Here is a 72,089-nt window from a genome sequence, read left to right as displayed (position 1 = left end):
ATTTCTTTAGGCTTTCGTTACACAGCCCTGTCCTCAACATCCAGTCGCACACAAACACACAATCCTCCTTCACTGGACTCTCTCTCTCTCTCGCCGTCGTAACATCAAATCCCTGCTGGAGGAGAACAAACGCTCGCTGTTATCTTCTTCTTCATCCTCCTGCTGAAAGAAGACGTCAGGAAGAGAGAACAAAGCCAAGTCAGCAGTCCTCTGCACCGGCGGCGCCTGGTTTTTCAGCTCATTTTTCTCAGAGATTGCTGCCTTCACACGCAGATCCATACACTACTCTGGCGCTCCGCTCGGCAATGAAGAGAGCTATATTTCCCCTTGAGTTAGGACACCTCGTGACAAATGATAATGGATAATCAATAAAGCGGGAAATATGAGGCCGCAAACTTTATGAAGCCGGGAGACATATTACTCCCCAACACCACTGGTTTCCCTTAACAAAGTCACTACGCCGCTGCGCCTAATAATCTGAGGGAAAATCAAAGAAGCCGCAACCACATCAGCAATATTGGCAACTTATTCCACTTTAATGGCATTTTGATTGATTTTTTCCTCTTAATGGTACTTTTATAGATTTGATGCTGGTCCTGCAAAACAGCAGTGTGTAATAGAGCTCCCCGAAGGCAAGCAGCAGCCATTAAAGGCCTTGTCTTACCAGCACTCGTAATTGGAGGTTGACCACCATCGCATTTCACACATCACACAACACCACCTGCCTCAAACGGCCATAGCAGGGCCTTTCCTGAGCGATGGGGTTAAGAAGAGTCGTAAACAGAGGGTGACCTTGCGGCTGACATTGTGAGGTTTCAGCCAAGCACTGACCTGATGAAAATGGAGGCCAGAGAGCTGATAAATCAGGGTGCTTTTAAAATGAGTTTACTCTAACGCTCATTCATCACGGAACATGATGCCATTTGCAGCGGCGGATCTGCAGCGAGCAAACGGCGCAGTAAATAACAACAGAGCCGAAGATACGAACACGTCGCCGCAGCCTCTGGCATCAGCATACATTTATTAAAGATGCCTCCACGAGCACACACAACACTGTAAACACACCACGAATTTAATGTAATTGTCCCGTGTCGACATAAATTCAGACTGAGGCGTCCTTATCTGAGGAGGGGAATATTAAAGAGGAAAGACGCCCTCCGCCGGGAGTTGTTCAGGAGCAGGGAAGCGCTGTTTACCAAAAACACAGCCCCCTTTAATAACCTCTGATGAAATGATGAATGAGGCGGAGGAAAACATTGCAACCTCCACTTGCTCTCCGGAAGGATGAGCAAGCCATTATCAGACTCTGAAAAAGCGGACAGAAGCTCATTAGAAAGCAGAGCATGTTGAGGGTCGATCGTCGTAAAAAAATAACGGATGACAATCGTTATCACCCCTGATGCTGATGAGCTCCAGAGTTTGTTTATTAATTAAAAACCCTTCTTCTCATGGTTATAATCAGGACGCCCCCTCCTCCTCGTGAACGCCGTCGTACATCAAACTTCATGATGCGCGAGAGAGGCGCTGGCTGATAATGCGCCCCTACTAAAGCTGATTTTCCATGATGAATCTGGGAGCATATAAATTGGCTAATATCTAAAAACATTTACAGATACTAGAGGAACTGACTACTTGCGGGTCGTGATGGATGAGGCTGTTAGACGCCAGAGGACAGCTCTGCAAATCTCTGCAGCTCCCTTATTTGATTTTCATATTTACTTCTTTAAACCCATCCTCGTCTCCTCGCCACAGGAGAAAACAGTGTTTGTTCCTCCGCCTCTGGTGCGCTGGAGATCGGCTGATGTGCTGGGGCTCCCAGCAGGGTTAGTGGGGCAGGACTGATCTGTCTCCGTCTGATTGCGTCTGATAGCAGGGCTCCAGCTCGACCCGTGTCTGAGCTCCAGACTCCCGCTCGCCGCTCTACGCTAGTAATTACTGCACTTGTCAAGGCAACTGCTTACCTCACCAGCCTCCTGCAGCTGCTAATGAAGAGCCTGCGTCTCAGTATTCACAGGCCAGACTCATCCGCCCACTGCACTTACCTTCACCGAGCACAAGTGCAGATCTGCTTTTGCTGTAGCGATGAGCACGAATACTCGAAAGAGACAGCGTTTATCAATCAAGAATTGACGATTACTTTTTCTAATTGGTTATGGCGCCATTTTGGACACCCTTAATGTAAATTAATGTAATTGGTAAAAGACTGTAAAAATGCTGCAACAAACACCTTTTAATTGGTTTAGGTTTCCTTACTATGCACTGTGAAAAATACTGTTACATATATAAAATGTTAACATGTTGACTAACAAGGTGAATATTATCTGATTGATCTCATTTAAGAGTCTGCCTCAGATCACGCAGCTCAACATTACTGAATATGATTGGGTTATTTGAAATAATCATATTCCTGTTTCTTTTCCAAAACCTTTGATGCGTTATTTATAATAACTAGAAGTGTTATTTCACTCATATCTTTAAGTATGATTTAAATATGTGCATGTGAAGTCCAAAACGAGCAGGTCAATGGTCAACTCAACAAAAAAAGAGAAATGGACTTTAAACAGGTGCAATAAACAAAACGCTGCTTATGTCAAGCATTCACAACCTCAACGCCATCAGCGCTGGAATGAGTGGAAAGCATTATTCACTGGATATTCAGACACAAATGCCTTTAAAGAAATGAAAAGGGAACGTGAATGGAGCATTCATCTAATTTAAGCAGAACTGAGGCATCCAGCCCAGAGACACAAACACCAAACAGACTGGAGTAAAAAGCCCAGCAGTGCTTCAGCGTCTGACACGCTTTCGAGGAGAGATCCCCTCCCAGACGTCTGCAGGAGAGGAAGGATTATAGATGTTGATATCATATTCGATATGTGCTGGAAATGCCCTGAATGTATTGATTTATTTACATGCGCATCCATCTGGCCTGGTCTGGGGAAAACACGGACACAACACTCACCCGAGAAAAGACTTCAGAAACAATCTCAAACTCTCTATTGATCCCGCTGAAGTGAGTGGATATATATTCAGCCGTCCCAAAGGCACAATTTCTGCGTCTCTTCAATGCAAACAGGGAAGAAAGGAATGAAAGAAAATAAAAGATGGTGGTGCGTGAGGAGCACGGCTGGCGTATATGAGGCTATTGATCCAAACACAGAGCGAGCGGGGAATGATGGATGCACCTGCCGATAGTGCTGGACAAACCTGTTAGCTAATTGCCAGCAAAGACAATTATCCAGGCATTGTTTGATAAAAGCAACACATTACAAAAGTCTAATATTCATCTGAGCTGGGCTGGTGGGGACGGCTGGCGTAAGTTCAGACCGCTCTTTGGCCACTGACATAGTTGACAGCTATTAATGCAGGATCACAGTTTAGGATTGATCGACTGGAATACTGCAGAAGATCTCCATTCAAACTGAATGTATAAACCGAAGCGATGCACCGAGCAAATGTGTTTCAGAGCAAATACACAACACTGTGACATTTCATTCACTGACGTGTTTCAATCAGCGGTGCTAAAACTGGCAGCACATTTACTAACCTGCCGGCAACCTGCCAAAATAAAAGCTTTTTTAAATAAAATAAAAATGCTGGTGAAAATGTAAATATTAGCATTGCATTTTTATTTTATTTTATCATACTTTAGTATTATTTTGTTTAAAAAATAAATAAATAAATAAGTGCAATAATGCTATTATAATTATTATTATTTTTTCTAGTTCTGTTTAAAGGGTCACACCATGTACAGTGAGTGTGACCTCCAGCATCCCTGGTTACCAAATAAAATTAAAACCATATCAGAACATTTAAAATAAAATGTTAAAGAAGGAATAAGTTAAAACTGAGTAAAACTAAAATCTTAAAACTATTCACTGCTATTGAGGTGTGATATGGATATGAGTTTATGGACACGTTCAGTGGAATGGATTGCAACTACAGAAACTAATTATAGATTGCAGGTATTTTTAAATACAGGTACAATATTATAAAATGTATGTGCACAATAAGCACAATATATCAAATGATTGATTTAAATGTTAGTACACAGTAGTTCAAGACACTTCACATAAAGTGGGTCCAAAAGCTCATTATACTTACTGAATTAATACTAGAGTCTGAAATATTATTTTATATTCTCCCTAATTACGCCATAGTTACAAAAGTAATAAAACAGTTTTCTACAGAGTGCGTCGTGCTGTGCAATGCTTCTGTTTGAGCTTCACGGGGCTTTATCAGAGTGATGATCCGTCAGGACTAAACCTATACGGCTGTGTTTGCCGAAGCATCAGGCCAGTGCAGTCTTGAGGAGATGGTGCGGATTTATAATGAGTTCCCAGCAGAAGAGGGTGGTCTACGTCACACAGTACTGCCTTGTTCTACACACAGTCTGACACGCAGTGGATAACAGCGCTCCAAAGTCATCACACGCTTGACTTTGACACACGACTGCGTGGTGCACACATGCACTGGAATCTCTCTGTTGATTAAATCCAGCACACGAGTCTCTGACGCACATGTGTGTGTGTGTGTGTGTGAGCAGAGAGGAAGATGGCGGACGCTTTTTGAGTCTCTACACACTGAATGTTCAAAGGACAAGCGTCGTCTGACATCCATGTGCTGAGAAACCATCTTTCCTCCTGTGCATTATAATATTTGGATGAAAAATATCTCCTGAAGCATTTACAGACAAAACAGTTCTGACTTTTTATTTTTGCCATCAATAGTTATGAGCTATAACTCAACAATAATTGACTATTTGGCACTTCTCTTTGCATATTATTATTATTATTCATTTGCTATATAGTTTGTTGAAATGTGTAATAAAGAAATGTCTAATTTGCTCAATTTGCACACACATGATTATTATTTTATTGCTATTGTTAAAATGTCTGTATTGTTGCTCAAAGACACAACTGTGCATTTTGACTATGTATTGACTCGGACTCGAACATATTAGGAATCGAGTCCCAAAATATTTCATGATTATTACTGTATGTTAATATTTCTTTAAATTGATATATGACTGTAGGGCCCTATGATTTCCGCGATGCAGAAAACGAGAACAGAATCACGGAATCCAGTCATAAAAACTGAATTTACAGTTTAACGCGGAATGTCACAGAACTTGTCAAATTTTGAATGAATTAATCAAAAGTAGGTCATTGCACTTTCATAAAATAGCAATATGGACTAGTACCTGTAAATATTAAGCCGGAACAGTCTGTTTAAATATGAATCCTGCATGTTTTGCGTGTCTGTGTTAATGAATGGCGCAGAAGCGCTTCTTCGTTTATTAACGCACACTGAAGTGCATGTGATGCTCACAGTGATTTCAGCATCTGTCGTCTCTCTAAATGAGGTTGTGAACACATGAACAACATCTCCAGACCTGTTCTGACAGTCACTTCAGGAGCATTTGACGTTTGATTTGAGTAAAACTAGCGTCATATCACATACACAGAACTGTATAGGTGTTCACGGTAACCCGTCAAAATAAAAATCCAGTTTAATTTAAATAAAGACAAGTATTTGCCAGAAATGTACATAGCCTACTACTCAAATGAAACAAACATTATTTTATTAAGGAATAATCACACAACATTTCTTCCATGTTTTATTTTTAATGGCAAATCCCCTTTGTTTACCAAAAAATAAAGTTTGCTTAATTTTCAATAATTAAAATAAAAATGCAATGAATGGCTTCATTAGATAACCAAAAACATGTAAATACACAACAGAATTTTGGGGGTATTTTAAGAAAAAAAAAAGTAGTTTTTATGCATTTAAATAATTAGACATGCTAAAACACAGAATTAGATAACAATAAAACATGTGGTGAAGAAAAAATAAAATATCTCACAGGGGCCTGTAATTTTTTTTTTTACTTTTAATAAAGTAACTTATTAACTTTTTAAAACATCTGATACATCATCTATTATTCAGTTTGCATATAAGAGCCACAGAGACTTTGTGTGCAGTAAGACTCAAAAAAAGAAACATTCTGTGATATGTGGTCTTTTTACCCTTAACTGATAATATTTTTAAACCTATATCAAGTAAATAAAATATTTTTCTTTAGGTCTTGTCTCAGACCCAATCTCTCTGGTCTTGGTTTTGACTCAGATTTGAATGAACTGGTCTCGACTATAAACACTGACTGATACATCTAAACTTAGATTTTTTCCCTGTATGTTATGCTGGATGTGATGAACCAATGATGTAATTCTGCATGATACCAAGAAGATAACTTATTATGTTACAGACAATAACTGACAAATGACCAATGTAGCCTTCATACTTTGTTAAAATCAATAACTAACTGTTTAATTGCTGTTGGGTTGCTGAATGTTCTAGTGCAGCAAGAACAGAAAACGGCAAAAGCTCACACATGTGTGGTATTAGTTGAAACTAATCAGCTATCCTCATTGATCAGCACATGCCTGATCCTGATAAATGTGCTCCAGGTGTTTCTGTCAGGTGTGTGTTTGAGGAAGTGAGAGTGTGAAGAGGAGGAGGCGCTCAGGTAGACCAGGCTCAGGATAAATGTTGGGTTATAAATAACACCGCACTGATCTGAGCAGCAGTTTAGTGCTGGATCTGGATGGCCTGCAGGACACTTTATTGTCACTCAGTAGTGCTGGCTGGAGCCTGTCTGTCCCTCATTAGGACATAAACTCAGCATAGCAGTTATAAATAGTAGTCTGACCTCGGGTGTGGTCCCTGAAATTTTAAAACATGCAGTAGTTCAACCTCTGATTAAAAAACCTGCTCTAGATACGTCAGTTCTTGCTAATTTCAGGCCTATTTCCAAATTGCCTTTCCTTTCAAAAATCTTGGAGAAGATTGTGTACAGTCAACTATTGGCCTTTTTGGAAGAACATAATATTCTAGAGGTTTTCCAGTCCGGTTTTAAGACCTTGCACAGAACCGAAACTGCTCTTTTAAGAGTTTTTAATGATATCTTTTTAGCTACTGACTCTGGTGACTGTGTTATCCTTGTGCTTTTAGATCTAACTGCTGCATTTGACACAGTGGATCATGAAATATTGATTTCACGTTTGAGGCAGTGGGTGGGCATCAGTGGCATAGCACTGGAGTGGTTTAGATCATACTTAGCGGATCAAACTTTCTGTGTTAGCTTAGGTGACTCTGTATCCTCCTCTAGTCCTCTCTTGTGTGGGGTCCCACAGGGCTCAGTCCTCGGCCCTCTACTTTTCTCTCTGTATTTGCTTCCACTTGGTTCCATACTTAGAAAGTATGGCATTTCATTCCACTGTTATGCAGATGACATTCAGATTTATGTACCTCTTAAAAAGAAAAATTATAACTCTGTTGGACAACTACTCAATTGTCTCGACGACATAAAGGCCTGGATGGCTCTGAACTTTTTAAATTTTAATGATAAAAAAACAGAAGTGATGGTTTTCGGAGGCACCACTGGGACCCCGCCTGTAGATCTGGGCTCCTTAGCACCCTATATTAAACCTATTATCACAAACCTAGGAGTTAAAGTGGACCCTGAGCTTAAATTTGACAGTCAGATCAAAGCTGTTGTCAAATCAAGCTTCTTTCATTTAAGGCAGCTGGCCAAAATAAAGCCAATTCTGTCAAGACAACATTTTGAAACTGTAATCCACGCCTTTGTAACTACACGGCTGGACTACTGTAACTCACTATATGTGGGGGTTAGTGGGTCCTCCATCACCCTTCTCCAGATGATACAAAATGCAGCAGCACGTCTTTTAACGGGCACACGTAAACATGAGCACATTTCCCCTGTTTTAGCTTCATTACACTGGCTGCCTATTCAATTTAGGATTCATTTTAAAATTCTGTTATTTGCTTTTAAATCACTAAATGGTCTTGCTCCGCCATACCTCTCTGAGCTTCTACACTCTTATAAACTTGTCCGCTCTCTCAGATCAGATGATCAGCTGCTCCTGACTGTGCCTAAAACTAAGCGTAAGCTCAGAGGGGACTGTGCCTTTTATTTTGTGGTTATAAATGGTACATATGTTTATTTTATCTATTTTATTTTTATTTATTTTTCTGTACAGCACTTTGGTCTACTGTGGTTGTTGTAAAGTGCTTAACAAATAAAGTTGGAATGGTATGGTATAAACTCCTCTACTCACCGACTGAAGCCTGGCGCTCCACCAGGAAACACTCCACAATCAGACAGACCAGGAGAGCCAGAGACAGGTCCACCTGACCGACACACACAGAGACGAGCTGATCAACACACCTGTGGTCACTGATGACCGATACTAGAGGTGCAATCACTTGATCTGATCCTCAGAGTCTTCACTGCTCGACCGCATCCAATAACACCATCACTTTAAAGAGCCAGTAAGATGAAAATTCTAAGCTTCCTATCACTGTTTATAAATCCTGTACATTAGGTTTAAATCCATCCAAGGTTAAAAAACATTGTCATTTTGTCAAAATATCATTAAAAATTACCTCAATTCTCAGAGATCCCCAAACGGTTCGCGAGGAGCTGTTCAAAAGATTCAGTTTCCTTAAACCCCACCTTTCTGTAGCATACTGTGTTCTGATTGGTGAACTGACATAGTCAGGTTTGATTGGTTGTTCCACACACAACTTCACGGTAAACTATGCGTTAGCATCTGTTTGGTGTGAATTATGTCTTATTCCTCTCACCGCGAAGCAAACAGTAAAATAAAAAACTTGAACAGTCTCGCTGCTTTTTCTTCTGTGTGTATATTCAAGCCGTGCTTCAGTTTGAATCTGAATAGCGAGTTTAGCGCGGGGGCGTGGTCACATTAGATATAATGAAGAGAGACGTGAAAAACAGACATCGCGTTTTTTTCATATGGATTACTTTATCAAAGATCAGCACTTGTTTAGTTTTAAAGTAGACATGTCAAGCTTTCTATAGATATCTCTCTCATGTCTCTTCGTTGAGTATTCACGGAGTTACACTTCATTTTAATGACATTTTTGTAAATTACATTTTTGTAAATAGAGATAACCGCAGCCTGGAGAGGATTGTGAAACAGAACCCATTCAAAAACGTGGGGGAGATTCACAAAGAGTGGACTGCAGCTGGAGTCAGTGCTTCAAGAACCACTACACACAGACGTATGTAAGAGATGTGTTTCAGCTTCGCATTCCTTGTGTCAAAACACTCTTGAACAACAGACAGCGTCAGAAGCGTCTAAAGACAAAAAGACAGCTGCTGAGTGGTGCACAGTCATGTTCTCTAATGAAAGGGTCCCAGAGTCTGGAGGAAGAGAGGAGAGGCACACAATCCACGTTGCTTGAGGTCCAGTGTAAAGTTTCCACAGTCAGTGATGGTTTGTGGTATCTTGTCATCTGCTGGTGTTGGTCCACTGTGTTTTCTGAGGTCAAAGGTCAACACAGCCATATACCAGGAAGTTTTAGAGCACTTCATGTTTCCTGCTGCTGACCAACTTTATGGAGATGCAGATTTCATTTTCCAGCAGGACTTGCAGGACCTGCACACAGTGCCAAAGTTACCAGTACCTGGTTTAAGGAGCATGGTATCCCTGTTCTTAATTGGCCAGCAAACTCGCCTGACCTTAACCCCATAGAAAATGTATTGTGAAGAGGAAGATGTGATATGCCAGACCCAAGAATGCAGAAGAGCTGAAGGCCACTATCAGAGCAACCTGGGCTCTCATAACACCTGAGCAGTGCCACAGACTGATCGACAGGATACTGAAATACTGAATTTGGGATTTTCCTTAGTTGTAAATTATAATCATCAAAATTAAAAGAAATAAACATTCGAAATATATCAGTCTGTGTGACCAGCACCTGTAAACTTGCAATTGGACAATTGCCAAAAAAAAAAAAAGACTATATGTTCTCAGAATTGTGAGTTTATATCTCAAAGGAATTGTGAGAAGTCACAATTATTTATTTATTTTTTCTTTAGTGGCAGAAACTGGCGTCCGTATTCTACAGTATTACAACTGAAGCAAATCACATTTAAATTTGAAAGACATTATTTGTTACTCCAAAACATTAACACGAGTCTATATAAGTGCAGATAATGTATAATGTGTTAAATACATAGGAGTATTAAGAGTTAAAAATATAAAGAATTTTTTTCTTGCTTCAGTGTCTTTATGGAAGTTATGGAACCAATATTTTATATTTTGAGAAAATAATATTTTGTATGCTAAATGGTGTGTTATAAAAATGTAATTACATTTTCTACATTTGTACACAAACTGTTGTACTGAATGAACTAATCAAGCTCATTCATTAAATCCATATGATTATGAAGTTATGAATCAAAATATATTTTCAAATACTTAAACTTACACAAATTTTACCATAAAACAACATTAGATCGCAGATTTTTGTATATTTAATTTCATAAATGTTCGGTTTTATGTCAAATTTTTAAGCAAAAACTACTCTATATTGTAAAATAAAACTAGATTTTTAGTTAGATCTTAAGGTTGCAAGGTTAATCCCCTCTTTTCACTAAAAAAGTACTACTTATATTAATTGAAACTGTTAATTTTTTTTTGTTAAAATACTCTAAAATCTTAAATTGAGTCGTAAATGCTATAGTAGTTTTCATATCACACAAAACTCAGTTCTGAGTGCATTTTGCCATCACACACAATGCTCATGAGACACATGTGTGTATAGTGTACAAGTGACCAGCATCTGAGAGCCAAAGACAGCATTGTAAAAGTTCTCCTAAGTTCTCTTTTTAAACTACACCTGTGCAGAGGACTGTAGACTGTAGATGCAGGTAAATTAAGTCTCAATAGCAAAGCTCTGTCAGTGATTTGGCTGTGTGTAGCATTCAGTATCCAAGTGTAATGCACAGAAACTTCAGCAAGAGAAAGCCTCTAAAAATACAACAACAAGATGAGAATCTCACTTTAAGCTACAGCGAGGCCTGAAAGCATCTGTTTGAAGGTGAAACATGACTGATGCTCAGCTCCACACCTGCGGCTCACCTTCACAAAGAGAGAAACCTTCCCATCTCCACATCAGACGGCTCACTGAGAGCCAACAGCATTCGGTTTAATAACAACACATCAGGAAACATGAGAACTCAGTACAATTAGCTTGTGAACAAATCTGCACACCTGTCTCTCACCTGTCTAATGGTGCAGCAGGTGAACAAGCAAGTTATTTATATTATAACCCCAAATAATGTAACCAACAACAGCACTAGGATATATGGATCAATCCATTAATATATTTTGATACTTCTTTATGCCTCTATAATTGCCTGGTGTTTGTGTGTCAAGCGATGGACTCTAACTCTCATCAGTTTTTATAGTGACGCTCAGTTGGCGATATATATTGTGCCATAAAGCACTATGACTACAGCAATTAACAGCCCAGAGATCACAACTGAATGTGAAGCAGCGCATTAAACTGAGTCATGAGACACTCCTGAGGAAGAGCGCAAACCGTTCATCAGTTCAATCACAGAGCTCTGAAGGCATTACTAAACCAATCATCTCATGAAGAATCACAACAACACGTACAATAACATGCACAAGTTACAACCACAAACAGGGATACAGGCTCTACAGATAACATGATGTGCATTGTGTCATAAATCTGCTCTATAGACATCTGTGAGTGTTTCCTGTGAGGCTAATCACATTTAAACTCACTGTTAAACCTTTTACATTTGAAACAGCGCTATAGCACTTTATTGATATCACATTATAAGCAAATCTTTCATATAACTCAATACGGCTGTTTAATAGATGACTTAAAGCACACAGAGATTTCTACATGTTGCAGGGACGATTACAAGAAGACTGTACAGTCACTCTACAGTAAAATAATACACAGAAGATACAGATCTTGATGTCAAGATATGAGACTCATAACTCAGAATAATTATGGAAAGTGTAATCAAGTGGATATTACAAGGTGTTCATAGTGTGTAATTGTGCATATTCTCAAAACAGGTGAGTATTATAACTGTTAATAACAATTATTCATGAATAATATAACATATTCTAAAGTTGTTTTATAAGACAATATGCATGCTTTATAATGCCTTCATTCTTAGAAAAAAGTGTCCCTTTCACTTTCACAATGTTGTGTTGTGCAGCACCTTGTTAACCAACAAAAGAAACGCATCGTTTAATTTCTGTTTATTATTTTTATTTTAAGTTTTATGCATTTACTTGATCACCACTGTTTTTGATAATAAATGTGTATTAAATCATAAAAACACAAAATCCAGTAAACAACAGATAGCACAGAATTTCTGAAAAAAAGATAAATAATAATAATAATAATAATAATACATTAAATTAAATAGGACCCTATTATCATTAAAATGTCCACACATTATTAAAACTGACTAGACATGCTTTTGATTATTAAAGATAAAAAATAGAAATGAATGAACTTGAGAAAACAGAGCTGATTTCATGGTTGGGTCAGTAATGAAAGGAAGGAATCAGGACGAAGAGAAAGCTTGTAAAACATGTAAACACCTAAACACAGATATTAACCACTGACCTCCGTGTCAATAATGGAGCGCAGACGCATTTATGAATGTCACTTATGATAATGACACTCAACTATTTTTCCAAGAAGGATAATTGCATGAAATGATTGGTTAATAGGCCAAACCATTAGCCCAATCTTTATAAGTACTAACAGACTGGGAAAACTCCTGATGAATCTCTGAATCTTCTGGGTTAATGATGTTGCTGGAGACCCGAGCAAAACACTGCTGAAGAATAATAAAGCAGCAGAGAAGGTAAGTGTGTGTTTGAGGGACGAGTCTTGGCTTCGCCGCGGTATCTTCATTAGCACACAGAACAACAGAGAAGAGAGCACAACAAGCCAGGACATGTCAGCCTCCCTGATGCATTCAGCCTCTACGGCTCAGACCAGGCCGTCATTAACCTCAAACCACAAAGTGTTTGTCAAAGTCAGGTCATCTGGATTCTGGGAGAATAACAAACACCTGATCTATCTGACCACAGAACCCTTCTGCTTTAACTACTGAAATCAACATAGCTATAACTTAAATACATGATATGTAAATATAAATCATTTTTAATTAAATTAGATCATATTTATTTCAAAGCAAAAATAAAACTAAAATATCAAAACAAAAATATGAATTATAATTGAAGATATGTTTCAGTGGCATGCTTTCTGTTTTATTTTCTTCTCTGTCTCTATTTTTTTCTCTTGAGTCCTGGTTTGATCGTCTCTGATCTAGAGAAGCAGCTCAAATATAAGAAGTTTGATCATTACATTATTCCCAAACTTTCATTTCACAATTTTTTTCCTCACTGCAGTATTTCAACATGCGAAAAACAGTCATAATAAACAAGGACAGTAAATTGCTTTTAGATGTATTTAAAAAAAAAAAAATTTACATTTACATTTACATTTAATCATTTAGCAGACGCTTTTATCCAAAGCGACTTACAAATGAGAACAATAGAAGCAGTCAGGTCAACAAGAGAACAACCACAGAATACAAGTGCCATGACAAGTCTCAGTTAGTCTAGTACAGAACGCATAGCCAGGTTTTTAATTTTTTTATAAATGAAAAGACATCCATCACAACTCCTAGGTTTCTGGCTGTCCTCGAAGGAGTAATGGTTGATGAGCCCAGCTGTTTAGAGAAGTTGTGATGAAATGATGGGTTAGCTGGAATCACCAGGAGTTCTGTCTTCGTAAGGTTAAGCTGGAGGTGATGGTCATTCATCCAGCTAGAAATGTCACTCAGACAGGCTGAAATGCGAGCAGCTACCGTCGGGTCATCTGGCTGGAATGAGAAGTAGAGTTGGGTGTCATCAGCATAGCAGTGATAAGAAAAGCCATGCTTCTGAATGACAGATCCTAATGACGTCATGTGGATGGAGAAGAGAAGTGGTCCAAGTACTGAGCCTTGAGGAACCCCAGTAGCAATGTGTTGTGACTTTGAAACATCACCCCTCCAAGACACACTGAAGGATCTGTCAGAGAGGTAGGACTTAACCCACAGGATCGCGGTTCCAGAGATGCCCATCTTTCTGAGGGTGGACAGGAGAATCTGGTGATTAACGGTGTCAAAAGCAGCAGACAGGTCTAGTAAGATGAGTACTGAGGATTTTGAAACTGCTCTCGCTAGTCGCTAGTCTCGTAAATACAGGAAGGTGTACACAGAGACGAAGGAGATGCTTCGTTTCACGGTCAACTGGTTTACATTAGTCATTTCTATGGGTTTTGAAGTATGGTGAATAAGCTGTATTCTGGTCATTCCTTGGTCATTACGCACTGCATTCAGATGCTCTTGTTGTTCAGATGAGATGTCAGTGTAAAGTGTGTGATGTGTGGAGGGCTGGTTTCTTACCTCTGATAATACACTCTGACCACATCAGGAGTGTGATGCTGCGCTTCATCCTCGTCTGAAACAAACAACACATCATACTTAATCCAATGAAACCTTTATATCTGGCTTATGTTAAATATCACAACACTCTGCGTCTATTAACCAGTCATCGTGCTGGACTCTATATAGTGTGTGTGTGTGTGTATTCATTTGTATTTATTTACATGCCAGAGTGATGGAGGACTACAGAGCTGAACTAAAGTAGATGAAGATGAACTTCACATTAGAGTTTGTTTGACAGCACAAAGTAGAGTTCATATGTTTTATAACTTGAGATGTTGATCTGGAATCACACTCATATGCGTCTAGCTGTTTTATAATATTAATTAAACTGATTTGAGTCTTTAGTTTTCAGTGCTTTCATAATGTGTTTTTACACTGATTCAGACTGATTCATTCATTTGATTTGAAATAAATGGTTTTTTGATTTTACTCAAAAACAGGAATTAAGATGGGATTATTCAAATAATGACCAATTTTATTTACACTACCATTGAGAAGTTTGGATTTCCCCCCCAGAAAGTTAATACTTTTATTCATTAAGGATCCATTAAATTGATCAAAAGTGACAGTAAAGACATTTATAACATTACAACATATTTCTATTTCAAATAAATGCTGTTCTTCTGAACTTTCTATTCATCTGTGAATCCTGAAAAATAAACTGTATGACAGTTTCAACAGAAATATTGAGCAGCACGACTGTGTTCAACACTGATAATAATCAGAAATGTTTCTTGAGCAGTAAATCATCATATTATTCTGATTTCTGAAGATCATGTGACACTGAAGACAGGAGGAATGATGCTGAAAATACAGCGGAGCATCACAGAAATACATTAGAAAACAGATGTTTACATTCTAATAATATTCCACTGTTTTTACAGTAATTGTAATCAAATCAATACAGCCTTGTTGAGCAGAAGACACTTCTTTCAGAAACATTAAAAATGCTCATGAGGTTATGTTCGCTTTGAAATGAGTGTCCTGCGCTGCATTAGATGCAGATCACTGGCTCTGAAGGGTTTCATTTCCTCTTCTACTAAACTACACCCACCCTGGCTTTCATTAGTAAAGCAATTCAGCGGTGTCTTAACCCGAGGACAGCGAGAGCGGCGCTTAAAAACAACTTGTTTAAAACCTACAAGAGTAATTCATGGAGACTCAGCGAGTGAGTGACAGCTGTCGGTGGATGATGAATGGCTCTGCTCTGTGCCATCGATCATCATCTCTGTCAGACGCCCAAAGCGCTCGAGACAGCCCGAGTCAGCAAACATTTAACACACCGAGCCACACTGCACCGGGAAATTATTATTGTCAGAATAATAATGGTTTAGCATAATTTATTACAGGTCCGGCAAATAAGCAGCGGCTCGATGTTATTAGACAGATGGAAGGGCCGGGCTGGCAGAGGTCCACCGAGACTCAGGCGAGTGTGTGTGTGTGTGTGTGTGTGTGTGTGTGTGTGATCCTCCAAACCAATCACAGAGTTGGCAGTTCAATTACACAGAAATAAGGGGACATTCATCATTCAATTAGGCAGCTGTCAGGCCGCACAAAGGAAGAAAACTTCTAACCTGGTACTCCTGGGAGAAGATGCTCAGAAGAGTGGACGGAGGAAGACTGGAACAAATAAAAGAGGGACAAAGTTAATTACCAGAGTGCATTGCACGCAGACAAAGAGAGAGGAGTGCTTCAAAGCCTGTAATCTGCAGGAACATGGAAACAAGTGTGGCAAAGCTGTTCCAGATGAGCGCTCCGGACAGATGATCTGTGTGAAGCACAGGGTCCGAGTCAAATCAGAGGAGTAACACAACACACCTTTAGACCTCACACTTTCATTTACAAAAGCACAGCACAGTCACTGATGCACGTCTTCAACACTGAATACTCAAATGTGTACGGATAAGAACGTGCCCTTTAGAAGTCTTTCACATGTTTTTTCCTAAATATATATATTATACATTTAAAAGTTTGGGATCAGTATGATTTTTTTTTTTTAATCAGTCTCTTCTGCTCACCAAGTCTGCATTTGTTTGATCAAAAATACCAGAAAAACTGTAATATTGTGGAATTTTCTTAATATTTAAAAAAAAAAAAAAAAAAAAAAAAAAAACACACACACACATATGTATATATATATATATATATATATATATATATATATACATATGTGTGTGTGTGTTTTTTTTTTTTATGAATGTGAAACTAAAGCCTGGACAAAATAAAATACTACTACTAATAACATAATACTGAAGCTGATAAAATTCTGCTTTATATCACAAAAATAAATTATATTTTAAAGTGTATTAAAATTATTTCACAATATCAAGTTTTTTTCTGTATTTTTGTCTAATAAATGCAGCTTTGAGCATAAAAAACATTAAAATAAAGTTATTAATTACAAACTTTTGAATGGCAGTGTATGTATATCTATCTATACACAGAACTGTATTTGATTTGTAGTTTATTTGTCCAAATTTGAGCTCATAATAAAAAATAGAATAAACAAATATACTGCTAATGTAAAAGCAATAGTGTTGCGTTTATAATTTTGTTCAGTATAATAAAATAAAAAATAAAAATAATATTACAAAAATAATTGTATAAATGCTGTTTGAAATAGTTTAAGATGAAGTCTATGCCACCACTTGGTTCTGGTGAAAATCAGGCCTGGTATCAAATCACAGCTGCAGCCGGCCATATTCCTCACATCTCTCCTCGATCGTATCAAATCAAGCCACAAAACATGAGTTAAATGAAGTAGATTAGAGACTGATATAACGGTTTAATTCTGATCAGAATCATCAGCTCAGCTCTTGAGTCGTGGAGAGATCAAATCCAGATCAAACTATGAAATATTCCTGATGACTGAAACTCATCTGCTCCAACCAGTCACTAATATACTGACATCGGATTCATCATCATTAGCATTTCCTGTTTTAGAGGATATTATTTCCTGATTTATGTTATTTTTCTTCTGCATGTTGGTTTCACCACACGGCTCTGATTTGGCAGTTTTTCAAATATTAACAATCAGTCAGTTTTTTTTTTTCCTCTAAGAAAAAATTAGAAAATAGCAGATCTATTTAAGTCGGTGAATATGCATTTTTAATAGAAAAAGAAGTAGCGCCATGTGTTTGACCCATTTCTCATTTTTCATTAATTGTCTGTAATCTTAGACGCTTGTGTTTATTTGTGTGTGAGCAGACTGTGTGAGTTTCCAGTGAGTACTGATGGACACTTAATTGATTCTTTACAGCATGTGATGTGTGTAGCTGTTCATAACTGTGGTTGGCCAGGACTACATCTCAAAAGAAACGCACTAAAAACTACATGCAGTGAAGAAAAACAGCTTGAAGATCAGAGAACATTCCAGTCACGAGCGACCGGCCAAATAACAGCCATTACACGAACACATGAACACATGGACCGGACCTTGACCAGCGCTCTCACACATCTGTTAGGATTCAGATGGATTACTCCATATAATGATCCTGATTAGGGCCTAATTGCTAAATCTTTAGCCTGTTGAGTTTAAAGGGAGGTAAACTGCCCTTAATATCTGTGAAAACAGTTCTGTGTCAAACAATGGGGCCGACTCTGAATTATGGGCTTGTTTAGACCCACCGTTTAAGGTCTGAGAGTAAATACATCATCAGATGAAAAAGAGCTGTGAGCGACTGAATCTCAATCAACACATGATCCTTCAGTGTTCACTACAACACAGCGCCGCTCACAAGAGTGCTCAGATTTACAATTTAGAAACATAAATACATACATTTATAAATAAAATGGCTTAATCTGTCTGACGAGTTCTCTCAACACTGAAAAAAATTAATCTGAGTGGATGTAAATGTTAAGTAATTAAAATGCGTGATATCAACAATAAAATGTTAAGTTTGTGTCTTTACTTTAATATATCTAGTTTTAAATTAATCTGCATTTGTTCAAAAAACAAGAAAATGTGTATTTTATTCCTTTACTAAATTAATCTAAGTAATCCCAGCCAAGCTTTTTAGGTACACACGCACAACAAACAATACCTTGTTTTATTTACTCACTTGGTAAAAAAAAAAAAACTCCCCTTCCTGTTTCGTTGGTCTGGAAACCCCTTGCATTCCTAACGAAGACGAACACGCGGACTGAATTTAAGGTAAGAATAAAGCTAGCAAATTAACAGTTAATGTTACTTGGGTTGGTACATTCTTTACAGTTTTCGAATTGCTGTACAAAAACCAGGCTTTAAATGTAATTTGAATATTGTTGTATGTGGATTTTCTAATTAGCATTAGGCCTACCATGTGGTTACACTGGTAAGTTAAAGTTAGGTGGCTAACTTTAGCTGCTTTAAAGCATTCAGTTTTAAGCTTGGCATATGTCTAAATACATTTAAGGAGCCACTGAAGCCTATTTTAGGATTCCTTTTCTCCCTGTGAAAGTGTTTGGTTCTCCCTGATAATAAAAGGTGATGTTGGATGCGTTGGAATGCGGGTAACGTTTGTCTCTCGTACGGGGGACAGCTGCCAGCTGAGTTCACGCAGCATTTACAGCCGCCATTTTATTCGGATAATTTTCAAAATATTACTGTTATCGTTTCATGAAATGTAGTTTTTGAAGTATTTCAGGCGAGAATGTAGTTGTTTTAAACTCAAATATGCGGTTTATTTATAAAGACAGCGTCTATTTAAAAAAATGTGTTTCGCCGATTTCAGAGATGAGCTCCATGCGATCAGCGGGAGCTCCGTCATCATTTATCCGCCGAGAGCAGCTTCAGCTCGGCTAGACCTTCTGACATTTGCCGCTGGCTCTGATGTCTCTTTAGTGGTTCAAGATAAAATATAATTCGTTTGGGGTAAAACGAAACGTTTCTTATCTTTGGCCTTTATTCAATCAATCTATTAATATGTTTTATATATATATATATGTATATGATGTCCCTATGAACTTTTGTCATATAGGTATTTCGTCATACAGAATGCATACTCCATGAATTATGCGATCTGAAAGAGTGCCCATTAGCGCGCTGTCTGTTTCTCTTCGTGGTTTGCGTTTGTTAGGACGGTAGTTTTTACGGTCTATGGTTAGAGCGTTTACAGCTGTCAATCATAATATGTGACCATAATCCTGCCTTCTGCATGACGCGGTTCCCTGTACACTTTCTCATCTGAGCTCCGTGGAAAAAAAAAAAAACACAAACATTTCATATGAAACTGAAGACAATTAGCTGTCTGATCGGCAGGTCAACTACCTGTAGTTGTTTGTGGAGAGAAGAAAATGTGAAACTATTTTTAATTATAGTTATAGTTATGATTTGCTATGAATTGGGTTTCTTGCATTGGTCAGTTACTAACCATTAACTTACACTGTGTCCTTAACCAGGTGATTCTCCTGACAATAGGCTACACTGGATAAAGGTATGTAACTTTCAATAAATTATATTTAAATTATATAATAAATTTATTGTAGTGAGGAAACTGGGGGTGAAGTTATAACTCAGTTGGCAGTTTTTTTTTTTGCATTTCACAGAGTAAATTTATAGTCCTGTAAAAAAAAAAAAAAGTGACGACTTAAGGGGTGTGCACCATATGTTGCTGGTTGCTCAAAGTCTGCCATTGCATTAGTTCCCATTGCCATGATAATCTATTTTTGTTGATCCCATGGTTACATACATTAGCTAAAAAATAAAAAAAACTTAATTAGTTTACTTCCACCATTTTAAAGTCACATCTTTCTATTTAACATTGATGAGGCTGTGATAAAATCAAACTTACCTGATTACCTGTGGAGAAAATAACAAGATGCTTACCTGATGAAGCTGTAAGAAAAACATCTGATCAATCATGGTGTAATTTTAGATTCTCTTCTTTTCATTCGTCAGTTGCATACTCCCCTGAACAATTGTATGGCTCAGAACAACGGGCCTCAATATTGTCATATTTGACCAATCTACTTATGTTCAGTTAGTGCCCCAAAATGACTCTAGAATATGCTGGGATCTGTGTGATGCACAGGCACCATAAATTAATTTAAAAGTCAAGACACTCACACTGAAGACATAGTGCACATACAGTTTTGTTTAAAGATGTCATAGGTGTTGAAAGTAATCCTTCTCTGTAAAGTTCAAAATCAAAACAAATGACTTTTGGTGACTTGTTAGTTGAATGTTTCTTTAACAAATGTGATTTAAGGGAATTCCAGGATGGACAAGGGCAATCAGTATGTAAACAGGCAAAAAATAGCTGCCGTCTTTCCTTAATTTGTAGTATTGTTTGGTTAAAGGGGTGGTATAATACCCCTTTTTACAAGATGTATAAAAAATCTCTTATGTCCTCAGAGTATGTGAAGTTTTTGCTCAACATACCACACAGATAATTTTTATAGCATGTAGTAAAAAAGCTCAGTTTTTGTATGTCCCTTTAAATGCAAATGACCTGCTGCTCCTGGTTGCATGTTCCTGGGGGCAGGATTTATGTACATTTTAGGGTTAGTGATGTCACCAACCCGAGTGGAAGCCGTTGTAGTCTCTACCAGCCGTTTGTTGTAGTCCTTAAAAATAGATTTCTCTAAAAGAATATATCTCCCTTTGCTTTGAACTTTGAATGTCGTAACTTTGCAGATGTTGTTTATGCTCAAACAGCAACATTACACACTAACTAAAGTTAGAAAAGTGAAATCATAATCAACCATCCCTTTAAGATTACAAATGATTGTCCTGATAAATAAATATATATTTTCTCTTTACATTTTTGAGGACAGACAAGCAGACAGAGAGGCAAACACAACTAAATGGAAGCTGTGCTCCTCACCGCTACCAGTATATGACAAATCTCGAAACTGACTTCCACCACCCTCAGAGAGACCACCCAATTTGCTCCTCATTTAGGGTCTGGATGTACTCAGATCTAGCATCTGGATTATATGGGATGGATTTGCACAGTTCACAGTTAAAGTTGAAAATTGTGTCATCATTCGCTCACCCTTAAGTTGTTTTAAACCTGTATAAATTTCTTTCTTCTGCTGAACACAAAGATATTTTGAAGAATGTCTGTAAACAGACAGACTTGGGTCCCATTGACGTCCATAGTAGGAAAAAATATATACTATGGAAGTCAATGAAACCCAAGTTGCAAAATATCTTTCTTTGTGTTCAGCAGAAGAAAGAAATTTATACAGGTTTAAAACAACTTGAGGGTGAGTAAATGATGACACAATTTTCAACTTGGAGGTGAACTAATCCTTTAATTCTTCATTCTTTTGCAGTTATCATGTGTTTTGTCTTCTCTACCGTTTTTTTGTCTGACCCTGCTGACCCAATGAGCATGTTACTGTCCAATGGTCATGCTTTAACTGCAATCTCTAGTATTGCATTAGTATTGGATTCTTCTCATGGGGATTTAATAATTTTGACTTTTCAATCTGAGTTAAATCTCGTTTTTGGCTTATTTTATCTGTAAAAGAAAACGTGCCTAATAATTCTGCACACCTGAATATAAGGCGTTTTCATTTCCAACCTTCATGTACAATTATATATCACTTATAAATGATTAAATTAATAGTAGTTAAGTTTAATATGGTTTGGAATTGGGAAAATGTTCCTGGGAATAAAATATGATCAGCAAATCAACGTGCCTAATAATTCTGCACACACTGTGTGTGTGTGTGTGTGTGTGTGTGTGTGTCTTTCCACATAAATATTTTTAAATTCACACAAGATTGTAATTGTTTATAAATGTAGGCAAATCCATGTGGGAAAAAAATTGGCTTAAATGCATTCTTCACATTAGCAAACAAAGCAGTAGGTTCAATTCTCTCTGGTTTATTTCACAGGTTTGTGATGACGATGATGCTGCAGCCATCCAAGAGGCCATCACTTCATTTGTGCTCAACATCTTTGTGGTCAGCAAAGCCAGGGATGGAGGTCTCGAGAAGAAAGTTGGAATAGCCATTGAGGGAGCGGAGGTCCTTTTTTGCATTCCCAGTGTAGCACATGCTTGCTCCTACCTTATGGGCCTTATTTATGCTTTGGAACTAAGCTACCCAGAGAAACTTAAATACACCTTTGAGGTATTTCAGAAGATCTTCCTGGAGCTGGAGGATGTTAACAAAAACATGTCCTCCAAAATCCACGATCACAAGATCAGCTTACTGGCCTAAAAGCGATACAGACATTGTTGAATGTAGAGGGTTTGAGTCCCTCTGGTAAAGTTTTACTGTTCAATTTCTCAGGTCTTTTTCAGTGCACTTTCTCAAGTCACACTAATCCTATTTCATATAGGGACCATGTTTGTGAGTGTTAATGTTAAAGGTGCAGTTGAAGGAAAGATGACAGTTAAGAAGTCAGAAACTATATTGCACAATGTGAGTTTTTTTCAATAGAAACCCAAAGAAACTGAAATGTAGGTTTCTTAGAAGATCTCCATTGTCACACGGGGATCATACATATGATCATACATGTGCAAGCGTGTTGTTTTAAAGTCTTAAGAGTATGTTACTGTACAGGACTGAAAAACGCAATTTTATAGAAAATATTCTGTAAATGTGTCTGAATGGTTTCTTATGAAGACAATAAAGCCTGTCAACTTTCACTTAATGAGCTTTCCTCTGTCACCACCATGAAGCACAATTTTGTATTGTACACAATGTCTCAACCTGTGAGGTGGATATATTTTATTATACTTTGTTTTATACTGACCTTGTCAGTTTTTACTCTCAAATGGCCAAAATGTCAGCTTCAATGTAATAACTAGATTTCTATATTTGATGAATACATTCTACTGGCATTCTGTTTACAAGTACCAGTGTTGAACTTTTACTATAGTAGTAAAACAATTACTATTTGCATTTATACTTTCAGTAGAAATACTCAGTTGCTAATTAGAATACCTGAGTACATGTAACTTTAAAATACACTAACAAATTTTGAAAACAGTATATCCCACTTGAAATTTGTAATATTGAAATGTAAAAATTAAGTTGGATTCAATCAAAAATACACATTTTGGATTCTTAAAGTTGTGTAGATCACACACACAAAAAAATGACTAGATCAATACTAAAATTAAGTTAACTTTATGTGCAAATTTTATTTCAACAAACAGAAAAATTAAGTAGTTTGTACAAAGACTAGTCTTGTTGGATCTACGTAATACAATTATGCAAAAGAATTCATCATATTTTTTAAGTAAATCAAGCAGATTATTTTTATCAGTGAATGCAACAGAGATTACAAATCCTCACGGAAACCAGGTCTTTACAAAATAGAATACTTTCAGCTCTGAGATATTACATCTGCACACTGCTCTCTTTATTTAATACAGTCTGTGTGTGTGGTTAATGATATTTCAGCAAGAACTGATCATACATGAGAGCTAGGGGTGCAACGGTTCAAATAACTCACCGTTCGGTTCGTTTCATGGCTTTACGCTCACGGTTTCACTACGGTTCGGCATGTGCCATGTTTAGGGAAAATAGTACTATACTGATGAACTATACTTTTACAAATAAAAAAAAGAAAATAAGAATAAATAATATGAATACAAGCAACAAATGAATACAAGAGAGCAATGATGCAAATAAAATAAACAGTGCTTTTTGGGTTTTTAGGAAGGTCTTACATAAATGTTTAGGTACAGATATTGAGTAAAGTAATCAAATGTAAAATATCATTGCATTTTTGACTATAAATTAAAGAGTAACCCTTATTAAAGTTGCAAAAGCTGTTCAATCCAGAGCAGTGAGTGATTTCCTAGTCTTTGGTTTGACTCGGATCCAGGTCACTCTCAAGTGTGCACAAGTCTGTCTGAGATGAGGTTTGGAGGAGCACACATCTTCTGGCTCTTGAATGTTTAACTGGCAAGGCTTAAATGAGTTTAGTTTAAGATGCGCGGGAGATGAGGGCATAATGACTGCTCTCGCACTGAACAAACACTCACTGGTTTCTCCACTGATGGCTGTTGTTGAAATTACCCTTTTTAAAACATAAATCAACATAATACATCCAAATTGTAAAAAACCACAAATATATACGCCACTGTAGTGCAACGCTGCAATCGTGCACATGGTGTTTTCAGTTCAGCTACAGCTGGATTCATGCTGAACTCTCGTTGGACACACATCTTCACATGATGGGAATCCCACTCTCCTGCGTTCACAAAGTCAATGGATGTAGTTTGACCGGCCCCTGGATAAAAGCATCTGCCAAATACATACAGTAAATGTGACTCTCAAGTAGTCTTTTTCTTAAGACACAACAGGAAAAGCCTTTATGTAATCACAAGAATGGACTTAAAATACAGAATCAAATCATTCATCCAAATCTAATCAAATCAAATTGATCTGAATGTGCAAACATGATCCCTGAACAGAACTGAGAGGGATTCACACTCCTAATCCAAGCATTAGCTGAGACAACAGATAAAAGATTCTGTTGTATTTGATTGTTTCTAGTGTCCTTATTTGCAAGTCATTTTGGATAAAAGCATCTGGTTAATGACTAAATGTAAATGTAACATAAAAAAACTATTTCATATCCTATAATCTTCCTGAATTGAGGGAAAATCAAAGGAAGCATTTCAACAGCGTTCAAATAAAGAGCATCATTAGAAGAAGGTCATGAAGAGCGTAATGCTGATGGCCTCCAGCATGTCATTCTCAACATGATAAAACAGAGGGTCTGGAAACACAAGAGCGCTCGGGGAATCATCCGCTCGGGTCATAATTACCCTCCTGACAGATGTGCGTGATGCATTAATATGAGCACCGCTTCATCCAGATTCACTCCTCAGCTCTCCCAACACTCACATGTGAAACATTCATTCGTCAAATATTCAAACACAAATCTCCACCTCTGTCCAGACACAGCACTAAATAAGAAAACTGAACCATTTCCAAGTGTGTCGCTTTCACAAACTATTAATAAGAGGAGCTGGCAGTAATTAACCTAATGAATGCCACCTGGCTAATGGAGCGCCGGCACGTCATGTGTTCTGATAGTCATGAAGAGTGTTTGCCACTGATCCAGACACCGCTCATTTTATTCCCAACGATGTTTGAGAAAACATTTAATGTCAGAATTGCTCCTGAATGTCTGCCAGGGTTAGCAGGAGCACATTCAGGTTAATGAGTAACTTCAGTGAACATCTGGAGATGCAAGCGGCGGTCCGAGCGTCTGATAATCACTTCTTACCAAGAGTTTCCCCCAAGTCAATATTTATCACTAAGTTTGTGCCTCACGCTCTACATATGCAAATCAGCCTAATTACAGACGCAGATAAGTGCAGAGGAACATCTGCCTCGCCTCCTTCAACAGTCAGCTGTAATGAATGTGTCGTTACATCCATCAAACCTCTATCTGCTGGAAGACGAAAGCGTTCACACGGACTGATAAAGTAAAATTACACACAACTAAAATTCAAAATTTTAATGTGGACCCATAATAAACAACATGAAGCAATATCACCTCATGTTTGGTCATCAGATTATATATGAGCTGAAGTGAGAGAGTAAAAAACAACAAAAATCAAACCCAGAAATGGTTAATATGTATTGTATTTGCGAGTGAGGATGTCTATGCTTGCTAAAACAAATTAGTAATCAAATGAATGCATGAAAATTCAATCCACCCTTAAAAATGAATGGAAACTTTGAATGGAAAGTTCCTAACAATGAACAATACTTCATATATGAATGTATAAATAAAAGTTCATGTTATTTAAGGAAGCTGCATTATTAAAGTGTATAGTTGAATGAGCTTGTGAAGAGTGCAGGGGGCAGCCTGGGGCTCGTGGATCATGTTTAAATGAACACATGAGATGTCCTCCAGCTGTCGCAGTGCTTCTCAATAGTCAGCTCAAACACAGACACGTATAACACAATCCCAGAGCTAATTATGATCGTCTCTGAAAGGTGGCACTCGCAGGGCTTTCTGTGACAGGACGTGTTAAAGTTATTTTGGTCTGGCCTCCAACAATCATTACTGCAGTTTCTCCTGAAAACTGTCAGCGGAGCCAGCGTTACCCATCATGCACTGGGCATCGCCACAGATTACGCTGACCAGCGGCCTCCTGCCTGCAGCAACACTAACATTGCTTGTGCCATTCTGGCCAAGTTGTTCCATTGCAGCACTGCAACTGATCCCAGTATGCACACACACAACCTCAGGCCTCGCACACATCTCACACACAACCTCAGGCCTCACACACATCTCACACACAACCTCAGGCCTCACACACATCTCACACACATCTCGCACACATCTCGCACACATCTCGCACACATCTCACACACAACCTCAGGTCTCACACACATCTCACATGGTTTGGACCCTGAAAATGAGTCTGAGCTGTGCACCAGATTGATGCGTTTAACTTTCAGACGTACAGAGACAGACGTCTGATCTCTGACCTGTGGGAAACACTGAAAGGACATTAAGCAAGTGATTTCAGTTACATCAGTGAGTTGTATTTTGTATAGAGTTAAGGAGGTCAGTTAATTCTAGTGCTTTACCGAATGCTGTTCTCTGCTCGCCGCACAAAGCATGACAGGATTCACTACACGGAAGAATCTCATTCCGCTTCTCGCAAATCAAGGATGCTTTCAACATATCAGCCTCGACATCCTGAAAATGCACTCTTGCTTACAGCCTCCTGCTCCTCTGGTCTGAGCACATGAACGCTGGCAGCTCTGTGATTAGAGCGAGAGAGAGGAGCCACAGGCCTGAGCTGACAGATCTGCTTCTGTTCACACTGAAGCCTGAGAGAGGAGAGCACAGTCCAGGGACCAGCACTGCACCGCTCCTCAACATGAGCATCTAAAGGCAACTTAAAACAACTAAATGTTTTAAAGACTGAAAGTCATCATGCACTGTACACTGTCCCAACCGGATCCAGTCAGACTCTAGAGTGCAACAATGTGCTAGCATTGAGTCCCATCATTCAATTCAATTAAAATGTAATCATCAAGAAGCATATCTAATTAAACTGAAATCATGAAACTTGCACAATTTAACATAAATTTATTAAAAGATTAACAAAAGTTAAATTTTAGAGCCCTTTGAAATCCATTTCATTTTCCCCATCTGGTGATTTCATTTTAAAATTTTCTTTTTTTTTTTTTTGCTATTTTGTTTTAATTTAAATAATAATAATAAATAAATAAAATACAATCAAAATAATTTTTGACACTTAAACTCATAAAACCATAACATATGGTTTATTAATAGTTAATGAATTTATTGCAATAATATGTTGTATTTTTTCAGAAATTCTATGTTGTCTGATTTAATTTATTACATTAACGACAAGTTTACTGTTAATATTCAAAACATGGGGGAAAAATGTGCAATATTCTTAAAATTTTTTACTTTTATTACTACTACTTGCATTCAGATGTAAAAATAACTCCATTCTATACTATACTAACCATTTCTTCAATTTTAATCAGACTTTTATTTTGACAGATTGTCAGGCCTGATCTTTGAGTGTCTGTGTGTATTTGATGTTTTCTTTTGTGTCATGTAAATCACAGGCCCCTACCAATGAAGCCCCCTGCTTCAATCCCAGTCGTCCTGTCTCTTCTGGGTGCTCAGGTTCCCACAGCACAGTCTGCGTCTGAGTTCATGAAACAGCAGCCAAACCACACACAAGTGACGCTGAAGCAGTCAGACTCAGCAGGCCTGGTGAAACAGGCTGGTTACCGTCAGTCCCACTCGGCCGCTGGATTAACAGGCATGTAATGTGAGGATAAGGATAAATAATCAATGAGGAGCGCTTCTGCGAGTGTGCCATCACAAACACACCGTCTGCAGCCAAGCAATCAGCATATCAATGGCACCTCGCGCTAGACAAACCCCCGATAACAGAGAAATTAACAAATGCTTGACATTTGCTCGACATCCATTATTCTGACACTTCTTCAGGATTTCAAAAGCCTGAGTGCATCCTTAATCAAAATTCATATTCCCCAAGCGAGCCACTGGCACCATATTGCAGCCCGCCTCAGCGCTGATGAAAACGGCACATTAGGGCCCTTTCAGACGCATTAAGACCCTTGGTGTGTGTAGACTCAAACACGCCCAAACGGGGAGCATCTGCAAGAGTCCCGCTCACAACATCTCCAGTATTCCTCCTCATTCCTGCTCCGGAGAAACATGCAAACTGGGTGGAATGGCATTTTAAAAAAAGGCAGATTATTACACCCAAATTCATTCATGGGGTTGTACGGGGCCCGGCCGTGGCCCCTCTCAGGGGAGGAGTGACAGCGCCTCATATGATCCGGATGGCACTCTGAAGAGCGCTTCATTTCCAATTCTAATGCCGAGGAGTCAGAGGACAGGCCCGGCTGATGCCGCCCATCACGCCCCTCGCCGAGCGCTCACTCAGGGGTGCGGGGATTTGCATGCGTCTCCATTGTGAGACGGGGAGAGTGACAGCACCGTGTCCAATTCACAGTCCCTCCAGAACAGCCAGAGAACTGCTGACAGACGACTCACAACATCTGTGTTACGGGACGCACGACAGGAGGACACGCTCTCCAGCGCTGCTCAGACGCATACGCTTCAGACACATAGTCCAGTAAATATCCCCACAGATGACACTTAATCACAATTAATCACATATTAACATCTGTAATCATAAATATACTGACATGTTCAACACCCAAATTGATGCAGAATTAATAAAAAAAAAAAAAAAAGTTAAAGAAAACTAGTAGTCGTTTTTTTGTTCATCATTTATTAAGCAGAACATGATTGATCTTGATGATTAATGGGTGCTTCCTTAAGGTTTGCTAAGCTTCCCATTGCTTTGGTTTCTACTGTAGTAGTGATGGGCGACATGATGATTTTTTTTTAAATAACTGCATGGTTGCGTCATGAATTGAGAGTTGGCTGTTAACTTAACATCAGATTACTGTTTCACATTCACAGCACGCTAAAACATCACACTTTTACTTGATTTGACAAACTGTGTGTAATTAGAAAGAGTAAAGAGTCCAGCATCAATATTTGATCACTGTTATGATGGAACAGCTGCAGTGACAGACATTTCTTCAATTATGTCTGGAGAGCAAAATAATCAATCAGTAAATATGATATTTTGAATATAATAACAACAGGGATTCATGTTCAGTCAGGTCTTCTGCGGTTTATTTGAGTTCACAGATTGCACATACTTGGAGACATATTGGTAACTATTTGCTTATTAGCTTGCATATTACTAGCATATTTGCTGTTTATAAGTACTTATAAAGCACATATGAATATTCTGCATGATCATATTCTAGATCCCATAATCCACTCCATACCTAAACTACATTACTACCAATTTATAAGAAGCAAATTAGGAGTTTATTGAGGGACAACTCTTAATTATAATGAATAAGTGTTCCCTATTCTAAAGCATTACCTGCATACTGATATATTTACACATTTACTTCATATTTCTTTAGACAGAATCATCAACTCTATTAATGTTACTCTGAATAATGTGATCTGATGAGCATTAGCTGCTTGCAGTCTGTCTGTTCTGACAAAAATTGGAAAAACATCCTAAATACTGACTCGTACGGTGGCTGAGAAAATTATTATTATTATCTCTGTATTAAAGCAATTATCTTTAAATGCTGATTTGTTTACAAGGAAACACTTGTTCTGCTGTCTCATGAGCTCCACCTGCTGTCAGACAGTGAAACTGCATCTTATTCAGCTGTCTGCTGTTTCCTGCAGATGATGCTTTGTGTTGTATAGTTTCACAAATATTAATTCCGATCTGTTATTGCATCAAATTGTGAATTACAATCTAATTAACATCGAAAACTTGTGAATTGTGAAATGCAGTGGTTCTGTAACTGTTACTTACATTCTGGGTCATACAAAAGCCCAGTCGGGGGGACATGTGATAAACCATCAAACCCCCATCACCATCATCTGTTTTTGTTCTGGTCTGTGTTAGCGATGTCAATATTCGATCATTCCCATGATCGAGCGGCGTCTAAATTAATGATGAATTAATCGTTAACCATACAGCAAACAGCATGACAGGATGAGCAAATGAACTCAAACGCAGCTTCCTCACACGAATGAACGGGTTGTGTAGTGTAAATAAAAGGCTGGTAGCAGGATTGTAAAATGACTAGATGTGATTCTGATTATTTGATGAATTTGGCTTTTTAAATTAGTTTCATGGTGTTCACTGTTGTATTTTAAAACTCAATCATTGCTCACCACAAGACTAGCAATGTGTGCTAAATAACTAAATAAAGTCAATATTGATTTCCTGAGGACTTTAACTGTAATAGCTCTGATGGGAATTCACTTTCAAAACACTGGCAGCCAATCAGAAGCGATCCTGCTTTAAAGAGCTCCAGCATTTAAAGCGCCAGACGCAATACTGCGGTGTGATTATACTAAAGGAAACATTATCCAGCGTATTCGACAGAACTCTCAAAAGGTGTCCCGAGTGTGCAGCATCCAGGAGAAGACGGAGCATGCAGATGGGATGAGCTCAGGGCCGCTGGGATGAGGAAGGACGAGGACGCCGCTCTGCTCTCAAACAGGGGGTGTATTGGCAGGCCTGAGCCCATGCTAACAGATGATGGATGGCCCAGTAGATACGTTGTGTCTTAAGAGCCTGATTTCCTGCCAGCACAATCAGGAAGCCTCCAGAGCGCCGCTCAGCTGATTGGACGAGCACAATCATTGTGTGAAAACACTACGGTCCACGTTTAGGGATCCCGTCCGATCAAATAAAACCAACAGTGCTCTTGGCTTCAGTTTGGGTTGTACTTCTGGCTGTCGGGAAAATAAACGCAAGCGCTGAACCTGCCTGCAAGACAAAACACAGCGCGAGTGTGAACGAGCGAGGCCATATATCAGGGTATTCCAGGAGGACAATGGCATATAAAGCAGCACATCTGGGGCACGAGACTAATACACACTGCATTCTCCAAACTGCTGACGCCAATAAGAGCGGCGCGCTGAGGGTAGACACGTATTCCTGCGGGACGCGGGGGGCGTACTCTATCTGTGATTACAGCACGGTCAAAACAGGAAGCTCCTGCTTCATATGACTTTCTAAGTGACCTCTGAAGAATGACGGCGTCTCGAGGGGTCTGACGGGATTACATGTGTTACATTCAATAAAGACACGCTCTCACTGTCTCACACACACACACACACACACACACACACAGGGAAGAGCAATCTGACGACAGATTATTAGATTAGATTAAATACAGACTTGAGCTCAAATGTGTCGGGTTTGTCTCGAGATATTTGGTCTAAAACATCACATTAAGAATTAGGATTGCATGATTAATCAAAATAAAACTGAAATCATGATATTTTGGCCAAAATGTGCAGACCAAGTCCAACAGTATTTTTTTTTATTTAGTAATTTATTTATTTTTTAATTTTGTAATAATAATAATATTGTTATAATTATTTATAGGCGTGTTTATATATTCACAACATTTTGGTCAAACTGTGCAGACTTAGTCCAACAGCAATATTTATTTTATTGTTTTATTTATTTAGTCATTTTTATATTTTCATTTTGTAATAATAATAATAATTATTATTATTTATTATTTAAAATTTGGCCAAACTGTGCAGAATTAGTCCAAGAGCGAAATTTCTTATTTTATTTTTATGTAGTAATTTTTAATATTAAAATTTAAAATCATAATAACAAAAATTCATAGCCATATTGATGATGACGATGTCTGTGACAGACTCATCCACACACAGCTCTGTTAATATATACATATACTGTACATACAATTAATATTCAATGCTCTTCAATTAACCATCACTATTATTGATTATTAAACACCAGTAGTCACATTAACATTTTTAATTTTTTTAAAGAAGTCTCTTCTGCTCATCAAGTCTGCATTTATTTGATCCAAAATACAGCAAAAGCAGTAATATTGTGAAATATGTTTACTATTTAAAATAACTGCTTTCTATTTGAATAGATTGTAAAATGTAGTTTATTTCTGTGATCAAAGCTGAATTTACAGCATTTTTACTCCAGTGTCACTTCTGATTATTATCATTATTATTTAAAATCCTTGAGTACTTTTTTCTCAGGATTCTTTGATGAAAAGAAAGATCCAAAGATCAGCATTTATCTGAAATAAAAGGTTTTTGTAACATTATACACTCTATATCTTTAGATTTATATTTCTAAACTTTCTATTCATCAAAGAAACCTGAAAAAAATTCTACTCAGCTGTTTTCAAGATTGATTATAATCAGACATGTTTCTCAAGCAGTAAAGCATCATATTTGAATGATTTCTAAAGATCATAAAGACTGGAGGAATGATAGTTAATTATTGTAGTAATTAGCAGTGCTGGTTACCATGGTGACTCTGAACTCTGATCACTAATAAAACATCGAATGCATGTGATTTATTTACATTTAGTCATTAATCAAAACATCTGACAGCACAGAGCAAGATCTCAAATACACGCCGGAAGAGAAAATATACTGTTTATGACACGCGTATAATGAGAATATAACCGTGAGGAGAGCTCTAGTCGAACACACACACGCCGTACCTGCGACACACGATCCATCTTTCTATCAGGGGAAATGACTAAAAACACTTTAAGATGCAAACAAGACCGTAAACACATTGCAGACGTCCTGTCACACTGCCGCGAAAGCGTTCAAAAGGCACACAAGAGTAAGCGCCCTCCTCATTGGCCGCGAGGACTGATGTCACTGAGTAAAGCTGCAGCTGATTGGAGGATTCTGACGCGAGTCCTGCTGTTGCTGAGAGGAGGAATAATTAAGGCTTGATTCATGGCAAATTCACCGATATAACATTATATAAAGAAGTCATACCTTACAGCAATTAACCTGACAATCTCTCGCTATCAAATTCAGCTTTAGTCAAAGTACAAGCACAGGATTTATAGAGAAATTACATTATAAACACACGAACACACACACACACACACACACACACACATAGATACATGCAGTATATAGAAGTTACATTTTCAAGCCAAGGGCAATACTGTATATAAATGTAAATTATGAGCATATGATATATTATGTTGTACTTCTGGACAACGTTTAAAGAAAGCATGCTTTATAATATTTGATATTTAATTCTATAAACTACAAACTGATGTATTTAATGTTTGATACACACAACCTGATAATCAAATTGCAAATGAAATGCAATTTAGTTTGAAATCCTGATGTAGTGTCTCACGCAGTGTTGTTTTTGTCTTTATTATAATGCTCCTGTGTCATAAATCTGTGCTCTTACTGTGTTAATACACTTCTTCCTCTGCTTCCAGTCCTTCAGAACGAGATACAGAGAGCACGCTTGAGCTCATTCATGTACGGTGGCACTGCTTCATTCTGACTGCATGCTGATTCATTATTATACACAGCATTCACAGTAATGGTCACAAAGCACTGAACTCAAATGACCAAATAAACCTCATGTCAGTTTCACCTCAGACTGGTAAAGTGTATTTCAGCGAATGAAAGCCGGTTCTGATAACAGCCTGAATGTGTTGGGTGAGTAATCCAGAGTGTGTACGGAGGCGTGCGATACGAGAGCGTGACCTTTGATCCCTGAATCACTGAGCGGTCCTCAGCGCTGGGGCCAGGACAACAGCAGATAGACATCAGGGTGACTGCTGTGAAAGAGGAGGGCAGGCCGTGGGGAATGGGCTTAGCCTCGCAGGTATCTGAGGATCAGTGTACGGAGATAAAACCAGAGAGTGTAATGGCTGTACAGAAGCGGATCAGAGGGGAGTGTGACGCTTGCAGAAGCTGCCGTGTGTGTGTGTGTGAGGACGCATGTAAACAGGCCAGAGGAACACACAGCGCCGTTAACCAGCTGTGAAGACGCACAGTAGGAGGTGAATTTGCAAAGTGTGTTGTGTTTGATATCCAGGAGATGCAGAGCTGATCTTTGCACTCGCCGCATAGAGCTGCGCTTCTAATGACACCATTTTACCTCGACACACACACACACACACACGTTTCGTTCTGTGAAAAGTGTGTTCATCCCATAGGTGTAATGGTTTTTATAATGTAGAAACTGTATATTCTATGGCCCTTCACCAACCCTACACCTAACCCTAACCCTCACAGGAAACTTTGTGCATTTTTACTTTCTCAAAAAACTCATTCTGTAAAGCGTTCTGAAAAATTGGGACATGGGTTATGTCCTCATAAGTCACCCTCTCATTATAATACCTGTGTCATACCCATGACATTATACAGAGTTGTGTCCTGATATGTCACAAAAACATGCACACACACACACACACACACACACACACACACACACAGAGAGACACACACACCAGCCTCACACCTGCAAAACACAACCCACTTCTAACGTGTGTTTGTTTAGGCTAGTGTACTTATTCATTTTTAAACAGCGTTGAACATCCTGACACGGTTCTCTCAACGTTCAGTGAACGTTCTTCTGGTAACATTATTAGAACGTTCATTCAAAGTTGTCTGGTCTTTAATAACGTTTTTTTTTTTTTTTTTTTTTTTTTTTAAGCACGCTATAATGTTTTTCTGAAACGTTTTAGCTGGACATTGGTCTTTTTTAAACATTACTATATATTTACTACTTGCTTCAGAGAACATTCATTCTGTGTGTCCCTGTGTGAATGTAGTTTTGTATTGTGTCTCAAACACACAAGATGATCGTCTCAGTATATGAGACGTGAACACATCTCCAGAGCTGCTCTGATACAAACACACTCTCAGACAGATCCTCAACAAACTGACTCAGTAAAACATGGATTTAATAGACATTATGGCAGGAACATTTCTATTGTATCATAAAATGTACTTAATACTCAAATTAATATTATCATTATTTTTCAAGGAATCTCATTCAACCACGATATCTTGTCATTCATGTTTTAATTTATACACTTATGCTCAGCATCTTCATCAAAATTTGACAAAAAATAAAAATGCAATGTTTTGTTATAGATTGTCATATTTTCATTTGATTACATTTTATTAAATAGTTAGTTTTATTAATGATTTTTGACATATTTTGATGATAAATTTGTGTTCTGAATAAAACTAAATAAATAAATAAAATTGAAAACAGAATTACAGAAAAATAAAATTGCTTCACAGGACCCTAAATTAAAAGAGATTTTACTTTGTGCAACATTTACTTCCCATCATGATAAATATTGATATTGTATGATATATATATATATATATATATATATATATATATATATATATATATATATGTGTGTGTGTGTGTGTGTGTGTGTGTGTGTTTTCTCTAACGTTTATTGAACCAAAAAAAAACATTTTAAACACATTTTGATCATTCCGAGAATAACTTCATAATAGAGCAAACATTCTTAAATCATATTTCTGATAGCTCATGTCACAGAGCAGCACTCAGGATCAGGTTGGTGGAGGTTTTATTCCTCTCATAAGTCGGTTGATGTTTATCATATTCGGTCCAGTGAAGGTTATTATTATATTATTATTATTGTTATTATTATTATTATTATTATTATTATTATTATTATTATTATTATTATTATTATTATTATTATTATTTTAAACGGTAAGCTATCGAAGCTCTCACACGGGTTTCAGCTCAAATGGCTGCAGTGTTTTCTGGTAAAAGTCTCTCCGTCACATCACTCCCGCCCCTGAAATCCCACAGCTATATTTCACATGAAAGAGTACAAGACTCGGAGATTTTAAAGCTGCTTCTTTCATTTATTTTATTAGCTTTTAATGAACGTAATTAGATGGCAAGTAATTAAATGTAATTGTGCTCGCGACATCCTCCCCCATCGTTGTAAATTGGCCCAAACAACATGTGTGGTATGAGCAAATTTGCTGGATTAATTGGGGATAGATAATATTTTTGGATTGTATTTCACAGTAAATGGCCGCGCGCCGAGACAAAGACAGCAGCGGCTCGCGCTCATTAATCTCTGTCGGGGGAGCGCGCGCTGTCGGGAGCGCGCCTCCGGAGCCGCAGAGAGATGCATCAGGGCCGATCCTCACTTCTGCGATGAGTGCTAATTACTCTGACACAAGACACAAGAACCTGGACAGTGTGGCCTCGCTAGAGCAGACACGCATCTCTGAGTCTGTTCTCGCTGATAGAAACTTCTGAGAACCAACGCGATGCGAGTTTAACACACACGCGTCCAGTGTCAGGCTTTAAACTAAATAATGATCACACTCGCTACTAAATAACATATCTATCTCTCTCTCTCTGTGTGTGTGTGTGTGTGTGTTTATATTTGTTTGTGTGAGTTGTGTCGTCACGCCTCACACAGGGTTTTTTTCCTCTTTTTTTTTTTTTTGTCATCATTTCTAATATCCTGGAGGCATTTTTCTCATTATCAAATATTGTTTGATGTCTTTGTTTGGTGATGATTAATGGCAAACGCTGTAAATGCAGTGTTAGTCTCTCTCTGAAGGAGATGCACGTGTTTTGTGCATGCGGTCATTCCTCAGGACCACACTCGTCTGTCTTCATTCTGCATGGCTTTTTAAGCTCAGTAAATGAATCTATTAGCGTCTGAGGTTGGAGTATTCGGTTGCATTCTTTCACATCTGCTCCTGTGATTGTGGTTTTTTCCTGCGCTGGTGCAATAATGCTTTTGTGGTTGATATGTTTTTATATAAGAGAGATTGAAAACCCATGATATTCATGACACGGCAAGCAAACAAACAGCGAGACTGAAGATCTGTGCCATTGTATCTCTCTATTGGCATTATCCAGTGAGATCTGAAGGAGAGGAGAATGGCAGATATGAGCAGAAGCATTGTGCGGCGTCTCATTTAAACACATTTGGAGAGCGAGGCAGACAGAGAGAGGCTAAATGAAAGGTTATGCTTTGCCCTGTGTTTGTATTGTCAATAACTGGAGAAGGCTGTCAAGAAAGTGCAGAGATAAAGGTCAATAACTCTGACAAATGTGTTTGTGTTTGAAGAGTGGCTCTGATAGCAGCCACAACACCGACACAAACACCGCAGCTCATAATAACACACTCATTATTTTAACAGACAGAAACACAAGCGACCCTCCGTCTGTCTGTGTGTGTGTGTGTGTGTCAGGAAAATGAAGCACACTGGATATTAATCTCCACATTCATAGAATCCATAAACTGATGGTCTTTATCAAAATACACACATTCACACTGCTGTGTGCTTCAGGATCTCTTCATATTATGCACTGTCAAATTAACGCCACAAATAACCTCAAAGTTATTCTGTGTTCTAAATTAATACAACCTACAATTCTATGTATATTCTATATATAATGCAGAATAAATAAAAATAAATTATGCACATATTTTTACCATTTAATTAATGTATTTTTTATAAATATATGTACTATTTAAATAAACAAAATAATGTACTGTGTCTATAGTATTTATTCAAATCGTCTAATTTAAAAAAAAAAACCTTCTAAATGTAAATAGTAGCAGAATAATTATAGCTACAAGGAAACTGAACAGTGTGTGTGTGTGTGTAAAAATAAAAGAAATACTGTTTATTGACAACAAATGATTGTGAAAGATTTCCATCACATCTAATGTTTGTAGTTTGTAATATAATTTTCAGTTTTATATATATATATATATATATCTTTTCCTTTTTTAACTGGAAAATAAATGTCCCATTCCTGTGTTTGTTGGTTTTAGGAAGCAGATGCTATGAATGTCTGTTTCCACACATTCAGGGGAAGTTGTGTGAAGTGTATGTATAACTCCTGCTGGGGAATAAAATGCATGCAGATGTTTGTATATATTTGTATTTTTTCTCTTGTCTTCTTTCAGTGAGAGGTTGTTTGAGAGCCTGTGCTGGTTCCACTGGGAATATGAAGTGTGTTTGTGTTCGGTGTGATCTTCTAAACTCAGGGCTGTTTCTGTGTGTTATTGCTCGTGTGTTGTGCGGATCTTTTGTGAAGTAGCTGCTCCGACATTCTTTCATTATCTGGAGCAACAAAGAAAGTCTTTTGTGTGCAGTTTTCCTGCAGGCTCCTCCATCCGTCCGTGACTTACTACTGTCCCCTGCTGGCCGTCCACAGCACTGAACAGGACCCCTGCTCTGACCCGAGTGTGTGTGTGTGTGTGTGTTGAGCTGCAGTCAATGTGTCTGGAGTAACACACACTGGACTGTGTTTGTAATTGTGCTAACACGCTGAGAGGAAGAGCTGCTCCGAACACCTCGTTCTCTGGGTAAATATGGCAGATTTTCAGAGTAATCCTGCAGAATGAATGTTGTAAGATGATGTGCATGAATGTGTTTGTTCTCTGGTGCAGAGTTAGGTTTGGATCGATCATTAATGTGTCTTCATGTGCAGCTCTTTGTGCTGTTATTATTGCCTTCTCAGGGTGTTTCTGCAGGGGGTTAAACGTCTCGGCTGACAGTTCACGGATGTGCAGTCAGGTTACTCATGTCAAATGACCAATTAAAGGGGCTATAGAGGATGGCAGGGCGGTCTCTCACGGGACACCAATCAAACGAGAGCTCTATCACTCAAATGTAAACTGGATTCATTCATTAGCCATTTCCCAGCCCTATCATTATTCATTACACACGAGCACAGAGAGACACACACACCGTTCAGCTGCACTGCATCACATTCACTGTGACAAGATATTATTCTAATGATTGTTATAGATCCATTTGTAGCATGCATTCTGAATTTAATAAAAACTCAAAAAAAAAAAAAAAATGTATTGCTTAAAAATCCCTCAGAAATTATCTTTTTAAACTAAATCCTAAAAGTAATGTCACAATGTGTTTAACTGCAAACATATGAAATAATATTATGCACATCTCATACTGAAGCACTGCAATTTAACACATTTATTTCAGTTTATAGCATGCACTCATGATTTTGTATGAACTATAATTACATTTATATTATTTAAAGATCCCTGTGGACTTTTTAAGGATTTTTTTTGAAAACGAAATTCAAAAATTAATGTCATTATGGGTTTTACTATATAAATAATTATGAATCTGCACATCTCTTAATACTGAAGCACTGCAATTTAAGGCATTATTTATTTGTAACAGAAGTGTGTGTGTGTGTGTGTGTGTGTTTCACCTCCTCTAACACACATGTCTTTCTCTCATTGATCACGCGGGTGAAGATTAGCATCCCGAACCTCAGGAGTGTGTGCTGATCAGTGCTTGACCTCTGACCTCACACCTGCTGCTTAAACACACTAATAGCATTAAGTCATTGAGGCCGTAAACGCACTAAACATCTCTGCTTCAGAAACATATAGAAACACACACACACACACATCGGTGTGCAGTGAAGCGCTGCTGAGTGTTGATGAGCAGAGTGTGTGTGTGTGTGTGTGTGTTTCTATATGTTTCTGAACAGACAGAGAAGACGCTCTTTTCTAGATTTGTATGTTGATGCTTGTATAGTCGTGTCTTGGCTGTTTTTGAGTGGCTTGTTGAAACAGTGCTGTCCTTCTGAAGGCGTCTGGTGTGCCGTGGAAGCAGAAACAATGCTGGGCAGTGTTACACTAACAGAGATATATGTGCATCTAGAATTACACAGAATTATGACACAATCGCTGCATGATTTACAGTCTGTCAGAAGACAGATATTACAATGGGAGCGTTTGTAACCCATGATGTGACGTGTTTCTGAGTGAAACAATGCAGGGTGGGACGGAGACAGGTTTTAAGGCTGTTTGTTGGTCTATATTTAGATTGGCAAATGTTGTTAATGTTATTAATGTATGCATGTGTGTTTGTAGCTGTGCTGAAAGTGTGATGGAGTGTGTTCATGTCTGGTTTATTTTAACAGGTCATAGTATCTGATCAGATTGTGGGACTGTAAGTAAAGTCTCCTCTGCTCAGCAGAGCTGCATTAATTTGATCAAAAATAAATAAAATAAAAACATTGGAATATTATTCTGTAAATCATCTGTTTTCTGTGTGAATCTGTGTTAAAGTGTAATGTATTTCTGTGATGCTCCGCTGTATTTTCAGCATCATTCCTCCAGTCTTCAGTGTCACATGATCTTCAGAAATCAGAATAATATGATGATTTACTGCTCAAGAAACATCTCTGATTATTATCAGTGTTGAACACAGTCGTGCTGCTCAATATTTCTGTGGAAACTGTGATACATTTTATTTTCCAGGATTCACAGATGAACAGAAAGTTCAGAAGAACAGCATTTATTTGAATTATTTGAAATCTTCTATAATATTATAAACGTCTTTACTGTCACTTTGGATCAATTTAATGCATCCTTGATGAATAAAAGTATTAATTTCATTAAAAACCCACATGTGAAGATCATGAAGGTTCTGACACACTCCATTAATTGAGATCTGAATTAAACCGTTGTATTTTCTGCACTTTTGGAGAATGGTTGACTTGTTGACAGTGTCCAGATACGAAGCTAATTGTAAAACGAATTGTGCTGTCACTCTTCAATAGATACGTACATCTAATTATCCACACCTGCTTTATTTTGATCATTTATAGGACTCCATTTACATTTCATTATCAGAACCCAATATTGAATTGAATTCAAATAAACAATCTGACTGATAAAAGCAGCAAACGTCAGATCCTGTCAGACGTGAAGATGTTTCTGAAGAGCTTCTTCATCTGATTTGAGTTTCAATCTCAATTCTGCTGCAGTCACACATCTGTCACTATTATAATGATCTTCCACATGTATCATTATTATTATTATTAAAGTTAAAAAGAGGATGCTTTGTAAATAGATGTTTTAAATAGATATAACACAGCGTGTAGAAATAGCAATCCATTCGTCCACAAATAGTCCTGCATTTCATCTTTCAAAGGCTGGAAATGAATTTTTCCACACAAAGGGAAGCACATCTAAATTTAGGGATGAATCATTTATTCTTCTGATTGTAAAAGAAATCCAGCAGATGAAGAGATCTAGAGGAACGTCATCTCAGGTTGAAATCAAACCAGGTCTAAAAATACTGCAGCGCTCTGACCATCATAATAAACACACACACACACAGCGTTAAGAGTGTGAGGTTTAATGAGTGACACACACACCACAAAGCTTTCTTTCCTCTTCACACAGGCCTTTGTGTGTGAGTGAGCTTGACAGCGCTCTGTGTCTGAAACCTTCCCCGTTACATCACAAGCTGTCAAAGCCTCTACCCATAATGCTCTTGTGCAGCTCAAACTGCTTGGTGTTGTTTTCTCCAGCACTGATGCATTTGTGCTGATTTTTGCTGTGAAATGTGCGACCAGATATACAAAGGAATGCATGATGTTTACCTGCAAACGTGTGTGCTTTTCACCTGCGAGCGTGCACATGATTGCTCAGACCTTCCACACGGCTGAAAATAAGATCCAACAGATCAAATCACTAATGAAGAAATCAAAGGAAAACTCTTGAGTTGTTTATTAGTTTATCTTTAAATCAATAGTGGTTTTAGGTTCATAAATCTTTTTTTTTTTCCATTGATTGTATTTTTAAAAAAATTTAAAATCTATTTTATTATTATTATCTTTACATATGTTTTTCAGTGATAAAAAGCATTGAGAGCTCTTAACTAACCATAAAAAAAATATTTCACTGATGTGGGCTCACATGTCACTCTGGTTGATATACTGAATACTGATTTTATATTTGTGATGATTTTTGCTGGTGGTGTGAAAATAAACTGTGTTTGGAAAATTACAGTCATTTTGAGAAGTGTAAAAAGAGTGACCAAATGGACAAATTTAACTTGTGAATACATTTGGACACAGTTTTTACCTACAAACATGCATTTTAATAATTACAAATGTACATGTGTATTTGTAAGGTGCATTCAGAATTAGTTTGGCTTTCACAAGCAAGCATCATTTTATATTTTACATATGCTTTGGCAATGCAAATCTTTTTAGCATGCAAGTATAGCCACTACTACAGAGAATGAGAAAAATAAGAAATATATCCAGATTTTTTGCTTCATTAAGGATATTCTACTCATATTGTTTTCCCTCTTGGATGAATCCCTTCTGCTTGTCTTGGTCTCATCTTATTAATATTAAAAGCATGCACTAAATGTGAAAGCACATGGCACATTTCTCCAGCTCCTCGCTCAGGAAGCCTGATTTCCTGACGGCTCTTAACACATGTCAATATGAAAATAAGAGGTGTCAGAGGATAATGGTCAAGGAGGAGGAGCGGGACGTCCACGTCAGGTCTTTAAGAGCCGCCGGCTCCTCTAATGGAGGCAGAAAGTGGCCGTGTCATTCCTGTCAGCATCATGTGTTTTAAGCCAGCCAGGCCTGTAATTCTGTGCCATTAAAAGTGGGGAGGTGAGCGGCTTCCCAGCGGTGTCAACAAATGCCCTCCTCCTCAAGCCTGCTGCTGCACACATCCTCACAGGAAACCTTGTGCTCGGCGTGGAAACATAACCACTGGTTGTGTCACTCCAGCCGTCACCAAGTCAATCACATCACACAGGTGGAATTACAGAGCCGTCAATGTCACACGCTGCACAGACGACGCTCCGGAGGAGCGGGACACTGTCCTGCTGTTATACACACATATATATATATAGAAACTGAACTAAAACCTAAATAATAATATTTATATTATAAATAATATCAAACCTAAATAGTGATTTTTATATACATATATAAAAATGTAATATAAATTACAAAAGCACATAAAAAGTAATGAAAATAAAACAATTGAAAACTCAAAAGAAAAACGGAAAAAAATTATTGCATTGATTTATTTATTTTTTTTTTGTCAGCCACTTCTGCTTTTTTTAAATAATTTTCCCAAAACTGAAAGTCGTTGCTTTTAAACAAAACAAACCTGTTTTATTTATCTTCATGCATTTCTTTTTATCAACACTTGAATGTGTGTAAGTTTCATGAAAAAAAGCAACATTACGAACAAGCTGAGACTCGGTCCGGCTCAGATTCAGACAGATGATCAAAAGATAGCAGATCATATCACTTCTGATCTTAAAGCATTCGTTCACTTCCAGAGTAAATATGTCCTGATCATTCCCTCACCCACATGTCACCCGCAATGTTCAACTCTTCAGTCGCAAAGAAATTAAGATTTTAGAGAAAAACGTTCCAGGATTTTCCTCCATATAATGGACTTCAGTAGGATCAATGTGCTGAAGATCGGATCGCAGTCTCAGCGCAGCTTCAGAGAGCTCTACAGCTGAGGAATAAGACTCGTATCTAGAGAAAACATCACTCATTTACTAAAAGAAAGACATACAAATAAACATTTATATACGTTTTAACCACAAATGCACATCTTGTGCGTCGTGAGCTAGTGAAAGACAAACTTTTGTGGTTAAGAAGCATATACATGTTTATTTACTTTGTAGAAAAAATGACCAATAGTTTAGATCAGACTCTGGTATCGTGAAGCTGAAGAAGCTGAAGAAAGACATGAAGATCTGGGATGACGTGTGGGAGAGTGAATTATCAGGATATTCTCATTCTGAACGTGAACGACTCTTTTAAGATCTTCTCACTTGTCCATAACTAAACTGAACTAATCCAGTAAATGAACAGGCTTTCACCCAGACGCTCTCTGTGGCTCCGTGATGATGATGATGATGATGATGAAGAAGGTCTGATGTTAAAAACACGTGTTGTCTCTCCTCACTGGGTGCTGTAGTGTGATCCGGGCTGTTTTATGCTGCAGATAAAGATGAGCGGCGGTCTGTCAGAGACACCTGCGGGGGGCCTGTCACCCAAAACTGTGCTGCACAGAGAGATTTAGAAATGGGAAACACCTGTGACCGAACGAGGCCGTGACCAATGGGTGAGGAACGCACTGAAGCTCATGTGTTTGTCCTGTAAACAGTCCAGAAACAGACAGTTCACCGAGTTCTCCAGCTTCTCAAAGCTCTGCTCAGATACGAGTCGAGAGGCTCGTGGATGGTGCGCTGTTTGAGACGAGGAGCTTGTGTGTTAAGAGTTTAATGATACATTTAGCATTTTACACCTTGCCATATTTGATGAGCTCCGTGTACCAGGAGCTTTCATTCTTTACATAAATTAAATCTGTTCATTGCATCTTTTTCATATATTTTTTTTTTAGGTTTCAAAGTTTTGGTTTAATAGTCTTCCAAAGGAGGGCCAGAAATATCTCAGGTTCCAATAAAAGCATCTTAATTTGTGTTTTGAAGACGAATGGACGATTTATGGGTTTGGAACAATATTAAGTTGTGACAGAACTTATATTTTTGGGTGAAGTAATACTTTAAGGAGCTTAATTAAATGTGTTGTGCATTGCATGTTAAAGATGAATTGTGTATGTTGTGCTTTACCATATTTAATAAGCTCAGTGTATGTGCATTGATCAGTTTTAATATGTGAATGCATACTTAATTAAATCTTTTCATCACATAACAGATTAATATGGATTACCTCAATAAATTCTTCAAGAGTCAATGTTTTGGTGTAATGGACATCTGATGGAGAGCCAGAAGTGTCTTCATCCGAGCGGATCTCAAGGTTGTGTTGCAGGTCTGGGCTGTTGCAGGTTTGTTTCGGTGCAGTTACCTCACTGTCAAGCCAGAACACATCAGGGTTTGTGGGAACTAGTCAAACATCCCACGACAAAGCCCACAAACACAGACTGAACATGTTCAGTGGCTGAAAACAAACAGCATCAGGGTTGAAGTGTGAAGGAGTCTGGCGTGTTTTCCCCGTCGGGGTGAAGGTTATTGAAATAAGTACTCAGCTCTGTATCTGAATGCTGCAGTGTTTAAAGATGGTGTCAAACAAATGTCCTCCTCTCCAGATGAGTTTATCAAAGCCGTCTCGCTGGAGGACACTGTGATTAAAAACACTGGTGTCCTCAGCAGGCCCAACCGCTTCAAAACCCAGCGCTGCCTTTTCACATGAACGCCAAGAAGAGAGGTTTTCATCTTCCCTCAGTGATATTTGGGGCTTATTTTCTGTGTGGTAGCACAATCTTGTGAAGTGTTTGTGAACGCCGCACATCCAGTGATGTATTACGGCTCAGACTCGCAGAACTCAGATTACAGATTCAATTTCACATGTTGGATGAAATAAATATTTAAAAACTTTTGTAAGTGGGTCGTTACTCACTAGCCAAGTTTCCAAAATGAAAATGCGTAAAAAAAAAAAAAAGTTTTTTATTCACACTGCTAAAAGCGGTAACCTGCAATTGCTATTACGATATGCTATTTCTGCCAAATTTAACCCAATAAATGAGTGTTGTTGGTATATATATATGTGTGTGTGTGTGTGTGTTTATATTGGTATATAGGTTGGTGCAATGATATTAATTTTTTTTTTTTTTACTTGAATTAAACTAGTTAACCATTTACCACTTTTTGCAATGCAAATCTACCGGTTTGCAGTGGTCTGCAAAATGATTTCGGTAGCACTTTATTTTACAGTCCTGTTCCTCATGTACATACTATGTACTTATTATAGTAATTACAATAACTATGTAATAACTAGGTATTAACCCTGAACCTACCCCTAAACCTAACCCTACCCCATGTAGTTACCTTGTGTTACCATAACTTTCTTAGATAAATACACTATAAGTACACTATAAGTACATGTAAGTACACGTACTGTAAAATAAAGTGCAATCATGATTTCTCATCTTTAATTTAAAAAAAAAATCAAATACTTATTTATGTGTCAAAGGTTAAAGTTAAATAGATTACAAAAATGAGCATTTCCATAATTTCCATTCACTCTTGGATATAAATGTGGCAGATTATATTCATAGTTTGTTTATCTGCGGTTAGTGACACACAACCCAAGTCTGTAACATATTTATTGATATTATTTTCAGCCCCCCAGGCCAAAAACAGAAGCCACATTTAGGATCTAACCAGCTTTTTGGTTGCTAAAATTGAATGAAAGCATTGAAACAGAATCCAAATCAGTGGAAATGGAGAAGTCAGAATTCAGGAGAAGATTTGAGTGTGTATGTCCAGTGGAGTGAAGCCGTGTGAATGCAGTCGCTTCTACACAAGCACAATGTTGAGTGGTGTGTGTTTGGAAGTGTGTGATTCGTAACACAACATGAGCACACGCCGCAGCACTATGAGTGGACATGAGTGGACATTAGAGTAAGGTGGTCAGCTCAGCTCCTGGCGCTCGGTTAGCTTCTGTGTTGTTCCTCGTAGATGTCTGCAGCTGCTGGGTGAAGTCTCTTCACACCGTCTCACCGCTGATGGGTTTCTTCATGTGTTGTCAGACACCTCTAGAACATGGAAATCACTTTCTGCTGTTTTAATCAGACGCGTGCGAGGCCTGCGCTAAAACTTCTGTGACAGCGTAATAACGGTGTGTTTGTTTGGAGTGAATGTGTGCCATTTCACTCATCCCTGTCTCTCTCTCTCTGGCAAAATTAATTACTGTATGTTCTGCTTTATGAGCGTGTCAGAGGGAGATGATAAATGACCTGCAATATCAAGAGATCTCACTGCTGGTGGAAGACAGTAGATCCACACACACACACACACACACACACACAGACATTAATCAATGGCCTCATATTTGTTATTAACTTACTGGAGGAACGATCGCAGCCACAATGTCATTACCAGCGGAACAGGCCCATAATGGAGGTGAACTTCTGAAGGCCTCCATATCAGATGAGATTACAGAGCGCCGTGTAAATCTCTGCCCTCATTACGCTTTCAGAAGAAAGTGAAACATCACGCCGCGTTACGCTCAAATTCATCTTAACGGGATTTACCTCAGCACCTCGTGGACCCAAATACGGCTGTTTAATGGAGCCGAATATGACTGTTTTATGATCTTTGATGGCTCCACATCCGTTCAGACGAGTCAGTGCTGCCGTCACCCATCAGACCCTCATCAGGGAGCAGAGACGTTCATGTGTGTCTCCTGAAAGCACCTTTGAGGAAGCAGATCGGGAAATAAAGCCACCGATGGCGTCTGCAAACAAAGCAGCATGATAAAGCTGCTGGCGCTGCTGATCTGAGGTCAGAGGTCAGAGAGTCTACCTGCAGTCCATCTGTCAGCAGAAACCAAGAGAAACCTCAGGCTAAAGATGAGCTCGCAGCCTCCGCTTTGATTTTCACATCACATCTGATGATGATAATGAACCATAAAAGAGATATCGGCAAAATAAAACGGTTAAAGGGGAAGGAGTTTACTGCAGGCCGTGTTACATTTGCTCCGTGCCTGGGATATTCTCCTCTTCATTGATTTTTAGTGATGATTGCCTTCCTTATTCATGGAGAGAAATAATCGGCTTTAGGCATTAATTCATGGCTGTGATTCCACTGGTCAGTGTTGACAGATAATATGATAGGAAATATTATTTTGCCATTAATGACAGTGCCATTAATAAAGCAACAACTAACACTTCTATTGTGTGAAGGACGACGTGTTAACATACTTATAATATCTATATTTATACAGAAACCATAATGTATTATTTATATTTATAGATACAAGTGTGATTAATCTCAAATCTCGTTAACAAAAAATGAAAGGAGTTAAACGGACGCATTATGTTAATCAGACATGAGTTACACTCGTAGACAGATGCACTGGATAAAGGTTCAGATCACATGTCATTTTCAGCACACTCCACTGAAGACACGTCTGTCCCTCACAGCCTCCTTTTCATTCCTGAAACTCATATTAAATATGTGCATTAAAGTGCTGGAAAGATCGAATTCATGAGATGAACACACATGCAAGTCATAATTATGAGTGGGACACCCAGAGCTTCAGGCGTTTCAGTGAGAAGACACAACACAATCTGAAATTAAAAAATCTAAAATATATTTTTTGTTTTCAATTTATGTAAAAAAAAAAATGTAAGCACCATGTACAAAATACCATACCACGGAAGTAAATATTATTGTATAATTGTTATGGCAGTAAATTTACACCACCTCCATAATAAATAAATAAAAAACACACCCAATGCATGTTTTTCTCTCAGAATTTTGTATATGTTATAAAAAAAAATGTGCATCACCCTTTTTCTCTGATTTTGACACACATATGATGTTGTAATTACATAAATTCAAACTTCCCATGAGGAACTGAATGCACCATGATGTCTTTCAATCAGGCAAGTTAATACATTAAGGGGGGGGGGGTGAAATGCTATTTAATGCATACTGAGTTTTTTACACTGTTAAAGAGTTGGATTCCCATGCTAAACATGGACTAAGTTTCAAAAATTAAGTTGTACGTTTGAAGGAGTATTTCTGTTCCAAAAATACTCCTTCCGGTTTGTCACAAGTTTGGGAAAGTTTTTTTCGAGTATGGCTCTGTGTGACGTTAGATGGAGCGGAATTTCCTTATATGGGTCCTGAGGCACTTCTGCCGGAAGAGCGCGCGCTCCCGTATAGCAGAGCACTGAGAGCACAACAGACTTCACTGATCACAGCGAGAGCGTCGCCAAATGTCACAAAAGAAGTGTGTTTTTGGTTGCCAGGGCAAGACAACCCTGCACAGATTACCAAAAGAGAAACAGCATTAAGGGACCAGTGGATGGAGTTTATTTTTACAGAGCATCAACGGAGTTGTGCAAGTGTTTGTGTTTGTTCCCTGCATTTTGAAGATGCTTGTTTTACAAACAAGGCCCAGTTTGACGTCGGATTTGCACATCGGTTATTTCTTAAGGATAATACAGTCCCAACGAAAAAGGGTCACGATCGTGTGTTGGAACCGCAGGCGGTGAGTAAAGCTGCTTCAAATATCTCTGTGTTGTTAACTTAGCAATCGGCGCGTAAGCACATCAAGTAAACAACATGCGATGTTGTCATCAAACTGCACTTTCCACATGTACAGTTTAAAAAAAATAAAATAAAAAAACGACATAATTTGGAGTTATGAAGGATGCAGTACTACTCTATAGGTACTCAAGATTAACAGGGTATTGAGTGAAAACGAGCATTTCACCCCCCCTTTAACTTCAACATCTGCAGTTATTCACATATTTGATTAGATTCATAAATGGACATGCACACAGTATGTGGTTGACACAGAAACTGTTGTCGTCCTACTATATTTTTCTTCACTCCATGCACATCTGTACATCATTTGTATAGTGCATTTGCATCCCGGTGCATTTTCACTAATGGAAATATTTTTTGGATTTGCACAGCAGTGTCATGGACATCTCTTTGAGGTAAAGACCAGAGTTCATGACTAACTGTACAGTACCCTGCTCATATCTGAACCACATGCGTGTCTTTAGTGATGCACAGGTGTATCAGCTCAGGTGAGGACGAGGAGGCCGTTGCTTCATCAGGAAACGCGTCACTGTGCTTGAATGGCCGATCTATGATGCGTGTCCTGCGATGTAAACGCGCGCGCACACAAACCCCTGACGCAAAGAGGAAATAATCAAGGCGAGGCGTTCAGAGGAATGCAAATATTATTTTCCGAGCGGCTGCAAAAACAATAACACACCCCCGCGATGCGATGTGTGCCGCACACCCCCACGAGCCCCAAACAACCCTACCCGCGCGCATTAGCATAAAACATGAAGCACAACAAAATGATTACACCTGACAAGTACAGCCGGAGGAAGAACATCGCCAGTGGCAGCCGGTTACTCACGGATCGCGCAATCGTTTCCCCGGCAAGCGAGCGCTCCGTAAGCGGCTTTCCGAGCGTCGCCGCGCCGCTGCCAGCGATTAAACACGGGCCTTTTGTCGGAGCGCGAGAGCCCTCCGCCCCGCGCGCAAATCCCATAACTCGGCCTAAAATCAGGTTACCCTGCACCTCGCTGATAGGGCATTGTGACTGATATGCTCAAATCGATCTGAGGTTGTTTCGCGCGCGCGCGCGGCCGCTGTAAAATCGCGCCTCTGCTGTTTTGCATTCTTCTCTTAAATGTGGGTCTTGTAATGCAATTAAGCGGCGCATGTAAGCCGCCCCCGCATCCCCGCGCTATTGTTTCACACACAAAACGAATTCATCTGCCGTCATTCTTGACGCCAGCGTTTAACCCGCGGTGCGCTGGAATAATTCGGGCAGATATTACGCAGAGAATCGGCTCGCCTGGGCTGTCACCGCCGATCCACGCCACGGTTCGTCTTCAAAAAGATGAGCATCAAAACATTAATATCCTTCTTTTTCATTTGAGTGAGGGATGAAAATCCGTAATGTCGAGCTCTCGGATGAAGGATGCTCCCAGATAAAACCGAGAGAGATTATTGAACACTTTCATATTTCTCCCCAGACAGCTGGAGGAATGTTAATATTTGGCGGAATATTTGCGAGCGCAAACTTCGGGAGCGCGAGCTGATAAGAGCAGACAGCGGCGGCGGGAGTGATCTTGCGCGTGACAGATGGTGTCAAAAACCCCGGTGACGCTGTCACGCTGACAAACTTTTCAAAGGAGCAATATACACACGTGCTGTTATTGAAGTGTGCTGTCCCTGCAGTTACGGAGGAGGAGGAGGAGGAGGAGGAGGCCGCTGAATTATGGATTCGGTGCCAACAAACTTTAAACACGTCACTGCGCCGCTCTATATGACAAGAGCCGAGAGGAAGCGTCACGGAAAACCAACATGTGAAGCGATGTCACACACAGCCTTACGGTGATCTGAAAATCAACTTTGATATGATAATTCCTCATTCCGACTGTTAACCCTGCAATAAAAGGCCTGCATTAAGTGAGAATAGAAACGAGGCTCTAGTTTGGGAAAGAAGTCATCTTCAGCTCACTGGCAGAAAGTGCATCGGATCTCAGCAATGCATTAAATAAAAAATAAATCTGCAAACTTACTCCACTCTAGTTTCACACAGTGTTTCTTTAACTCACTGTAGTGCGGTTTCACATGAAAGGTCACAGGTCACACTGCTATATTCTCTCATGCTTTCATTGCAGATATATATTTCACTTAAATCATTGTTTCCAAGCACAAGCTCTTTGATTTGTAATGAGCACATTTGGTTTAATCACTGAAACACAACAGTATGATCTTCTCTCAGTTTAGTACTTAAAACAAAGGAGGCAAATGAAAAGTTTGATAGAAATAGCATGATGTTGACACAATTGAAAACACGCCGGAATGTCTGAATAAAAGTAAATCTGTTGTGAGTTTAGTACTAAGAGTTTTGAAAATGTACACCCTGCTTGTGAAAACAAATAAAAAACTAAATGAGAATAGAAACATAGTCCCTGCGTAGTTTGGGAACAAATATTCAGTCTTCAGCTCACTGAGAGAAAGTGCATTGTTTCTCATCAAGTGACTTTGCATCAGTAGATCGATGCATTTGAAACCAGTCGACAAAAACGGTGCGGTGCGGTGCTCAGAAATCTGCTCGGACAATCAGCGGACCTGAAACACACTCATGAAAGCACAGATGCTTCTGGTTTCACACAGTGTTATGGTGCATTATTAACATTCTCAGAGTAGCTGCAAGGGACTCGACTACTGTAACAACAGCTACTGTAATCTTGCTGAGAAAGTTAGTTAGGCTGTCAGCACGTCTCATTTTCACATCTCATGGACTTCATCAGTTCCTGCGGCCCATCAAAACCAAACAGCTGCCGAATGTTTGCATTGTTTGTGTTTTTCCTGCTGTATATACAGTAGAAGCTGAAAGTGTTTGCTTTTAATGACCCTAAAAGATCAGAATACATTGGGAAGAAGAAAAATCTTACTTGATTAAAGTATTTAACTGATTACTGATTTTATTTAGCAAAACTACAGCTTATGGAAGATGGGTTTCATATGGAAAACTGAATAGAAAACCAAAAAGCTCATAGGAAATAAAGCACACACTGAATACCAGAATATAATACGTTTTTAATGTTTACTTGGTTTTTGATTACAGCAGTAACTTTTGCACGTGTCATGCACAATGTTTTTTTTTTTTTTTTTGCATGATATAATTTGTCATGTTTCATTGCAAAACATGACTAATTGCATAATACAATTAAACAGCTGAATGCATACATTAGTTTTATACTCCAAATGCAAATACACAGTATGCTTCATAAAAGCAGGAGGATGGAGAGGGGGGTGTCTGTAATCACTGAATCCAAACACACACTGGAGGAATCTCATTACCCCGCTCTACACATCCATTCTGTCCTTATCTGGTTTCAATCAGCGCTCTCTCGTTCCAGCAGCTCACAGAAATGTGCTTCTCTTTGTGTGGATGTGAGCGAGCCGTCGGAGCGATGCGTGTTTGTGTTGTCCGTGGTGCTCTCGGAGAGGTCGAGCGTTTCGATGCATCGGTCAGCAGTGAATATAAATGCTGTGGAATGGGCCGCGCGGCTGTTTCTCGTCAGCTCTGTGACATCACCAGATGGATGTCTGCTGTGGGAACGGCCCTCGTCCTCCCCCTCCAAACGGCCCACATGTGAACGGACATTAAAACGAAACCCGATCCGGGCCCTGGAATCCGTTAGGTGCCGTTTTTTTTCCTTTTCCCTGGTTGGCTTTTCCCGTAGGTCAGGGAAAGGTGAGCGGCGACACCCCGGGTGAACCGTCTCTGGAATCCCAGATTAAAAAACGCTCCCAGATAACCAGCAGATCTGGAATTCACAATAACAAGCCGGCCATATATCTACCTGTCTCCGGCCTTCCTCCCAGAGAGGCCACCAGGTCAAAGAAATGGCTGCGTTCCATCAACGTCTCTTTTTTCTCCCAAGGAGTCTGAGAGGGTCAGGAACAGAGTCCTGAAGCTGTTTAACTCTGTCTGTGATGTCTAGCGGTTCAGTCGTGTCTGATACCTGCAGCGGTCACACAACATCTGACGTTAGTAATGCTCATTCTGTCGTCATTTACTCTCCATCATGTCGTTCCAAATGTTTAACCTCTTGTGAAACTCAAAAGCAGCCCGATCTGCTCTTTTAAATATAATGAAAGCCAATTGTGACTGGAAACTGTTCAAAATCTAAATTACGTCATCATTTACTCTCCCTCACATTAATCCAAAGCTGTGTGAGTTTGTCTTCTGTTGAGCACCAAATATGATCTTTTGAAGAATGTTAGTATATAGTGTTTTTTTTTTCCATACCACGGAAGTCAAAATATCTTCTCTTGTTTTGGTTGAGTAAATGATGAAAGAGTTTTCATTTTTGGGTGAATTATCCATTTAAGCTTCAAAAATGAATGAATAAAATGTGTGTGTGTGTGTGTGTGTGTGTGTGTGTGTGTGTGTGTGTGTGTGTATAAACTACATGAAATTTAACACTGAAAATTTCCCTTGAAAATGGTCAACATTTACTTTATTCACAATAATTTCATAGAAAAGATTGTGGAAATACTTTATCTAACTCTTTGTCTTTGTACTTAAAATATTAATGAGATGTTAATGAAAACTAAAAACTAGAACTTAAAAAATGACAACTATATAATAACACATAATAACTACAAAATAATACTAAAAATGAAAACAACACAACACAATTAGTAAAACATTAATTTAAAATGAAAACTGACGTGGGTGAGTAAATAAGGACAGATCATGAATAGTTTTCTGGATGAACTGTGTCTTTAAGAAGCAGGTTTCTGTGATTGCAGGGTATTTTAGTCTGTTTGAAGAAGTACAGAGTCGTCTCACTCGTTCCCTGCTCCTAATGTCCAGAGATATTTCCGTTTGTCCAGATTATTTGCTTATATTTAGCCCTGAAATCCACTAGAACAGCCGAACATATGTTTGCACTGGTGGACTGGATTCATTTCTAACTAATCACAGTTGATATCATCAGCATGAAAACACCCATCAGAGTAGTGTCTTATACACAATATTTGATGTCGAATAATACACAAACTATTTTATCTTAGAGACAGCGATTGGTTTTGTGAAGAATAATAACTGCTCAATATATACTGTAGCAGCGTCTCTCAGATGATGTTTGACTGAGATATAGCACAGCTTTTATTGATCAGCCTGGCCAGAAAATAAGGAGTACATCCCGAATCCTCTAATCCAGCTCTCTCCCACGCATTCAGATTATTGGCTTTCCAGTCAGAAATTGAATAGCAATAAAAACTGACTTGCTGCTTTACCTCAGGTCATAAATTTAGCGTGTATCGACAGACCGCAAACAGAAAACAGACTGCCAGGCATTTCATTATTGAGAGCATTGATTGACAAAGTGATTCATTTCCTAAACGATGCCATTGAGAAACCAAATGACTCTTATTTGTGTTGTTTGTTATTTAAGGTCTGGAAACCTTTTGCCATTTTTAAACCTTCGCTGAAAAAAAAAAAGTTTATTAATAACGATTTTTGGACTGTTTTTCACAAGAAAATGCTGTTCTTCAAAATGTCATATTTACTTTCTTTGTGTTTATCTGTTAAAATATTACCAGTGATTTCTAAGTGAAAACTTTGTCAAATGTTATTTTCAGTGTGTAGGCCTAAACAAGTAAAGATGACAGTATAGCTAAATATTGCCCGTTTGTTCTCCATTTCATGTGTGCTCGGCTTCAGCTTTGGTTTGTTCCATCGCATCTCCATTTAGAGAGTGCAGAGTTCTCTGCAGTATATTTATTAAGAGAACATGACAATCACTCTTCACAGCTCCTCAATACATGAAACCATATGAATTAAACACAAACACTACATACTGACATAGTACTAAGACTATATTACCCTTGAAATATACAGTACAGACCAAAAGTTTGGACACACCTTCTCATTCAAAGAGTTTTCTTTATTTTCATGACTATGTAAATTGTCGAGTCACACTGAAGGCATCAAGGGCTATTTGAGCAAGAAGGAGAGTGATGGGGTGCTGCGCCAGATGACCTGGCCTCCACAGTCACCGGACCTGAACCCAATCCAGGTGGTTTAGGGGTGAGCTGGACCGCAGACAGAAGGCAAAAGGGCCAACAAGTGCTAATCATCTCTCGGGGGAACTTCTTCAAGACTGTTGGAAGACCATTTCAGGTGACTACCTCTTGAAGCTCATCAAGAGAAAGCCAAGAGTGTGCAAAGCAGTAATCAAAGCAAAAGAACCTAGAATATGACATATTTTCAGTTGTTTCACACTTTTTTGTTATGTATATAATTCCATATATAATTCCACATGTGTTAATTCATAGTTTTGATGCCTTCAGTGTGAATCTACAATTTCCATAGTCATGAAAATAAAGAAAACTCTTTGAATGAGAAGGTGTGTCCAAACTTTTGGTCTGTACTGTACATTGCACCACATTTGCCAAAGCATTTTTTTTTCATAAACTCAATGCGCTCATATTAATATTCAGTAATTGTCATACTGCAAAAATTACAGAAAAAATACCAAAAAATCCAAATATATATGTAACTTCCGGTTTTATTCACTTCCAGTTATTTACCTGCACAAAAGCAGTCTGTTATGCTGTGTGATTTGTTATATTATTATAATTTATTATCAAAATCATAAATACACTGTAGTGCAGTTAAAATGATTTTACTAAGAACGAAACAAAATCAGGGAGACCACACACCACCATAATAGAAATCAACATGTAATGTTTAGTAATCAATCAAAGGTCAAAGCTCATTTTGTAATGTAGATTTCTGAGGGTGCACTCTTGTCATAAATTCATCTATTACTTTTCCTACAAAATAATAATTTTCAACAAACAATATTGGTATAATATATATTTGGGAGTCTTAGACCTTTCCAACGATCTATAGTTTGTCAAGATTAGATTAAATTTGATTGTAATATAGTATAGTCAACTTAGGCGTCCCGTATACGGGACGGGGTGACATTTAACAGGTTAAAGCACATTGATAAAGTCCAGGTGCAAATCCACGTCACACAGTGACTCACTGAGACATCACAAGCGCAAACCTTTAACCAGTGTGAACAACAATTTAACAAAGTGATATATATATATATATATATATATATATATATATATATATATATATATATATATATATATATGCATATTTTGCAGCAAACTAAAAGTATATTTTATATGAACAGTTTTATATTTGAGCATATCTTGTACCTTTGAGTTTTGCTGCACATCAGAGTTTGTAATGTTTTATTCTCCCGTAGCTGGTTGCTTTGGTTCATGGCTCATAATAGACAAAGACTTTTAAAATAACCCTAAAGAAAAATAAATGTAAAACACAGCTCCAGAACCAGCGCTGCTGTAAAAGTGGGCAGCACTAATAATGCGCTCTATAGTTTTAGATGAGATGAGATGATCTGGTGTGTTAGATAAATCACATCTTCCAGCAAGGCCACAGTCAACACCACTCTTACAATCTGCTGAAGATGTGGTCATGTGTCTGTGAGGTGTTCGGTGTTCATCTGAGTGTGCTGGGTCTGAAATGAGAGTTTGAGCGTGTGTGTGTGTGTGTGTGTGAGTGTGAGTGTGTGAGAGAGAGAGAGAGTATGTGTGTGTGTGTGTCGGCTGAAGGTAATGAGAGGCTGAGCTGTCTTGCGCTGTCATTCATAATCCTCCATGTGTATCGTAGCGCACACACTATTTTAAATTATTCTGCAGAGCTAGTCACTATTTTCCTCCCAACAGAATTAATGAGTTATATTTAACCATGCATACCACTTTAATCATTACCTGCAGCGTGCTCATGTGGAAGTCAGGTGCTCTGAAAGAGGACTCTTTTATACCTATTCAGTGTCACATGAGAATCATTTCTATTAGAGACAAAAGCTCAGCTGTTCAGCTCGTCCTCATGGTGTGTGTGGTTTGTAATCAGGAGACAGTGGACGGGAGCGGGTGTCTCATACTCTGGTTGAGGACAGATCGTCTGAACACACGCTCCGGTTCAGCAGGATCTGTTCTGAGACTGCCCTGGATGCGATAAATCACTGCCAACATGATCAGAAATAATCACATTTTACTAGATTCATTGTACTTCTGCTTGTTTAAAAGGAGTACACTTTAGCATGCTTTTAAAGAGAGTCCTTATTATGTATTTAAAAGTACAGATGTAAGTGTGAACTGAATGTAATGTTTTCAGATGCTTTAATTGTATATTGTTTACAATCAAACCAAACTGTATTATAGTTTAAATTCATTCTAAATGCAATTAGCTGAACTTTAGAGTGCTTTTTAGGACATACTTACTGTAAGTAGGATTAAGTGCATCTTTATATGTAATTTCATAATTACTCCATTGTCTATGGTTAAATAATGCTGGATGTACTAACAAACATGATCAACTAAAATATACTTTATTGCCATTTCTTGTATGCAATGTAATTAAATATATTTCTAATTTGTAACATGTTGATGTAGTTGCAGTTTAACTCTAAATGTAATGTTGAATAATGTTGAAAGTTGACTTAGACATTCGACTAACTAAAAGCAACTTTGCATCTCCATATCAGCTAACTCTCATCAGAGTATGAGTAGACTGTTAGGTTAGGGAGAGTGCAGAAGAAGTTAACATACATGCACAGTTATTTACAGTCTGATCATTAAAATAATGTGTTAGCAAGTCAAGTGTTGCTTATCGTTAGTAGAGTGTAGACTATCAAAAGTATGACAAATGATCAGACACTTATTCCTCGGCTGGGATCGTGTAAAGTCCTTTGAAGCCGCACTGAAACTGTAATCTGGAAGTTCAAACTATTAAAAAAAAAGTCTATTATGTGGAGAAAAATCCTGGAAAGTTGTGCTTAAAAAAAACTAATTTCTTTGCAAATGTAGAAAGAAAGACATGAACATCTTGAATGATATACGGGGTGAGTAAATGTACATGTCATATATATTATATTATCTGCAAGTACAGTAAAAAAAAAAAAAAAAAAAAACACTTTCAAGGTGCTCATTCAGTACAATGAAGTGACCTTCACAAATGTGGCCACAGTGGAAATGAAGACACAAATTAAATCAATCCTCCAAAGGTGAACACATGCTTGCCTTTCTGAGGGATTGATATAATTAGCCAATCTTTAGGGGTTTATAAGTTCCCCCAAAACCTTTGGTCCTGTTTTTCTCTATTGTACCTTAAAAAGTAATCTATCACATTATTACTTTTTATGGAAAGTAATGTTTTACACACTTTTGAATGACTTTAGGACTGGGCTTAAACAACCTTTCGTTTCTCTCTGGATGTAAGGGTAGTTTTGTCACGTCATGTTGAATCCCTGGCTTGCAGTGACTACGGGTTTTCTGTTGTGTTTGTCAGTGAGTAAAAAAAAGAAGAGCATTAATGCACATTACCTTTTTGGAAAGTATATGGTGTAAACTTAAAGGGCAATGCAACAACTGTGTTCACTGTGAACACTTCAGGCAGAACTCAATGAACAAAGAAACCATTGTAGGTAATAACAGCTCCCATAGTTTGGACAGTATGCCTAGTACTCAATATGTGCACTCAGGTTGTTTTCTCCCTCTGATTTGCCTGTTGAATCCTCTCAAGGCTCTTTTACACACCAGATACAGACCTCCCCCTTTCACCCCATTATCAACATCCCTGGCTTTACATGTCTCCGGGACCCTCGAGTGCTAATGACTCCTGCGGCACATTACTGATGGATGTGTATTTCTAAACAAGACAGATGAGTGCTAGCGGAGATTGATACCCGGACGGCTTCATTCAACAGGCCATCCAGCGGCATGAAGGAGTGACAGCCGCAGCCTCAGGCGCAGGTGAGCACCACTTCTCAAATCACTCCGACGCATTACACAGCATGTGAGGAACTGCACAGGCCTGCACTCGGTGCATTCCCACATGTCTGGCCTGGATCCAGACCCCCTTCCAAAATATTTGCCCTCAACTTTGCCTGGTTTATTTACTCTGGAGGAATATTTTCCCTGAACAACTCACAAGCTTAGCGTTTGGCAAATACACAGAGCACATGAAATATGGGCACAAGGCTCGGGCCAAGCGAGATGCATGTATAGGCGATGAACTCATGTAAGACCACAGAGAGCTTGGGCATTTTTGGACCAGATATTCTGATCGTGTTGGAGAGGAATCCTGTGTTCCCTCACATGTGCTGTGAGGCAGGGGCTGCGGTGATGGAAGTGCTTTGGGAAGATAAATCCATCAAACTGTGCATGAGGTCATCAATCCGACGTTTCCGCTCACTTTGATGAGTGGAGAAGGGCTTAGCCAAACACGGCTCTCCTGGAGCACTGGGGGGCTGAGTGGACGTGGGCCACGCTTGGGCCGGAGCCACGAGAGAGACGGGCATATTAGAGGAGCACAGAGAGCTTTTGTCTGTCTCGGCACAGTGGGTTTCCTAGCGTTCACTTTATGAGCCGACTGAGTCCGGCGTTATGTGTGACTTAGAATGGAAAGTGAGCGCTTCCCGTTATGACAAGAAGATTTGGGCTGTTTTATCTGTGCATTATAAATTGCTTGCTTGTAAGAATATGTACTGAAATGTCATGGAAACATCTTAATTACACCAAGCACTTTGCTAAGGGCTTGTTCTTGAGTCTTTTTACAATTTTCATTAAATGCATCCAGTACATTCAAGGCATTTTGGACATTTCAATTAATCATACACCTTTCCTCCTCTTCTTATCCGTTTGGCATATGTTTTCAGATATTCCAGATATCTTCAGGAAAGAAGACTTAATCTCAGTCACTGTGCATAAATGTATCCTGAATTAATAATGTTTGTAGTGGAAAACAATATAAAAAAAAAAAAAAAATTGCAGTCTACTCACTGTATGACTCTCACATTATCTTATTTTCAGGTGTATCTTTTTTGAGGTTTTGTCAAGTTTATACAGTATTTCAGTCTTCATTTGTCATCTGTTTGAATGCTGAATTGCGAGTGTTTTTTCTTCTACATGGAACCAAAGATTAAAACCCAGTGCTTTGTCATTATTCCACTTCTGCTTTGCATGCACTGCTATTTACTTCAGGAACTGCAAATGCAGTACTGTAAAGCTGTACTGTATTTGTTTGCCTCTCAGTATTGAGGTTTCCTGATAAACCCTTTATTTGTTTTGACGTGAGATCCAGAGCATCCATGTCTCCCTGGTAAATGCAGTCAAGGGAAAACCCTTCCTTCAGTGCAGTAACTGAAAGGTCAGTCGCAGCACCTGCGTTCATGCCGTGGCTGGACATCACGTGATCACACACATATCCGGGCGTCTCGGGTCATCCTAAACCAGTCAACACCTTCATCTGACCTCCCATTAACCCACACCACAGGAGATCCATTTCCACACAAGCCTGGAAGTTCAATACAAGGAAGGCAAAAACAAACTGTGCAACAGCGTTTTAAAGATTATATGTTTTGAGAAGGAAAAACTGAGGAATGATTTGTGAGGATGGTGATGTTGATGATGCCACCAGGCGCAGAGAGCGATTCCATATGTTGGGTCATGTGTGTATCTGGTAAATATTATTATGAGGCAACTCTTCACATCCACACTAAGGCTCTCTGAGGAACATAATGTGGAACAGAAGGCCAGTGGTTCAGTCATTGTCCATTGAATTAACCCCAATCAGCTCTGAGGAGCATCCTGACTTTGGGAGGAGTGATGGTGGTGGTGGAGAGCACAGCAAAACAAAGCGCAATGGAGAAGACTGGATCATCTATTGAAACATCTGGAGACATCATTCTAAATGCTTTAGGAATCATCTTCTCCCTTATTTCTAAGATAAATGAGCCTGCTTTCCCCCCGATACGCACCCCTTTACCAGAACCTGCAGTCTTTCATCAGCTCTCTATCAATAATGCACTGTCAGTTTTAGCTGTATCAGATTGTAGTTGATTAAGGCTGTTGCAAACATCTCAACAGTCACGACAGCTTTTTCCCAATGTCTTATCAAAATTACCATGTCAGGAAATATACGTCTCTTGTTACTGGTCGACTTCATTCTCTCCACAGTAAATATTCAAGTGTTGAACCTTTCAGATGTGCAAGGAACATGTTATTAATCAGAAGCCCGAGGCTCCTGTGTCTCTCAAACAGCACGTCTGTTCGATCTCTGCGCTTTAGTTCCCTGAATGTCAGTGCTGATGACAGGTAGACAGTCCTGAGAAGTCAAAGTGCTGCTGTCAGGTTTCTGATGAATATCCCCGTTCGGTTTTAGCATGATGCATATTCATCAGGTTGCTAGGCCACCAGCGATTTCATTCCTAATTGTGTCCTCCTCTCAAGCCCTCCGAAGCCCCCGTGGCATCATGGGACAGATGGGGAGATGTCAAAGTGTAATCCAGTGCTTGTCAGAGCTGCTCTTGTGGCTCAAACAGCACAACTTTATTCCAGCACCCTGAGGGACATTCTGAGCCGGATCCCGTAATCATCGTGCTGAAGTCGTGGTCTTCCTTGAACAGCAGGTCTTTGTAGACTTTCAGAGGCATGTTCTGACTCTAGGTGCTCATACCTGTGCAAATCCTCCCACACCAAGTAAAGTCAGCTTTCGCTTCATAACTTTCCTTTTTCCTCTGCTGACTCCGTACATGAGCATCAGCAGCTCGTCCTAAGGACGTCTCGCCTCGTTATCCTCATCTCCTTATCAACAATAACAGCGCTTTATGAGGTGGCCATTCATCTTTTCCCGTTTGCCCTCATGCGAGAGGCCACGCTTGAGCACGCATCGGTGCTGACACCCCAGTATCCGCTCTTTACCCAGTGGGGTGTGAAAGACCAGGCCGACCTCACTTCCTGTGGCAGAACACATACACTTCCTTTCAAACCGAGCGGAAAAACTTATGAGGAACAGTATGGAATTCTGTTTCCTGCTGACTGTAATGACTCTCATAATTTGCCTCTTGTGCACCATTGCTGTTTTATTTTTAGCCTGCGGGTCATCTGATTCTTAGACGATGCCTTATACAGATACAATACATGAATGTGTCATTTCTCTACCGAGGGATCTCAGTGTCTCGTTTCATGTTCTCAGGTCAGGTATATTGCAGAAATAAAGCCAGAACCAAACCTGTGTTGTGCACTGAGTCACCTGATATCCAGAGTCATCCACCCACTTCTCCAACTCAACCTGAGATTAACCACAGCGCTCTGGCATGGGATTGTTTAACATAAGATAAGACTGAACACGGCCTTCTTCTTCCACATCTTCTTCTTTCTTTAGCAGAACTGCAGCCTCCCAGAGGGAAGTGTCTATTGCTCAGGACATCCTCTTCCATTGCTCAGGAGACATACAGTCAAAATATCGACCTGTGAAATAAATGTAGACGGCAGCTCAGATTATTTGATCAATGAGAAGTTTGCAGGTTATTGCTTGCTGTATATAAAGGCCTGCATGCATACCATTCAACATATTTGACACAATTAAATGTGGTTGCATGTTGGAACACTAGTATTACATGTCTTCTAACTATTATAATTTTTTTCTTTAAGATTTGTCATAAACTTTTTAAGACAGTTGTATAAGAATATAGCTCTAAGACTAATTTGAATCAGAAATATAAGACTCATACCCCCTTGGCTAAGTGATAGTTTGCCAGACTACAGTAGTTCTTAAGACACTGTTTTAACATACACTAGGTACTAAGTTCATGCAACTATAGCCACTGGAAAATAAAGCAAAATAATCTATTTTACATCCATGTTTATCCAGTTGTCTGTGAGAAACAGTTGAGATGTTAAAGAGAACTTGTTTGTGATTTTTCTTTCCTGCAGGCTGAATGACACCCTTCCTAAATACTTTTCCTCTGCCTTGAACATTTTGTGAAATGCATGTGACCTGCACTCTGAGGTTAACTAATAATGCAGATATTTGAGAAACATGCTTCCCGAAATCTATTGTATTGAAAAATGTGTTTCCTGGTTAACATGAGTTTCACTTCACCTCCCAATTCAGTGCTATTCACCGCTGTCAAAAATAAAAAGCGTTTGGTATCAGCTTGAAGCACCACATGACCCTCTGAGATTGAGGATCCACCTGCAGTGGCTCAGATGAGCAGAAAGTCAGAAGTGAGGCAGATGGGGTCACAGCGGTCAGTTCGAGGGCACATCCTCTGCAGCTGGAGTCTTCTGCGTGGCTCACCCTCAAGGACTTCTCCTAGGACCGTGTCACGAGAGAAAGGACTCAAACAAGGAACGGTGAAATTGTTTGTGAATTCACTTTCTGTGGTTCAGCTCAGCTGTGGCATTCTTTAAACATCTGTGGGCTTCAAATGAGTTTGATTCATAAGACAGATCTTGAGTGAGTTATCCCTGCTTTCGAAGATGATGCCAAAACAAGGGTTTGTTTGCCGCTAGATATGCACCTTAGACCAGTGCTTTGAGACCTGTCAGAGCCGAGAGGAGTTGACAGACACCTCGCTCGGAATGTTGCATGAAACTATTTCACAGTTCCGTGTCAAAGTTTAGCTACATCAACCAGATCCTCACTAATCTTAGCCGCCAGTCAGCTTTACCTGACAGACAAGAACTCTTCGATGAATGACGCGCTGACGTGTTTTCCTCCGCCAGCATGCTCAAGACGTTTATTTGTGTTGGTCTTTGTTCACATGGATGTGCAGCGCTGAAAGGATTTTGATTGCCTGCGAAAATATTTAGAGAACAGCAAATATTTATGACATCGTTCATGGTGCGGAAACAATACATATATTTGAGAACATTCTCAGGTAATCAGGCGTTACAAAACAAACGGGCGCAGAAAAAGAAAGAAACTTTGGCTGCTGGACAAGATGATCTCAAAGGAAATCTGTCCTTATTTTGGGCCACGTCAATGCGTCAGAGCAGACAGTCTAATGTTCTCACAATAGACGTTAAACATGGACGTGTGCATCATGAAAAGAGAGGAGCTTATGATGACCAGACTGAACTCAAAAGGCATTGTGGGAAAAACACTAGATACTCTTTGTCAGCACTTAAGGTCTGTATAGCTGCGCCTCAGGATATCCCTTTCCTTACAGGAAGTGTCGTGTCCCTCTCTGTTGTTTTAATGGCACAGATAGCAGTGTGTGACTGTCGGTGTGTGATGAGTGTTGTGAGGACACATGAACTGAATATCACCAATCAAGTACCTCTGAATAATTTCATAACTGCATTGTTAATACTTTTAGTGGCTGTCTGGCCATTGGTGTGTGGGTGGTCATGACCATGCTCCGAGCTTTAGGTTGCTGTTAGTAGGTGGTTTCTAGGGCATCGCTAATGTATTTTGGGTGATTTACAGTATATTGTTATACTTGTTGCCAAGGTGTTCTGAGAATATTAACACACTGGTTTTGGAACTCACTAGGGTAATCTAGCCGCTACGATGGATTGTGTATGTTATGGCCTGTGTATATATATTGTGATGTTGCCATGGTAAAGTGTTCATGGGGTTGTTGGGACATTCATAGATGGTTGCTAGGGTGTCCTGTGTGGTTTCTAGGACATTGGTTGTTGGTTGCTAGGATGTGCAGGGCAGTTGCTAAGGTGTTGTGGGTGATGAATAGGGTGTTCTAAATGGTTGCTAAAGTGCTCTGTTGTTAAACATTATTTGATGGTTGCTAGGGTATTACGGATGGTTTTTTGGGATATTGCTATGGTGTTGTGGGTGGTTTCCAGGGCATTTATTATGCATGTTGCCAAAGAGTTTCAGATGTTGCCAGGGTGAGATTTGGGTGGTTGTTTAGGTGTTCCTGAGTTGTTGCTAGCATGTTCTAGGTGGTTTTTAAGTGTTGTGGGTGGTTGCTAGGGTTTTGTATGCTTATACAACATTTCTAGATTGTTGTTTGGGTGTTTTTTTTTTACACTATTTGCTATGGTGTTTTTGTTGGTTCTTTGGGCATTTCTAAGGTGTTGTGGGTGGTTGCCAGGATGTTTTGAGTTGTTATTTTTTCTTTTTGTTTTTGGAATATTAAAAGATGGTTGCTAGGGTTCTCTGTTTGGTTCCTGGAGTGTTGTGAGTGGTTGCTAGGGCATTGCTATGAAGGTTGACCAAAAAGGTTGGATGTTGCTAAGGTGTTCAAACTGACATGCCAATGGTAGGGTGCTCTTGGTGGTTGGTGGGTTGTTCCTAGGTGGGTATTCCAAGCAGTTGTTTTGTTGTTGTAAATGGTTGCTAAGGTTTTGTGTGTGTGTTGGTGTGTTTAGAAGACATGACGATATGGTTGCTTGTTCCTAAGGTAGAAACTATAGTGTTGTAGCTTGTTGCCAGTTCTTTACTATCCGCATTGCCAAAGAGTATGGATGTTACCAAAGTAAGATTTGGGCGTTTTTTTAGGGTGTCTGTAGGTGGTTGCTAGGACTCTACTGGATGGTTTGTGTGTTCTGCTTGTATTGGGGGATTGCTTTGCAGGTTGCCAAATATTTCAGATATTGCCCAGGTCTGTTATAGGGTGTTCTTGGTGGTGATTGGGGCATTTTAAAGAGGTTGCTTGAGTGCTCTGGGCTTTTTTTTTTTTTTTTTTTTTTTTACATGTCACCATGCTTCTTTACATAAACAATATTAACACACATTATTTTTTTTCTTTTTCAATTGAAACTGCAAAGATGAATTTCCAGATTTGAGCTTCATGTGTCCCAGGATTTTTTCAGCTGTTGGTGAATGAGATGTCACTTTTGGAACAGGACCCAAAGGAGACACAACAGACCTGCCTGTTGCCCCTCTTTCCATATGCTGTTTCCAGATCAATAGCAGGTCCATTTGCCATATCCCAGCCGAAAGCCCTCATGGAGCAGATGCTAATGATGAGATGATAACTCAACAGTGAGATTTTAAGATAATCAATATGCTGCTGTACATTATGACTTTAATCCACACAACACCACCTTCAGCTTCACCAGCTTCATTCTGTGTCATCTTGTCTGTAACCTTGTAGCGTTTGCCCTTTTTAACGGATTCTGAATTACAACTGTAGCACTGAGGTATCTGGCTGTCCTTTATCATACGCTTTTCTTATTTTTTTTCAGTTGGTCATAATGCATGTCTTGCGGTCTGCCCTTGGATGATGCAGGACGCCATGACATCATTCCACTAATAGCTTCCCTGGAACTGAGTTGATTCACCATGGGGAGATTTTAGCCTGGGTTTCCACTGTTATGAGCTGTTGCAACAAACACTACTCAAGCCCAGACTTGTGCTTCCTAAACAAGTATTTAATGCCCTCATTAAAGATATATGAAGCTGGTAATCAATAAGACCTCTGGATTACAGCCTCATCTTCCATATGAAGGTGCGAATGGTTACATCATGTTTAACATTACGAATTTCATGCCAGGTTTGTAAACTTAACCGAGATGACCAAGTGAGCCTTCATCAATTACTCCAGACATAAACTTTAATTGACTGAGATCTTTTGGGAGAAGTAGTAAGGTTATTGGAGGTAAAAAAAAAAAGATCATTGGATCTGTGCATTATGATGCTAATATGAACTCAGACCATTTTTTGGTTCATGGCTATATTCCACACTGTAGCACAGGAATTACACGAATACCTGTAAAATGTTTAAAGTAATTCAGTTTTGTTCACCAAACACAGCCCACCCTCAGGTTTTGTACCTGGTAAATGCTTTATGTTGTTATTAAATATCTTTTGGAAATCCTCTTTTTTTTCCATCTCTGAAGATGAGCAGTGAATCACTATTAAAGAGTCCATCAAGCTGTCGGGCAGCACAGGACGGTTCCCTGTAAACACTCGCCTCACACTTCTGAATGATACAGGCCTTTTTATATGTTTCACGCTGACTGCAGTATCTGCTTCACCTCGTTTAATTCTGAACTCAAGGCCGACAGACGACTGCAGTTCAGCTGGATATGAAGAGCACTATGGGAGGTGAAGGGTTGGGGAAACTCGTGGTCACGTTCTGTCTATAACACTGTCAAGGTCAGTCAAAACTGTCAAAGAAATATTACAATTTCTGTTACAGTGTTGTTTTAGTTTCATTGAGATACTTAAGTTATATAGTTATAGTTTTATTAATATTCAGAGTTTATGTACTCATTTTAATTGTATTACATTTTAGTAATTGTGTTGCACATAGTGTCAAATCATTTTTATTGGTTTTATTTATGTCTGTTATATAGTTTTGAATATTTTTTTTTTCTCAGTTTAGTTTTAGTTATGTTATAACATCAACTAAATAAAATGTTTTTAATATTTTAGTTATTTATTTTATATTACATTGTTTATCGCCCAGCCCTATGATCTAAACACAAATTAGCTTATGGTTTGAGTTGTAGTTTTACCTAACTATAGTCAAGGCACCCTTGGTAAATATGATCAAAAAAGTTGTGAAAATTAATCTGTGTTGTTAATCCTTTTGATATTTTATTTATTAAAAATCACAAAAATCTAATCTTTCATTGGATAATTCTTGGATAAGAATTTAAAATGGGGGGAAATATCATTATGAAATAAATGTTTTTGTCAAGTACACGTTGGACACAATTATTGCCCCTAGAAATTCTTATGAGTAAAATATCTCACAACTTCAGGGTGATTATGAACATGAAATTATCCAGCAATGATTTCCTGTTTCACAGAAATATAAAGTGGAGGGAAAACAAAGCCAAAATTCCCTTAATCATCCATCACAATGAGAAAAACCAAAGAATATATTTCTGATGTGCAGGAGAAGATAATTGAGCTTCACAAATTGGTGAAGTGGCTTTAAGAAAAGAGCTAGAGCTGTGACAATTCCCATTTCCACCATCAGGACAATAATTAAGAGTTACCAATCAACAGAAAATGTTAGAAAACTGCCTGGAAGAGGATGTGTGTCTATATCGTCCTAATGCACAGTGAGGAGGTCAGTTTGAGAGGCTAAAGACTCTCCAAGGATCACAGCTGGAGAACTGCAGAAAATAGTTGAGTTTCTGGTTCAGAAAACCTTTAAAAAAAGATTGTCAAACAGAGCCTACATCACCACATGTTGTTTAGGAGGGTTTCAAGAAAAATCTCCTAGCTCATCCAAAAACAAACTAAAGCATCTTCCGTTATCAGACACGACTGGAACTTCCAATGGGACTGGCTTCTGTGGTCAGACGAAACTAAAAATGAGCTTTTTAGCAGTAAACACTCAAGATGGGTTTGGTGATAACAGGGATAAAAAGTACCCCATGTGTACAATGAAATCTACAGCTGTATTTTTGATGTTGTGGGCCTGTATTTCTGCTGGAGGTCCTGGACATCTTGTTTAGACACATGGCATCATGGATTCTATCAAATACCAACAGATATAAAATCGGTAAGTGACTGACTCTGTTAGAAATCTTTGTTTGGATCATCCAACTGTACAATAATCCAAACACAAACCTCAAAAACAACAAAAAATGGGTCACTGGGCACAAAACCAAGCTTCTGCTATAGCCATCCCAGTCCTCTGACCTGAACCCTACAGAAAATGAGAGGAGTGAACTGAAGAGGAGAAGCTGGGAATCTGAAGGGTCTGGAGTGATTCTGGATGAAGGGATGGTCTCTGATCTTTCGTCAGGTGTTCTCCAACCTCATCAGGCATTATAGGAGAAAACTCACACCTGTTAAACTGGCAAATGGAGGTTTCAAAAAGTATTGAATAAAAGGGGGCTGTTAATTGTGGCAAATGTGTATTAGAGAAAAACATTTATTTCATGATGATACTTCCCCCTATTTTAAATTCTGATTATCCAATGAAAGGTCAGATTTTTTGAAACAATTTTTAAATTAAATATCAAAAGGACTAACAATGCAGAAACATTTTCACAACCTTTTTTGATCATGTTTACCAAGGGTGCCGATATTTTTGGCCATGACTGTATTATAACCCTGGTGCATTACAGTGATTTTACCATAGCTGCAACCTTGATAAACTCAGCTGAATGCAACTGTCTGGTGATGCTGAAGACCTTGAGTGGCTTGTTCAGGAGTGTTTGATCAGAAGTGAAGCTCTGCAGGAGCTCAGAGTGGAGAAGCATCCTCAGCGCTGAACTGTGATGTTGTGTGTCACAGGTGCTGCTGGAGCTGGTGGTTTATCTGCCAGCTCACCAGATGAGTGATTGTGATGTGATGCTGCATGTGCTTGGCTCAAGGTCAGGACGGCGCGGCTGCTGCTGCTCCAGAGGCCCGACTGATTACCGTTCTGGGACCCGGACGCAGAGCGTTTTCATTAGGGAGAGGTCCAAGATCATACAGGAAAGTTCCGGACCATTAATACATTTGAAACGGCAAATGAGGGGTGGGGGAGAGCCAGGGGTTATTTTGAAAGAGGAGAACCCTGAGGAACGGCCATGAGAGTCTCAGTGAATAAATACCCAAATCATCTTAAGCCAATTTTTTCTAGTCCAGAATCTGCAGCCAATTTTCCTACAATTTGCCGTAAATTGTTTGTGAAATCCTCTGCGATCCTACCAGTGGAAGAAACGTGGAGCTGGAGAGGAGAATATTACAGTGCACACATGCACGTGTTGGACTGAACCCAGATAAACAAACACGCACAAAAACCAACAACACACACAAATAAACACATGATGTGTTACAGATGTGTGTGTGTGTGTTACCAACAAGCTCGGTCACTTGACATGAAATAAAAAAAATAAAAAAAATCCTCAGGTCATTTTCACGCCTTGTTAATATTTCATCTTGCATATTTGTATAATGACTTGTATTGATTTCTCATTTCTTATTTATGGCGTCTGGTGCCACAGTAAAATGCTAATCAGATCCTTGCTTCTCTGAGTTCTGGTATTTCTGTTACAGTAAGGTGAATGTTCAAAGATGCACCTCAGTGTAATGCGGATATTCATAGCATTTGTGTTTGTAGTCTCTTCATCACAGGTAAAAACTGTGAGTAAAACTCCTGTTGTCTTTTTTAATCGATATGATTCTGTGTGAGGTGAAATAAATCAGATCAGTTCAGAACTTTTGAAGCATAATTTGGTCAGCAGTTCATAATGTTTGTGAGTGAGCGTGTGAGATTTGATCTGCTGTGAGAGAGATGCTTGAGCGTTCTCTCGAGCAGCCGTCTCTCCTCTGTTTTTGTTTACACTTTCATTATATCTCTACCACATTATCTGATGCCCGTCCCGTTTTCAATCTCTCTGCTCCATTTTAATGGCACTGCTTGCACTGCATGTGTGTGTGTGTGTGCTGGGCTCAGAGAGGTTGTATTACCATGAATGAAGCAAGAGAAAATGAAATTCACTCCATGCCGCTCACGTGGCTTTAATTTATCACATATGACTTGTACTAAAAAAGCATTTAATGTAATCTGATCACTAGATTCGATGCAGGATTTATGAGCTATATGATCCAAGCCTGAGAGACGAGCTTCAGCGTCCGAGACATTAGATGATGACCATACATGATGCTTTACAGGATAAGACTAGTAAATCAAGATCACACTGCAAAAATGTGTCTCAAAAGTCAGCTAGCAATAAAAAATAAAGGATTTCTTTTTTTCAGGATAAATATTGAACTGAATGAGGTTTATTATCTTTGATTGATCATCTTATTTTAAGGATGCTTCTTATTTATTTATCATTTTTTATGCTAGAAAACAAGACATAGATTTTGATTAAGTGCATAAAGATGATATACAGTAATTGGAGTCCTGCACAAATGTCATTAACAAAATCTTTAACAAATGTGATTTTCCCTCCATTTCTCAGATGTTTTCGTCTCTCTCGGAGGGATGTGCGTTCTATTGATATCTCAGTTGTAAATATAATTTCCCTATGCATCTCCTCAGAGAACAAATGCGTTTATGCGAGCTGAATATTGCTTGTTTTTCCTGATCCATTATCATCAGCGTGAGTCCTGCGGGGCGTTTGGTTAACACATTAAACAGTCTTACAGGCGTTTGGAGGCACGTGGAATAAAGCTTCATATTGTACTGCTGACGGCCACAAAAAACCAATGACAGATTATTCCACGTCATTGCTTTACATGCCTTGTGGCATCAGATGAAAAGGGCTTATTCACTTAATTCAGACAGAATTTCCATATTATTTTGATGTCTGTGCACTGATGCAAACGCTGGGGATGAATTTACACGGTGCATCAGACCATAGTCCACAATTACTCTTGTGTAGCTCTGATTGTGGTTGTTATATTCGTGGCTTTTCTCAACTAAAACTCCAGCTAGAGTGTGAGATGCTTGCGATCTTTAGTATCGGTTTAGAGTAAAGAGAGACGTGTTAAACATTGGTCTCTTATGTAATCTGAGTGTGCTTCATTTCTCTCTGAAGTGTGTGCTCTTCTTCTCATTACTTTTCCTCTTCGTGTCCCTGGAGCAAACAGGCAGTTGTTCATAAACTTCCATGCAGCTGAAACTTTAACTGGGTTGAAAGCGTCAGTTTCGCTCTGCGTGTGTTGAAGAGTTGCGAGGTCTGGCTTCATTCTGCAGTAACTCTGAGATCTCTGGGTAGAGAGTGCTGTGTCTTTCTGCCTTCATCCACAAGCTATTAGTGCTTTCAACTGGCAAGCACTCATCACACTTGGAAAAGAGCTTGTAAAGTTTCTCCAAACTGTGGCAACAGAGGTTGTTTTGTTGGCTCCCAAAGCCTTGCAGATGTTCAGGGTTGCAGACGGCCTTCATCACAAGCTATTTTATGCTCTCTTCACAAACTGAAGGATAAAAGCACATTGTTGCCTGTCATTTTTCCAAATTATCCATTAGGAAAAACCTTTTTAGCTCTGATAGTACTGGAAAGGCTTCCTGTCATTTGTGGGAAAGGCCTATTAGTTTCAATTAGCGACTGAGAAGAACAAATCTTAAAGCTTCTGGTTTGAAGTTTTACAAGCACAAAGAGAGCTGAAGTGTGCAACAACACGCATGAATGAGTTTGCTGTTCGGAGGGTGTTTATTGTTCATGAATCGAAACACACCGGCCTCACACTCATTAAAAGAACCAAAGCAATGAAGA

At 38.8% G+C, this 72,089-nt stretch overlaps 3 long non-coding RNA genes across 4 annotated transcripts; 2 read left to right on the top strand and 1 right to left on the bottom strand.

Moving 5' to 3' along the window:
- The first annotated feature begins 18,487 nt into the window (after positions 1-18,487).
- On the top strand, positions 18,488-22,977 carry LOC127933221 (uncharacterized). The gene is made up of 3 exons (XR_008147462.1): positions 18,488-18,545; positions 19,772-19,806; positions 22,220-22,977. It is a non-coding gene; the product is annotated as an uncharacterized LOC127933221 (long non-coding RNA).
- A 6,990-nt stretch (positions 22,978-29,967) lies between these two features.
- Positions 29,968-33,067, bottom strand: LOC127933222 (uncharacterized). The gene is made up of 2 exons (XR_008147463.1): positions 32,954-33,067; positions 29,968-31,212 (listed from the first exon to the last, which is right to left on the bottom strand). It is a non-coding gene; the product is annotated as an uncharacterized LOC127933222 (long non-coding RNA).
- A 5,434-nt stretch (positions 33,068-38,501) lies between these two features.
- Positions 38,502-45,544, top strand: LOC127933223 (uncharacterized). 2 transcript variants are annotated; one of them, XR_008147464.1, is made up of 3 exons: positions 38,502-38,623; positions 44,087-44,206; positions 44,800-45,544. It is a non-coding gene; the product is annotated as an uncharacterized LOC127933223 (long non-coding RNA). The 2 variants fall into 2 exon arrangements; XR_008147465.1 differs by having other exon boundaries at positions 44,486-45,544.
- The last annotated feature ends 26,545 nt before the right edge of the window (positions 45,545-72,089 follow it).

Source organism: Carassius gibelio, chromosome A17 (assembly GCF_023724105.1).
Source record: "Carassius gibelio isolate Cgi1373 ecotype wild population from Czech Republic chromosome A17, carGib1.2-hapl.c, whole genome shotgun sequence".
In the NCBI taxonomy this organism is placed as follows: domain Eukaryota; kingdom Metazoa; phylum Chordata; class Actinopteri; order Cypriniformes; family Cyprinidae; genus Carassius; species Carassius gibelio.
The sequence above is the reverse complement of the archived record's forward strand: the minus strand, read 5'-3'. Positions and strand labels throughout refer to the sequence as shown.